The 72,089-nt window shown below is 36.8% G+C and overlaps 1 protein-coding gene across 1 annotated transcript; it reads right to left on the bottom strand.

Annotated features, from left to right (window-relative positions):
* Window positions 1–377: 377 nt before the first annotated feature.
* Window positions 378–22,815, bottom strand: lpar1 (lysophosphatidic acid receptor 1). Its single transcript, XM_084400940.1, has 3 exons — window positions 22,579–22,815; window positions 11,468–12,223; window positions 378–1,058 (listed from the first exon to the last, which is right to left on the bottom strand). The coding sequence occupies exons 2-3, from the start codon at window positions 12,204–12,206 to the stop codon at window positions 757–759; spliced, it is 1,041 nt and encodes a 346-aa protein (XP_084257066.1). The 5' UTR covers window positions 12,207–12,223; window positions 22,579–22,815; the 3' UTR covers window positions 378–756.
* Between the last annotated feature and the right edge of the window lie 49,274 nt (window positions 22,816–72,089).

Consider the following 72,089-nt stretch of genomic DNA (forward strand, 5'->3'; position numbering starts at 1 on the left):
TTCATAAAAATGTGTCAGATATTAATATTTATATATATATATAGTAATAAGGCACGGATGCTGATCCCTATTGAAAATTACTGGGAATGATATAACCAACAGATAAGGCAATTTTTGTGTCAGGAAAGATATAAAGCCAAGTTGCGTATATTAAGCTGTTTCAAGTTACTGAGGTATAAGTTTACCCAGCTTCACATAAATATTTAATACTCCTCATCATGTTCAATTTCAAGCATTCATCTCCATTCTCAGCCCCTTGGACCCCTTAATCATTCAATGGGCTGAAAGAAATATTTTTTGGGGTATTATATTTGGTGCCAGCTTGGTATCAAAGGGATGAACCTGCAGTGCAAAAAAAAAAAAAATCAAGTACTTCGCATAGTTTACCAAATTTATTTCCCAGTGGTCCCTTACATGCACTCTTTCTTTCTAGTGCAGATTCACTGGATACTTCACTACGTCCTTCACTTCAACACCTGCTGTACAAGACAAAAAAAACTCCTCGATTTACAACAATCTGGCCAAAAAATTACAACTAGCCAATATACTCATCCAACCTTTTACCATACTTAAGGCATTACGGGAACAAATATGATTTGTGTTAAACTGGCTACTTAAATCCTTTTGGATTAGCCTTTAAATAGTCCAATATAGTGACAAAACATTATGAAGACAGAAAAGTCTTTTGCTGATGAAAATGCCTTTTTCACAGTCTCTGCTTGCTTATACTATGTCGATCCTGGCCCCTGTAGAAGCTCAGACCACTGAATGGTCATTATGGTGAGCCCCGCTCAGGACCGTGTGGTTGATGGAGGACGCGGATCGGTCTGAACCCTCCACAGTCCCGTTCACGTTCTCCTGACGTTGACAGCACAGGATCTGTTTGAATGTGACGCTCATCTCCTTGTCCCGGTAGGAGTATATGATAGGGTTCATGGCAGAGTTGAATTCCGCTAAAAGGAGGAAGAATTTCTCATAGGTCAGGATATTGCAATTGGTGCAGACCACGTCCAGCAAGAGAAGCACCAAACCAGGCGTCCAGCACACAATAAAAGCACCTGAAAAACAAAAGGAAATGGATGCAATTCATTTGAGGAAATTGCAGGATGTATTGTAAAAAGTACAATGTGTGAAAGTAGCACAGTCAAGCTCAATAACTTTGACTGTGCACTAAGAGATTTCTGAGAAATGCTTTTGAAAGTGGATCGGACCGAGCAGTACAACACACTTGTAGCCAATCAGCAGTAGGGGGCGTGTACAATCATGAAGGGGGAGGAGCGAGGAATAATACTTTTATTCAGGATACGTCACAGCCTCTTGTACCTTATTGCTTACTTACAGTAGGGGGCGCTATTGCACATCTTCTGATCGAGTACTGAATCTTCTGATAAAAATACATGTGAAGAAGCAGCAGAAACAAGCAATACCAACGTGATCAGCAATATTAAACAGTACATAAATCAAGACTGACCAAATGAAATGTCGACCCAGGACGAGCTACAGGACTGTGAAGCTTTGGGGGTGTTGATGAATGCGATCTACTCTATCTTTTGATCCATGTTTTGATAATTGTTCTGAATCCAATCCAGGCGTAGTCTTTTACAAAAATGCGATTTTCTCCGCTTTTTGCTCAAAATTTTGCTTTTTTAATGAAACTTACTCACATTCAACTGTTGATAAAAAAGAGGACAATTTTTAAGCAGAGGCTCTGTTATTTCTTTTGATATATTGCATGTTAAGATATTACAACAACAAAATATTCTGGGAGCCAAGCAACTTGTGTGAAAATGATCCAATGCTGGCGGTGGATGGCAACCTTTTTAAAAAACGCTGGTGGGGAAAGAGTTAAAGTGCACTTAAACGTATACATTTATAAACTAAAAAGTGGCCAAATTTAGTCCCAAGGAGAACTGAAATAGTACACTTACAACTCACTTATAAGTGAGCATACATAAAGTAGCCTATACGAGGAAAATATACTTAAATTTTACTTACGTTTATAATTTATATTTAATAATAAAATTTACTTGAATAATACTGCTATTGTTATAAGGGACAATGTAATAGAAATGTTGTTTAAAAATATATGTATTAAATGCTGAAAAGTATTCATAGTCCAATTAAAACGTATCTATTTTAGCCAATATTTGTGTGATATATTTCCATACTTTATAGTATTATAGCATTAGCTTAGCAACATGCTAACAGCAAATGGAATTGAAACCAATTGCAAGTGAAGATGTGATTCGTGTGAAGACAGGATTTGAAGGTTTCCTTCAGGGATGCTGTCTTAGAAGGTAGTTCCCTATATAGGCAGTAGACTAAGTTTTGGATAGAGCCTATCTCATAATATAAGGCAATGAATATCTAGCGTTTCCATTACTAACAGAAGGGCAGGCAGGCATCCCAGTGCTTAAAAAAAATCCCTATAGTAAATTTAATTGGTGCCAAACTTCTCCTTTCATATCCTTTCCTTATGAATCTAACCTAACATGACTTCGACAAACAAAAACATGTTTACTGAAAAAGAACATTTTGGCCACAGTTGTTATTTTGCAAGATAGAAATACGTTTGCAAAAGCACTACTCTTCTTTAAGTCAAACGCAGCTGCTCTTGAATGGTTGACATCACTAGAAAGTTATGTGGAGACTCTCAGCCGTTAGATAAACTGCAAGCTGTTTCCAGCATGGCTTTGCCACATGTTTTGCTCTCTCTGAACAAACCCACCAGAGACGTGAACGAGGGGGACTGAAGACTGCGTTTGAAGTGAGAGATTCTGATACTTTTGTACGTCAAAGACGAAACCGTATTTTCCTCAATACTGTTCCCCAAACCCAAACGTCCAGTTGGTTTTACTCGGAAACTTGATGCCACTTTAGATTCATAGTTCTTCTGAGAATAATGAATCTCTAAATAAAAATATATCCTTGAAACGAAGATGATTTCCATCACAAGCACTTTCACTGTGGGTTCAGCTGTGAGAATGGAAGCGGCATCAAGAGCTTCTTCTACACGAACATCTCAGAAAACTAATTTGAAACAGAGAATCAGCTTGTTTTGGTAGAGAGAAAAATCCCAGAAATGTTATGGTCTTGGTCGAGTTCAGGACTCCGAGTCCTTGTTAGTCCTTGGACTCAGGAGTCGGGATCATGTGGATTCAGACTCGATCCCGACTTAAAATCAAATAATTTGGTCTTATACTGTGGTGAACTGCGATATCACATCTGTCAGCCTGCTGTTATAGCATACAGTAAATCTACTGATGACATGCTCTCTCAGAAACATTTAACTAGATTTTGCTAAGTAATATTTATGTTATCTAATTTAGGATGAAATTCGACATTGGTTAAATTGGAATTGAATCCACCACAACACCATTTTGATTTAATTCAGCCCTTTTGAGTGATTCTGTAAGTGGCATAATTGTGATGTGATACCACATTTCCGCTTACAACTAGATGTAATAATTAGATGCACTGTATCCTTAAAGTGCGTTTTATGTAATAACAATTAGTTTGATGGATAACTGGGTGTTTGGGGTAAGTATTCCTCCCAGTGCTTCACGGACATACAAAGAAAGCCAATACCATGGGTGTGGACGAGTTAAAACGGAGTAAAACTGAGCAAGTTTAGACTGACTGAAACTGCTGTTTAGAAAGACTTCAAAGCCTTGAACGTTGGACCTCAAAAACGAATCATTCCCCAAATGCTTCATGGATTCATGCTTACAAATAAACATTTCAGTTTTAAAGGAGTATTGCTTTTTTGGTAATGCTATGATATTTCAACCTAGATTCTGTATGTCGTAACTACAGGATATTGGTTGGGTACAAACAGGGCCGTAAAGACACCCCTCACCCTCCATTAAAGCTCTCTTCCACTTACAAGCTGAATAAGCAGCTTAAATTGGCAGCTGCTCAAAGCCTTGCTTCATCTTAGAGAAGGATTTCGATGTATTACTTCCACAAATGCTTATTAACACCATCAGGCACAATGACTGGGGTGTTCAGACGAACACTGCAAGAGATTCAGGTTCAGAGGCGAAATTACTTTGCCAAGTCACATGAATGTTGGGTTTGTCTAGGAAGTATTTTTTGGCTTTCCTTGACAAAGGCAAGGGCCTGACCATATCTAAAGGATAACACGGTTTCATGCCTTGATTCTATTGGAAAGTAGAAGCCAAGCGATTTATTGTTTTTCTGGTTATTCAGCATGTTTACAACACTTTAGTTTAGAGTCCAATTCTCACTATGAACTAGTTGCTAATTAGCATGCATATCAATGGATGTTGGCTGTTTATTAAAGCACATATTAATACCTTATTCTGCATGACCATGTTCTACATTCCTTAATCCTACCGAATACCTAAACTTAACTTTACAAACTATTAATAAGTAGGAATTAGGAGTTTATTAAGGAAAAGTCATAGTTAATAGTTAGTGAGAATTGGACCCTAAACTAAAGTGTGATCTACAACACAATAATAACCACTTTATATTTTTAGTGTGTTCAATTGGTGCTGGAGAGTTCTAGAGTCTCGTCAAGGGCAACTGATGCAGAATGTGTTTTTGCATTCCACTCCACTGATCTTCCGGTGTTTATTAAACATGTTCTAGACAGACGTGTTGGACAATTGGACTCGGATCTTTTGCAGAATCTTGCACATGACATGGCATTCTCCGCTCAGAAGTTCAACTTTTAAAAAAACGTCTTGCGCAAAATAACACAAATTGTACAACACCTTTCAAAAGGTTCTAATATGTACCATTTAGGTACTAATGTGTAATTGTAAGGTACTAAGGCCACATTTACACTGCAGTTGATGCCCAATTACAATTGGTTGACTATAATCTTCTTTTAAAAGTGACCTATATCCAACATCTGCATTTACACTATACACTTGGCGAAACAAGCCAAGGTAGACATAAGGGGCTTTCGCACCGGAGGAACCTTTTCATAGTTCCTAGAACTATTGGCAGAAGTATCCATTTTTGGCGTGTTCGCACCGCAGGAACTAGGAACGAATTTAGTTCTAGGAACTCCTTTTGGAAGAACTCATTTAGCTCCTACTTCAGAGTCGGGTCTAAACCAGCACTATAGGAACTACAGTGACGTTAGTGACTCTGATTGGCCGAACACATGTGAAACACAGCGCCCGCTATAAAAAAAAAAGAGAAGCTGTGTAAACACAGATTATAGCCTATATATTTACTTCAGAAACTAACTCTACAAACATGGGAAACAGTGAAAGATGGGCCTCTTAACCTTCACGCTGAGGAGAAAATCCAACACAACTTTGAGGGGAACAAGCCAAACATGATTTTGTATTTCTTTGTATTTTAATTTTTCTAAATAAAAGTTACAGTAAGCGCAGCTTACGTCACTTCACAGTTCCTACTTGCGGTGCGAATGCAACCAGGAAAATGTTCCTGAGGGAAAGATTAGTTCCGGGGAACCACCCTGGTGGCTAGTTCCTATACTGACATGGAAAAGCTTAGGCCAAAAAAGAAGGAAAAACAGCAACGGACACAAATGAAATGTTTTCCGCACCATCCTTAAAAGTCACTGTCTCTTCGCCCCAATGGCTCAAAAGACATAAAACTTCAGCATGAGCCTTCGTCCTCCATTGTGCCTTTGAAAAGAGTCATGTGATCGCGTTTAATGTTTACCGGAGTTGACGTGATTTGCCACCGTCACTTTTTCAATGACGTACGATCTGTCCGCTTACATGGCAGATGCAAATGCACGTATCCATTGCATGTCAGATTTATTTCCACATATGAATGAGGCTTGAAACCGACCTGAGAATATCGGCATCGATGTGTGTTTTTTTTCCTGCTTACACGTTCATGGGTCATATATAAAAAAATCTGAATTGGGTCTCAACCATGTAATGTAAATGCGGCCTAACAAACAACGGCAAACCAATAGTTTTTATTAACAAAAAATAGCTAAGTAGTCCACAGAAGCCGTGTCACAGATTTACAACAATAACCCCACATTAATTTGATCTCAAACCGATTAATTAGAAGATGTTATTACATCATTAACGATAGTTTTATTGTTGAACCAATGTGGTTCGAACTGCAGACGTGCAACATAGTTACTACGGTTAAGCAGCAAGTTGTATTTCATGTAAATTGCAAATCATCATAACTTTTAACTTCCATGTTTTATGAGACTAAAAATAGAATTTGTTATTTGAGCAACTTGTCAGAAATGATATTGATTTGTGTAGTAATTTTACAGCCTCTATCTGCTGCTTCCAACAACACTGCATGATTCACTGTCACATGACAAACATTGACTCAAATTCAACAACCATCATGTAATCTTTAAAATCTAGAATGCAGAACTAATCAGTGTCTATCACCATTATCCACCCACGAGTAAAAGTTATCTCTGCAAAACAAGTGCTATCTTTTTCGTGGCAAACACCACAACACATGGTCAAATGTTTGTGGTCGAAAATATGCAGCATTAGCAGGAGGGTGATGGGAACTCAGTGAGACAGAGACACCTGTGGAAGTGCTTAGTGCATGCTTTGCATAGCAGATTCCAGACTGGAGGACTTGCCAAGAGCACGGGCATTTGTTCTGCCCTCCCACTTCAGTTAGCTTTTCCTTGGAATTTCTGGGGAATCGGAACTGGGGGAGTCTATGTTTCATTCAAATAAAAAAAGTCAACTGATATTTTATGTGTTTATTCAGTATTAGATGACAGTGTTTTGTGCTGATTTTTTCTTTCTTTTTTTGATGGAAACAAAGTAATTATAGAAGTATGGAAGCTTGTAATTGTGACTTTTTATCTCACAATTCTGACTTTTTTTTCACAATTGCGTGTTATAAAGTTAATGGCTCGCAATTCTGAGAAAAAAAGTTATTTTTTTCCCTCGAATTGGACCTTATATCTCACAATTCAAAAAAAATAAAAAAAAGTCTGAATTGCGAGAGAAAAAAAGTCACAATTGTGAGATAAAAAGTCATAATTATCTTTTAAATTGTTTCATTCCGTGGCGGAAACAAGCTTCCATATGGAAGTGAATCGGGTTGAGCTGTGAACGCAATTTAATACTGACTTCATGATTGAATTTGTGAATAGGAAGCTGATATTCAAGCCATCACTTGCATAACAAGATATGGCAGTTGCTTGTTGTTTATGTCTGACATAGTTGAAGAAATGATTTAACACCATTTTAAAGGATGGTTGAGAAGAAGATATGCAGATTTACTGCTTCATGGGCTGTGATGTTTACATTTCTCAGGAATCATGATTACGGCAGTTTCTGAGATTCAAGGGGCAAGATGCCAGTAAAATCAACAAAATATTTATTTATTAGATGCAACGGTCAGCTAATCATAATCTATGTTTTTATTTCAGAACTGGTCACTTCCTCCAAGAAACTAGGATGAGAAAAGAAAAAAAATAACATGTGTTTTTTGTCCCAAATATTATCTGTATGCCATGTAAGCATATCTGAGTATGTCATGTGATCCAGTAATGCTGATAAGGCAAGAAACAATGGCCTGAAAATGAAAATTCAACACTGGCAAAATGTGTTCAGAATGAAACACCCTGCTGTTCTACACCCCACGAGTCCTGATGTCTCGTTTTCTTGAGGAGCGGAAACTGATCCAATGATTTCATCATCACTGTAACTATGTTATTCAAATATACTTCATACGCCCTTGAGTAACTCTCAACAATGGATGAATCATGCCTTTGAGGAGTAACAAAAACTGATTTCATTTTAGCTTGTGGAAGTTATTTGTAAGTGTGGGGAGAAGCAGAGTCTCATTGTTTCCTGGAAAGTTCTTTTTGGTGGATATATCATGAAACTCTGGACTGGTATCATTGCTTTACACAGTGATGTTACAGCAGATCTCACTAGAAAAACAAGCACCTGGTCTGACAGAACAAGCTCAAGTCATTTATAATTAATGGATATGATGAATGTAGTGGACAAAAGAGAATTTTTGGAAATTACAATGAACTCTAATACAGACAAAGCCGAGGAATAGAGGCTCTATTTTAAAGAGGCTGTATTCTACACTTTAGCCTTTGATTTTGTTTCCTAAAGTCCACCTATAACTCCAGCGAACGTTTCTGTTACGTCTCTGTTGTTCCATAGATCCTGGAGCATTCACAGTTTATATGGACTGCACACAGGATAATGAAGAACTAATTAAGTAACTAAGAGACAGAGGTGAGGAACATGTATAGTATTTTGTTTAATGTACACTACCAGTTTACACAATACACAAACTGCTGTACTGTACCTTTAAGACTTTTATATGAAAAATGTCTCATTGGATTGGAAGACTAGATAACCTCAATCTTTTTAACTTGCATTATTCTTAATTCAATCAATGATTTGTTTTGTTGTCTGACATACTGGCAACAAACAGGCAAACAAACAAATACATTTAATAATTAATATTTCGGTTTAGGGATTTTAATCAGACCAAAGCTATTTATTTTCCTAACGAAGTATACAAACATACCCAACAAATACTGAATACTATTTTTTTTTTCCTTTTCTCTTTTTTTCTCAGCCTGACACACGTTCACTAAACCAGAGAGTAATGTTTACGAGCATTAATAATATCCTCAGAAATCCAGGGCACATTTAGTTAGTCAGATTAGTCTGAATAGTAAGGGTAACACTATAATTTACAGCGTCATTGTTACATATGAAACATTTAGTTGCTAATAATTATAAATTAGGCATAATTACATGCAACTAACCCTAACCACTAACCTATGGAAGCTTGTTTCCGCCACAGAATAAAACATTTTAAAAGATAATTGAGTTTACATCTTGCAATTCTGACTTTATTTCTCAGAATTGCAAGATATAAAGTAAGAATTGCATGATATAAAGTCGAAATTGCGTGTTATAAAGTCAGAATTGAGTGATATAAAGTTGCAATTGTGAGAAATAAACTCGCAATTCTGACATCTTTTCTCAGAATTGTGAGATATAAACTCCCAATTGCCAATTAGAATCGCGAGAATTGCGAGTTTATATCTCACAAAATAAACTTTATAACACGCAACTGCGACTTTATATCATGCAATTCTGACTTTATATCTCCCAATTGCGTGTTATAAAATCAGAATTGACAGATATAAACATACAATTCTGAGAAAAAGTCAGAATTGCGAGTTTATAATCACACATTTCTGACTTTAAAACTCACAATTGTGACTTTAAATCATAAATATATCATATCATACTTTATTTTATCTCAGAATTGCGAGATGAAAAAAAAAAGTCATAATTGTGAGATAGAAAGTCACAATTTCCTTTTTAAATGTTTTACTCTGTTGCAGAAACAAGCTTCCATACTAACTAACCCTATAGTAAGTCCATGTAGTTGATTATTATTACTCAGTACTTAAATGTATAATTACACTGTAACAAAGACTGCTTAAAATAAAGTGTGACTTAAGTCAGAATAAGTGCTATTTGGCCTATAGCTATAACTATATAGCAAGTCATATACACCAAAAAAAAAAAAAAAAAAATTGTTCCATAGTATCATTTGAAGGATTCTATTATTTAAACATTAATTATACACTGTAATTACCACATATACATCTATTATCTCCAGGGTGAGATCACAGTCTACAAACCTTGCTTTCATCCAGACCCATAGAGGTTCGAGACAAGCTCTGCCTGGTCCAAACAACAACAGTACTGTTTCCTGCACAGCACCATGACTGGCTTCCTTTTCATCCAGGCCAGGCTTCGCTGGGGGAGCCGGCGAGGCATGACACTGAAGCAGTGCAAGGCAAACAGTGGAACTGGCCGCAAGACCACTATGACGGTTCCTCAGCCTACTCAAGGGCTACATTGTTCGTCGACTTGAAGGTTGGCACAATAGAGTGAAGGGTAACATATTACGTAGCATTTAAGTAAAGCTGCTTATATATATATATATATATATATATATATATATATATATATATATATATATATGGGCTTTTGGTTATTTTGAACCACAACTTGGAGCCTGGTGCGTAAATTTGTATCATTAAAGGACCTCCCTTGACAGGAAGTGGACAAATGTAATCGCACCAAAAAAAAAAAAAAAAAATGAGTGTGAACAGCAATTGTAGAGAGTGAATTGATCCCCAGAGCAAATCTCCATGTCATAGTGACATCATTAAAGGACAGATTCTCAGAGAACATATGCAATTTGGCTCCATGATGCTCATATTCACAACGCGGTTGACCAAAAAATCGTTTCATGTGCTTTTTTGCAAAGATTTAGTGGTCAAGAGTATTGACCTTTATGATTTTTTCCCAACATTTAAAAATGAGATAAAAATCAGTGAGGGCAGTTTGTTTGTTGATCAAGTCATTGTGGTTTTTGGCCATCTGCTTATGATTGCACCAAAGGATACGATAGCTATTTTGATGTAGATCTATCTGCAAGTAAAAGAGTGTGAGAATTGACCCACACTGCGTTCAGATATACCTACTTCCCCACTATATAGTAGGTGAAAAAGTACTCAGATGGCCCACAGATGGCCCACGAAGTGTGCATCCAGTGGACACTTTACTATGACACCATGGGAAAGGATTTGTGAATGACAGTGAAGCAATTAATCTGATTCTGGTTGGTCACATGATAATGACAACATGAGGGATGAAGTACATCCATATTTAATTTATACTACACACATTCATACACACTTTTTAATGGTCGCACCGTTTGTTTGAACAAACTAAGTTTGAACAAAGTTCCTCATCTATTCAGACAGCATTAGCTGGTTTCGAATTTGGATGCACCATTTCAAATTGCTTCATATGAAGAAAAAGGAACTAATTACTAAAATATTGTCCTAAAATAATGAAAATGTCTTCAAATGCCCAACAAAATTACAAGTTTGAGTTTGTGTCTGTTAGCATTTAGGCCATCTAGACTATATCAGGGGTGTCCAACCCTGATCTAGGAGTGCCTCCATCCTACAGTTTAGTTCCAACCCCAATCAAACACACCTGAACCAGCTCATCATGTTCTTCAAGAGTACTTGAACATAACAGGGAAGTGTGCTGTAGCAGCGTTGGAACTGAACTCTGCAGGACGGTGACCGTCCAAGAGCAGGGTTGGAATCAGGGTCTATAATGCTAGTGCAGAGTTGTCCAATTTTTCCCTGGAGGACCACCATCCCATGCTGGGGAAAGCTGGTGCTAAACTATGCAGGACCCCTGCAGACAAATCCAGCACTGTTGTTCAACAGAATAAGGATTTGCATGCTGGGACCAGCATGGGATGCTGGTTGCTGTTGGACCTGCTACACCAGCTCTGCTTTCTTAAGAACAAGCACTATACCAGCTCTAATAAACAAGCAACATGGAATTCATGCTGGTTTATGCTGGATTTTTCAGCAGGGGTGTTGGCCCTCCAAGCCTAAAGTACTAATGATGAAACCCTGAATGAAAGCAGAACTTACCCAATACAATCACAACAGTTTTCAGCAAGCTCATCATAGTGTCCCTGTTCCGCCGTTGACCTGAGCTGTGCCGGGACATCCTCATGGTTCGCTGACGTACGTACATAAATATGTGAGCGTAAAGAACGACCATCACCACGAAGGTCACCAGGTTGAAGATGGCCCAGAAGCCCAAGTAGGAGTTGCTGTAGAGGGGGGCCATGTTGGAGCAAGTATCTATGGCACAGATGCAGTTCCAGCCCACGCTAGGAATGGCGCCCATGACGATAGACATGGTCCAGATGATGACGATAACTACAACTACTCGTCGATTGCTCATGCGGGTATGGAGCTGCATGCGGAACACAGTTATGTGGCGCTCAATGGCTATAGCTAGCAAGTTAGCAACTGAGGCTGTTAGGCTTGTATCGATGAGGCCTTGGCGAAGCAACCACGTGCTGACTGTAAGCCTTCTCGTATTGGGTCCCGTGTTGAACATCAAGTAGAAATAGGCAAGTCCCGCAAAGAAGTCCGCAGCTGCTAGGTTGGCCATTAGATAGTAGATTGGAAAATGAAATCGGCGGTTGACGTAGATGGCCACCATCACGAGCAGGTTAGCTAGCATAATAAAAATACACACTGTAATCCCAAGTCCCATCACTAGCTTGCTTACAGCGTTCCATTCTGTGGCCAGATACTTGTGACTACGATTGTAAAAAAAGGCAATGGTTTCATTGTAGTAGCATTGTCCGTCGTCCATCCTGAAAGGTTATGTTTCTGAAAAAAATATCAAAAAAGGTGTTAGAGCTTCAGCATTATTTGAAATCTAATGAAAGGTCACATATGGCTTAAAGGCTTGCATTATTTATGGCATGTAATTTCACATTGATGCCATACACAGTAGACTTGCCATCCACATGCATTGATGCCAATTGATTTAGAGCCATAGTTCATCATTCTGAAATAAAGTGGTGATGTTTTTTTTTTTTTTTGTGACAGTGCAGAAGAGCATTTATAATGCATGTTACATCCACAAAAATGAACTGGTAATAAACCTCTCAACAACTGGCACTTATTTAATTCAACAGTATGTCCAGAACACAGTGAAATGTTTCACATATCAGCTTTTTAGCATGCAGTTTCCATCTGGTCCTGTTTTATTAGCATGTTATAATGTTGACCAGGAAAGGCCAACTAAACACTGAAAAAAAATTACAGCTTGCATAAACACACAAATGGGGAAAATGGTAGTCTGAAGCATGGGAGTCTAACTCTCAAAACTAACTATTAAACACATCAATGCAGGACTGAACTGAGCACCCAACACAGGAAACAGGCCCCATTTGGACATTGCAAGATAATTTAACCCTTATTATGTGTAAGAAAGTAATCAGTAAAGTTCAGCAGGGTTTCATTATTTTTCAAGAATCATTGTGGTAACATTTGTCTACAGTCTCAATATCTCAGTCTCAATATCTAAATTTGTTTAAATTGCATTCATGAAGTTACTTTATGGAAAATGTTGTCATTTACCAACACATACATTGAGTAACCTACCAATGGGTTGTTCTTTTACCAGCAATTACAATGGATAGGGACTAGAGCTTTTAATCCTTAAAAAGCCAAACATCGATACATGTGAGGTTAGTTATTAGTCACTTGTATTGAAATGTATTGAAATTTCCTTCTCACTCACTTTCACTTATTGAAAAGTGTGACCAAGGTATTCTCAAAAATGCACACTTTGTTTTCCACAGAAGAAAGTTGAACAACATGTAATTGAATAAACAATGTGCGTTTTAGGTTGTGTTTGAAAACCTGGTTGCATTGAAACATTGAACACTTTTTCTTAAATAGAACCATTTATTGTAACTATTAAAACTTCAAAACAGACATTTCTTTGAGCTCACATGCAGCTATCTCAGGCTCAGCATGCTATCAATTGTTTAGAATTCAAATGCCAAGCAAGAGTGGATGACCTTTCCACAGTTATTGTGTACTTCTAAAGCTATCATCACCACACATTGGTCCATAGTGCTGGGAGACAGACAGACAGATCCTGTCATTGTGTGTCAATGTGTTTTATCATATAGCCTCGGGCCTCTGATCTCGCTAAACTAAAGGCAATGAACAAGAGCGGTCTGTGCACAAATGTCTGTGAACTTCCTCTCTCAGCTGCAGCAATGCTCAAAGCCACAGTTTCAGCACTGTTGCTGAACCCATCCTCAATGGATAAAGACAGAGAAAAGGAAATTCCAGAACGGCCTTGGCTGAGTGCATTTGATAACATTGTATCTTCACAGTTTGGCTGTATCTCCTGCTAAAACAACAGTGCAAGACTGCAACTCAAGGAAACATTATGTGAAAGTAAACACTTGTTCTTTAAACGGTGTTTAGAATGTCTACATAATTTAATTAATACAAATAATTAACAGTCACTTTGCACTCTCTCATTTTCCAGTTGATTCATCCAAATGAGCTTTCCTACAGAAATAATTTGACTTCTTGCAATGATGCCTTTTTGCAATTACTTTTGACCATTCATACAGTGTTATTTTAAAACATAGTTTAAAGTGTCCAAATACTTTTTGGCACCATTGTAGTTTCAATACACCCAACACTGACATATTAATGACAATCTTGGTAAAAAATAAAAAAATGAGACAAAGACCTTAATCCTCAATATTGAATAGCATCACAAGCAAACAATAATATGCAATATAGATACTCTGCAGGAAAACTTTCTGAGAATGAGGTTAGGAAACGAGCAACGGCACCAGTCTTGAATTATTTCAGTATTGGTCCCTTGCCTGACTGATATTACAATGCAGGCATTGTTCTGCACCCATCCTATCAAAAAAACAAAAACAAAAAACACACAAAAAACACACAAAAAACCAAACAATGAAACTGGATTTTTACAAAGAATAAATTGTTCGCATTAGTGCATAGGCTCTGTGAAGCAATACTCCAATGTGATTCAGAAACAAATGTTACTAATTTATGCCATAATTAGGCAGGCATGTGAAAGCTGTAAACAATGAGGAGGATGAATTCAGAAACTCAGGTAAAGTGGTGGTGGATTCACATCGACGTTTTGAGGGCAATTCTAGGTAACACTTTATTCTAACTCTCAGTATAAGTAGACTGTCTGCTTAATTTCTGCTAACACTTTATTTTGATGCTCCTTAACAGACATTCTTCAGACTATAAGTAACTTTATAACTTTTATAACTAACCTAATAGTATACTAAATAACACTCTAATGAGAGTTAGTTGACATGTAGTTGCAAAGTTACTTATGGTTAGTAGAATGTTTAAAGTGGACCATCAAAATAGTGTAACCAACTGTTCTATATGCTAACTAAATATATACAATACTATTTATTATTATACCAGCCGAATATATGCTTTGCAATCGTTTAACTTCTGCTTTGTTTCATGAGAAACCACATCCATCTGACCTCATTAGACACTTCTAATTTGGGAGGAAGTTGTTTGTTTCAGTCTGAACATTGTAAACTTGTTCCCCTGGCCTGGAGCAAAACTCTGTGTGTCATAAAGCCTGTTTTGACATGTTCTTCCATGGACTTGAACCTCAGGTTTATCTCAGACTCGGTTGCAGATATGCTGATGGTCTCTTTCACCTACTGTCTCTAGCACCCTTAGGCTCATACAAGCCTCCTAAATAAGGGAAGCACAATGTTCCGTAAAGCACCAAATTGGCATACTTGGGTAAAATTAAAAATGCCTTCATGGAAAGTGAAGTAAAAGTTACAGGTACTTATCCGAAAAAAAAAAAAAGTAAATGATTTAAAATATACTTAAGTATCAAAAGTATTGCGTACAGCCTCAGGAAGAGGCTACAACATTACATAATGACTGCATAAATGATACAAAAACAGTACCAACTTACTTTGTTATTGCTTATCACAAAGAACCAGCCACAACCTGATTCATTTATTTGGAAACATCAATCCTTAAACATAACATGTTTAAAGTTAGGCATCAAATCCCCCTAAAGAAAGGGTTTGATCTGCACCACAAATGTGTGAATGAACTGTTACAAAATCGTTTTGAAGTTCAGTAGAGCTTGCTGAGACCTCTGGGCAGTTTCTGTTTTGGCCTTGAGATGTTAGTTCAGTACTAGAAGTTAGGTGGCCTTGAATTCTCATCTAAAACACATGAAAAGAGAAAATGGGAAAACCTAACCTAGCTCACTTCTACCAACCAGCGGATTACACCTAAACCTGAAACCCAACCAGCCTGCTAAATATCCATTTAGTTAGTAGTACCCTAACAACATGGTTCAAACAGAAGTGAGCAAAACCGCAAAATGGCCAAACTGCTAAAAAGCAAAGTGACCAAGAACCTTTAGTTTTCATTTTGTTTCTGCAGTGTTAAAGAGCTTGCCCAATCAAACTTCCCAGAAAAGTTCACTCCAGCTGGGAAACACTCTTGAGTCAGTGGCGATTACGTATATGTGTGGTTCTTTGACGTGAACATTTTCTGCGGTTCATTTCTATTGTTCAGTCTGTCAAGGTCAGACTTGACTAAAATCATGAACACCCTGGAGATCAGATGTATTTCAAAATAATTTTTATCCCAAGGGAAGAGAGTATCTCTTATGTGCAAATCAGCGAAGGACATCCTAACATTGCACAAAGCAAATTCTGATGGCTCAATGTGGTAAGGGCTTCATCAATCTGCCTAAAGAAGGGTTGTCCAATCCTGCTCCTGGATGGCCACACTGAACCAGACTTCCAGGCACGTGTGTTGGATCAGGTTGGCGCTAAACTCTGCAGGACGTTGGCTCTCCAGAAGCAGGATTGGACATCCCTGATCTACAGCATTGCTACAGCAAAAGCCTCTTTGCAACACTTGGTGGCGGCACTCCTCTGGAGAATGGAGTTGGTTAGTCTGGTGGCACACCACGCCAAAAAGACGTAGGGATCCAAGGGAGGCAGTGGGAGGGCCCCTCCCAAAGTTAAGAAGCCACATAAATAGAGCAAAAATCTGTGATATCCAGGTCTGTAGAGCCAGTCCTACATGGGCAACGGAGAGCTCTGGATGTCCTACACAACTGTTTGTGTCTAATTCTTCATTGTTACATCCTCAGGTACTCTTCATGTCATATTGACTTATCGTATTGATGCCATCAGAAAACTAATGGAGAATCACCATTCGTTTGTCTTGTATTAAGGTGGAAGGAAAGAGTTCTCAGTATTTTAACTACTTCCTCTAATTCCATTTCTGATGCTATTTCTGAAACCTGACTGGTCAGCTGTGGTGGCATTGGAGTGCACTCAGCTAAAAGTTCATTTTGTAACTATATTTAAAAACACAATGTCATCAACTCATTTTGGAACCCAGAGAAACGAAATACTTTGATTTGCATTGATTGATCGCACTTCTATGGTAACCAGTAAAACACAGTGACACAGACTAAAGCACTTTACCAAATAAAGGAAACACAAATGCACAAACGTAGAGCAATATCATTTACACAATCCATGCATTATCTGATGCAGAGTTGCTGTGTTTACATTCCATCACTGTTTGAAATAATCCAAATCCAAAATCCAAATCCAATCAAAACTGTTCAAATTGTAATTGCATTGCATGAGTTAAACAGGGACATAGCATGACAATTAAACCAAATGTAAAATCACCCTTAAATATGGTTTTCAACAAACAGTCAAAGAATCAAATTCAAAATGCATCACCAATCTGAATCAATTCCATAGATTCAGACAGATTTGCTGAAGTCTAATCGTTCAGACTGATTTGTATAGGATTGACTCGAAAATAACTTTTGTCTGCCATAATGTGAGTCACTGTCAAAACAAAGCAACCTTAACATGGACAGTTGACACGGAAGACCTGTACTGTGTATAGTGAGATATCACACAATTCAAGCATTCAATCCTCCAGTTCTTCAGAAAGTCTAGATGATGGAATCTATATTTGGATCTTCATGGTTCAATCATTTTTAGATCTGAACATGGGAATTGTTTGGTGAATGCAATCAACCTATAAGTTAACTTAGCTGTGTATGGTGGCATTATCTCCCTGAATTATAGGAATGTCATGGCAGAACAGTGTTTAATCCTGGATAGGAAGCATCTGGTCCTATAAAGTGCTCTTATATTCCATGAAAGCTATAAAACCTTGCAAAACAATCATCAGACCTAATGACTCCCACAAGATGGCTGCCAAAATCATTATGAAACACAATGATTAACATTTGGAAAATTCACTTGGATGAAGGAAATAGGATAAATGATTATTTCAAATTTTTCCCATCACTCAAGCATAATTGTTTTGTGCTCTTTTTTTTTTTTTTTTAAGCTATAGTGGTTTCCAAATGACTACTCCCTGACATGATATTGCTCAGTTTTTGCTCAGAGTGGGTCACGGGGGTTCAATTTTGTGGTAAGTTTGAGGTTATACTTTTGTGGTATTCATAACCAATCCTGTAAAGTATCCATCTGTCTCCATTAAAGGAATAGTTAATCCAGAATTGAAAATTATGTCTTCATTTATTCAAAACCCATATGACTATCTTTCTTAATGAAACAGAAAGGAATATAGAAATGCCCTGACTACTCTTAAAAATCTAAATGAAAGTGGAATGGATGTTCAGTGTTATTTTATAATATTATAGTTTCAATAGTAATAATAATATTATTTTTTTATTTGCTTTTTTTTCCCTTTTTCTTAAAGTTTTTGTCTTATTCTGAGTATCATTTGTGTTTTTTTTTTACTATTTAGGTTTAATTTATTTTTGTTTCATTTTAGTTTTAGGAATAGTTTTAGTGAACAATAATGATACTGGGACGGATATAGGGGCTTTCAAGCTCAAACAAATGACAAAAAGCGGCATAAAAGTATCATAAAATAAGCCTATATGACTGTATTCCAAGTCGTATAAAGCCATATAATGGATTTGCATGAGGAACATACCAAATATGAGATGGTCAAGATCCAATACACCAGGTTTGACGTCAACCACACATCAATGGTTGTCACCCATCATCATTGACAAACCTGGTTTCATCAATACATGTAAACCATTACAGAGAAGCAGCGTGAACTTTCTTCAGAATCTCTCCTTTTGGATTAAATGGAAGAAGAAAGTCATTTTGAACAACATGAGGGTAAATATGTTTATTTTTGAGATTTCTTATTAGGTTTTCCTTCACAAATGAGGCAATTTTGGTGTTGTGAATCATGGAGCCACAACTCTGTTTGCTTTGAACTGCGAGTTTTCTTTTGTTATTAAGACATTTTATACACACATACTGCTAATTGGCAGTCAACTTAGTGATTCATCTCCGCAGCTGCATTTGTTATTCTAATGTAGTTACTTTTAGCCCTTATGACGTGGTTCTGTTATTTTAAACACCCTTCTATGTCAAAATTGTTTACTCAGTTTTCATTCTTAAGGATATTACAAGTAGGGTCAAACGTGTACCCAACACAAGTTACTCTTTCTTGTTAATCTTCTCGACTCAACTCTCTTGGCAACATCTCCGCGTGAGATGAGGGACTTCCTGTGTCATTCACTGTTTTATAGAACACCCAACTTGAAACCAGTTAAACGTGCTCTCATTAAACTGGCATCGGTTAGAACTGAGCGAATTATAACATGCTAACTAGCAGTAACAATTATAATCTTGACTTTTGAAGCTTTACGAGGATTACTTAAATGGGCAATAAGATGGATTCACAAATGAATGTGATCTAATGAACTTGATATGTTGTTTTACAAGCATGACAGATCATTTAAATAGAGTATTCACTGACATCAAAGTAAGAAAACTTGAGGAAGAAGCCAAAAGGTGATTGAATGCACTCTTCTGAACTATTAAACTCAAGTTTCCCCCATAACCATGAGGCTGGATGAGATCACAGTTGTGTCACAGTTGTGTATGGGTGTGTCCTGGATTCATATGGGCTGCACACTCCAACATTTCCGACAATGCATCTTGTATATGCTATATGCCAAGTGAGACACACATTTTAATACAAACAAATAACTTGCAACTTATTAAAATACTAGTTTTACTGATTAGTCTTTGACTCTCAGAAAACCAGTCAAGTACAGGTTATATTTTCTAAAGAAGGTAGATTTTGAATATTAAATTAAGATCGTTATTAAGACCATTACTTTTTTTCTTTTTTTGCATAAGGCAATTATTTTCATAATTATTTCCATTTTCTAGGCTTTTATACCATTATTTTCATAAACATTAAGTATGCCATTCCCCACCCCCTCTCATAATTCTCTACCACAGTGGGGAAAATAATATTTTCATTACTATGATGCAACTTAATATTACAGTAAATATAATTTTATTGTATTGATTTTATATATCATGTATTTTACTGCTTTTAATTCAAGCTGACATGTAAAAAAAAAAAAAAAAAAAATCATTGTATTACATAAATGTTTTACTTGAATGTGGTTAAAATAAATTGTAAAAAAAAAAAAAAAAAAAATCAGAACAGAGTTTGGGAGAAACATTAATTTTCATGTTCTCTATTTTCTCTCTTTACACCTACAAAATGCCTTTTTTTATTTATTTGTTTATATACTGTATAGAATACACCCCATTGTGTGTGTGTGTGTGTGTGTGTGTGTGTGTGTGTGTGTGTGTGTGTGTGCGTGTGTGATACACCCAACAAGTAAGCAAGTCATCACACAGTTACAACAGCCTGCCACAATACATACAGTGAGCTTGTCTTTGAAGTTAACCAGACTAGACGCCATAAACTCCAGTCTAAAACAAAACTAAAGTCATAAAACAATCTAAAGATAACAGCTTGACACCAACACCACAACAAATCATTATCCCATGAAGATAACCAACAGTTTAGAAATCAATAAACCTTATAGCTGAGCTAAACTGTTTTGACATCTGCAACTACAACATTCAAAGCAACAAACCACACATCTCAAAAGATCACATATATCAAAATACAATATCTTATTTATACCACTGACTGGGTGGCCATTAAAATAGCACACAATAGAGCACAATCATGAACCGAAACTTGCAACAAGTCACGGGACCTCCCAGCCATGCCCATTTCGACCTATTTATTTAGAAAGCGCCATTGCATCTATAATTGAAGGCCACTGAACACATTTTGGAGTTTGATATCTCCCTTCAGCAGCTCTGACACACAGCAGGAAGGGCAGGAACCAGCACTGGCATCCCAGCTCCGATCGGCTCCACAGCTGCTCCCAGTCCTGACCTGGGAGGCCATGGAGTACCATGTGTGTTTTTTGTAAAGGGGAGGCTTTCCTGTCTCTGTCTAGCTTGCGTCAGACCAAAAACCTTGGCACTAAACATGTTAAGTCTACCCATTTTAAAAGAGCACAATGCAGAAAAAAAAAAAAAATAAAAAAATAAATTGTATTTTTACTTTCATTCTGCATGTATTTCTCTCTACAGTTGACACTAGGTTCAAACAAATACTACCAATCAAAAGTCTGAGATACACCTGACTGCACAATGTAAACCTGAATAAGTTGACAAAACTTAAAAAAAAAAAAGTAAGGTAATCGGTTACATCAAAATTGTATAAGCTAAGAATGAAAAAAAAAAAAAAAAAAAAATGTAGAACACATCAAAATGAAAATTCTGTCATCATTTACTCAGCCTCAAGTTTTTTCAAAACTGTATGAATTTATTTCTTCTGCCGAACACAAAAGATGATATTTTGAAGAATGTCGTAACCAGTCGATGGACCCCATTGACTTCCATAGTATCTTTTTCGACATTCTTCAAAATATCTTGTTTGTGTGTTCAGCAGAAGACAGAAACTCATACAGGTTTGAGACAACTTGAGGGTGAGTAAATAATGACTGAATTTTCATTTCAAACTATTCCTTTAAGTTTAAGGAAAGTTTAAGCAAGCAAGAATTTTAAGTGCTCTTAACTTGCAATACTTGAGTAAGCCAATTCATTCATAAATGTAACTTAAAATTATCATGTGATCTCAACTTAAATATTTTTAGTAGAGGAAACTTGGCTATAGCTTTAACTAGTTAGTTCAGTAAATGCTAAAATCCCAGCCCAGTTTCAGCTAAGTTTAAGTTTGTCTAAATGAAAAGAAACTTCAGTTTTATGAACTCAAAAGAAAAAGAAAGTTTAAAAAAAAAAAACTCATAAGTCAATTTGATTGAACTAATTTGTTCAATTTAAGTTTACCCTACTCAAACGAATTAAATATTTTGAGCGTTAGGGTTTACAGTGCATCCCAGGAAGGTCAAATAGAAGATTTTGCTTTGTTTTGGTCTAAACTTTATCCTTAAATTTCCATTTAAGTTATCTGATAGTTTTGATGAGGTTCCGTTCAATTGCCTAATAAATCAAATGTACAGTCCATTAGGCAGCTTAACTGTGGTTTCATGTGTAATCTTACTACAACTAAGTGTGACCACATCATGACACATGCTAATGAAATGAAAATAAATGAAGTCCTTGACATGATTTTCCGTTTTATCCTACACAGTCCACTCAGATCGGTACCAAACACACCTACTCATACTGTTTACTGCAAAATAAGATACTACAAGGCGTGTATTTTGGGAGCCGGCCAGAAGGGCCAGGAATCTTTGACTGCTATCAATCTGAATTTCAAACCAGAACTGGTTGGTACAACAGTACCTACACACAACACAGTATGAAACAATTCCCCTTTTGTTAGGTACATGTTATCATCTTCTTGTGAGTGTTTAGTCTGTGTGGAAGTGAGGGGGAGGTATTAGTGTAAATTGGGGCAAACACTGAAGTTTGACACCTTTTGGGAACAGGGTGGTACCTATGCATACCCCTAAAAAGCTTTATAAAAAAACACAAAAGGTCTGATTCATATCTTCTCATTTATGCATCACTAAACTAATATGATGGAGGATGCATTAATTAGAGGGTAAATATATATATATATATATATATTATTTTTTTTCAGTTCCTCAGCCTCTTGTGCCGAACACTGCAACGCGTTACTGTTTCTGAGATTCGAAATTAGCTTTTGCTGCATATGCATACTTAATATACGGGGGAAAACACATCCCATGTATCATTTTCATATATTACACCTTGAGATTAAATACTTACTTGCAGTAGTGACAGTGAACTCCAACAAAGTTATTCCAAAACTGAATAGTAACTCCTCAAAAAAAGTACTAAAAAGCTCGCGTCTGGTTAAGAGAGAGGGCTCGATTGTTGTTCAGCGCTGTTTAGTCCACGGCTGTTTGTGAATATTCATTTTATTCCCTCGCAGTCGCGCGCATACGGCATGTGAGCTGGGATAATTCACCTCTGTCCCGTTACTCGGAGAACAACTGCAGCACTGAGACTCAGCAGCAACACTCTCACAGAGAGGAGAGCGAAAGAGAGAGATGTGAGGGTGACGTCACACACACACACACACACACACGCAAATGCAAACACTCACTGTAGGCGCGCTGGCGTGGTGCGTAATTGAAAACACATTGTCAGCTCACTCAGTAAATTTTATAAGCTGTGAGTGAACTACCTATCTCACAGTGTGCTTGTGATTCATGATGATAACTTTTTAAATGTTGACTATTCATATAGTCATACCGTCATCTATCTATCTATCTATCTATCTATCTATCTATCTATCTATCTATCTATCTATCTATCTATCTATCTATCTATCTATCTATCTATCTATCTCAACACTGAATCTAATACTACACATTTTTAACTATTCAAAATGTGTATTGGTCAATCTCAAGCAACTTACATTTTTTACAAGGTTTCTAAGCAGAAGATGGACGCATGTTTTCTCAGTCCTTTTATTAAAAGTCATGTGCCATTTAAAAAGCATTTTTAAAAGCATGTCAATTAAAAGCATGTTCCCCACAAGAAAGTGTTTATTTTAAATAAATTGTTGGTTATATGTTCAAATAATTGATATTGTGAAAAAAAAAAAAAAAAAAAAAAAAATAATAATTATATATATATATATATGTATATATATATATTTTTTTTTCATTTTAAAGAAGACCGAAGCCTCAAGTTTATAATTTTTTTATAATGTAATTTATTAAACAATTGTATAAATGATGGACCAAACAAAACTGATTAAAACAGAGGTTTAACTATATATATTTTTTTTTAGAAAAAGAAAAAAGAAATAAATAGTAACATGAATGAACATTGGGTAACAGGAATGAGTGTATATATGTGTGTATGAGAGAGAGTGTACATGACTGTGTGTGCATAAGGTTTCTGTGTTGAAGTGGTGTACTATGTGCTAGTAGTACTTCACAGCGAAGGAGGTGGAAAGAGAAAGAAGGAGAGAGAGAAGAAGCGAGAGGGAGGGAGAAACAGGGAAGTTAAGACAAAAAAGGGAGAAAAGAGAGGGCTGCGGGTGTGTTTCGCTCCTTCCCTTGCATTATGCCATTAGTGGGTGTTTCTGGCACCTGTATCGTATGAGTTTTCTCCATCTTCTACAAAATATAAGAAAGATAAAGACAAACCGTTTAAGTCACTTCGTGGTGGACTGGCTTCCTGTAAGTATGGTGTTCACATTGTAAAAATAAATGTTAATGTCTACAATATAAGTAATTGCAACCTTACAATTCATAATTCAGGTGAATAGTATTACATATATCAACTAATATTTACAGTATTAAATCAACAAAACAGAGGACTCTACTCACTCCTGTTATTTTTCATATAAGTAACAGGACTGAAAGTAACAGGATTGAGTTTTTAAGCAAAAAGCTATCAAATACATGACATGGACACATAGCATACATGCTAATAGCATGAGGACACTGAGCAAATTCTAGTGACTTACCAAAAGTTAATATTTTTTTAAATAAACAAATAAAATCTAAGAAATAATTTAGGTACCAGGACATACTGGACATCATTCATGTTACTTGAGATTGACCTTCTCAGTTACAATTTCATCAAATATATAGAAATTAAAATGAGAGGACTTACTTATGGTCTTCCCATTGCCTTCAGAAGATCCAGATGATGCAACTTCCTGTTGAAAATGTGTCCAAATATTCCAAGTCTTTCAGAGGGGGGGGGGGGGGTGGGGGGGGGGGGGGGGGGGGGGTTTACACACTAAAATGTGTATTTCATCTAAAATATTAGATAAACTATTTCTTTTTCTCAAAAAAATAAAATAAAAAAATAAAATAAAATAAAATAAAATAAAACCTGAAGGATTTTATTCATTATATTTCATGGTAAAGTTTACAGATAGAGAGTGGGGACATGCAGAAAATGCCATTTTTTTGTGTTCTGTGTAGTTTTTATTAATGTTTTTAATTATACATTTTAAAATTGTAGTTAGCTTAATTTGCAGGACAGTTTGCTTAATAATAAAATGTATTTTAGAGTTCATTTTCATGCAATTGTATACATATAATGTCCTGGGGACAGAAATCATCCTTTCGGTGGAATGGCTCTTGTAGTCTGAGTCAGTTTTATGAATAGGCCTACAGTAGACTAAATAACCAAGGAATGTAAAGGAAATAATAAATAAGAAGATAAGAAATACAAAATATTTTATGTTAGATATGGTTTATTTACAATATAAGGCAACGTAAATAATTGCAGAAACTTTGTCCCATCTTTGAGCTCTTGATCTGTGCTGCGCAGGTGAGCAGCCAATCGCGTGTAATTAGGTCAAGCAGACTCCGCCCCCTTGGAAAAGCCGCTCGAGGAGAAAAAGATAGAGAAAACGTGAAGAGAAGCGTGAGCTAGAAGTTGCACAAAATCATGTTATTAGATTGTATTGAGAGATATATTTGCGAGGAACGAACCCTGTATGTTTTGTAGATATTTTGTTTAGAAACAAAGTTGAGTAGTTTTCGGAAAGGTCTTACCTTTATCCTGTTGATCCCTGTGACCGTCGTCGTGCTGAAATCCAATGGAATAGGCCATCGTTGTGTCATCCGGTGAAACCCTGAAAGAAAATAAGAAATATCATTAATACACAAGGGAATTGGCCAGTTTTGTTATCTCAAAATCTAGATTCTGGATCCTTCTATTTGTGGACTGCACTATGAACACTTCAAATGTGCACCGGTTAGGATGGCGAGTCAACAGTAATGGTGTGTTCACACCAAATGCGAAGTGTAATCGCATCGCGTTACTCGCTCTAGATTACTCGCGAATAAAACATCGCGCGAAAAGGAGTGTCTTCACGCACATCATCATCAACAACAAAATTTCTAAGTGGCATGCGAATTTGAAATGCTCCAGTTGAAACTTTTCAACTTGCTCGGAAGACGCGATTGAGGCGAATATCGAGCGTTCGCGGCAAACGCGTCCCCCAATTCTCGTCTATTTGCGTCTTCGCATTGTCTCGTTGCATGCAACTACATGCAATCTACTCGCGCAAATTCGCGTTTGGTGTGAACAAGACGATCAGAGTTTGATTTTTTTTTTTTTATTTTTTTTTTTTATGGACATCTGCATTGCATGCTCCCAGCAAAATGTTTTCATTGGATTCTTGAAGGTTTTGAGTTTTTTATTTTTTTATTTTTATTGGAGTACTGGGGCCCAAACGTTGCTTAAAACATCCGAGATCAAATTACACATCCAAGATGATATCATCGTGCTAATCATGATCTGGCTAATTAGGTTCTTCGAACACACCTGCCGGATATGATTAGTACAGCTGGATTGAGTTATAATTGCGCATTCATGCGCAGGTTTAAAAGGGGGTATCGATAGTAGAAACATTGATCAGCAACGCTGCTATTGGTTGTTCAGCGTGGTCAAAGAGCACCCACAGTTTTTCTCCTCAGCAGAGCAAGAACTAATAGTCTAAGTTTATTCAGAATTTTAATGTTTAATCAAAACGCCAGGGAACACCTCAAAATCTGCAAAAGCCAGGAGAGAGGGCTGGCAAAAAGTAGCAGACAATTTAAATCCGTTAGAAGTGGCCTTGTTAATGTTTTTATCACTTATTAGCCTATATTTTTGTATTTTAATAATTGCATAATTACTTTGTTCATTGTAATGTCAGAGTCACCACACTAGAACATGGGAACAAATAAAAGTGAAGTACAAAAATATTCTACATAATGGTAATTCTTAGTTATATTATAGTCTCTTTTATAAAAACAAACACTGTTAAACAAATGGTTGTCTGTTTATAAAAGCAACCAAGAAAAAGGCTGAAAAAAAAAATCTTAGTAGCCTACCCTGTAAAATAATTTTTGCTGCATTAAATTAAGGCCGTATAGTAATTTCAACTGTTAAATCTTGAGTAATGATGAATTGCTTTGACTTGTGAAAGTGAAAACTAATAAACTTATGTTAATGTAAAAAAAAAAATATTTTGCCATGAGTTATTGATCACATTTTTCCCGAGTGTAGTTCATTGTAATGACATTGTGTTTTCCTCTTTTGTGCACTTTTACATAATACACCAACACTGTTCACAAGAAAGTGGTGGCTGAAATATGTGCAGTAAGTGGACATTTTCTAACTTTCCAAAGGAAAGAAAGTATAAGACTTTGTAATGTCCATTTGTTTCCATTGCACTGGACAGTGAATAAACCCTCTCAGATAACTGTCATATGGAGGAACTAGCCTAGCAAGTGCATAAATAACTTTACTTAATTTATACTTGCTTTATGGCTGCAATATAAGTTGCAGGATTCCACATCTACAGAAAGGCCTACAGAAGAGTCTGCACAGACAGAGGAGACATAGGCCTACAGGTGGGCAGTGTATAGCCAACTTTTCCTTTTTATTTGTTGCATGAGGCATGTGTCTAATATCTCTTGTTGCAGGCACTTGACCACTGGCTTTTCTTTACAAAGAACAATTGAAATAAAACTCAAGGAACTAAGCATATTTGTCTTTTATTAAACATTTAATGAAAAGTTTTTTTTTTTTTTTTTTTTTTTGGGGCAATGTTGTGTAATATGGCACATGCAACAATGTCACAGGCCCTGTCAGGTGTGCAACCCTCAGACTTTTCAGACACTGAAATATTCCCTTTAGTTAGCCAGTTCATTTCATTGTGTGCCCTTGTCCTGGCTAGAGCTGCATTGTAACTGCATTTACTGTATGAATCACTGTTTTTACTATCTTTATTGTACACCAACACACATTGAACGCTTCCACAAAAACATGATGCAAAAATAAATTGCTGAGAAAAGACCAAAAGTGAAAAGCAGAAGGAAAGGCAAATTCACAGTCCTATAATTAAAATAAAGTTTTCAGTCCCGTGACCGGTGCGAAGCCCTGGAGGGTAAAACTTCCACAAAACTTCAGCACAGGTTTGTTTTAAGCCACACATATTTAGATCATCTCTCAAAAGAGGAAAAACTAAAATATCTGAACATAATGCAAGTTTTAGGCATACAGCACCTGCTGCTGTATTTCAATCTAATCTAAAATGCCAACCCTTACGAAATAGAAGTCTACTAAAAGTTAATTTTATTAAGTATACTTAAGTAAGGTTCAAATATATTTTTAAGTATACTTTATGTAGTAAGTATACTAATATCAATGTACTAGTAGTAAACTTGTTAGTGTTCTGTTTCAATACTGCTTGGAAATTAATTGGCAAACTTTTCAGTGTAAAAAAGTATACTTTTACGTATAAGTGTAACAGAAGTAAACTTTAAGTGCACATAGTAGGCCTAGTTCATAACTACGTTTCTCATTTGTACTGCATCTGTACAAGTGAACTTATAAGTGTACGTGTAGTAAATTGTTTAGTTTATAAAAGTACTCTTTGTTATACTCTCAGTTAACTACTAGTTTTATACTGCAAGTATAGTTGTAGGCTAAGTTTTCTTTAAGTGAACATAACATCATAAAGTAGCTTATAGTATATTTTTAGATATTATTTTTGCACTTTAAGTAGGCTATACTATGTTCCTATTTAGGACTTATTTTTTATACCTTTAACTTTTTCCGTTTCACAACCTTTTTTAACAAAACTTGAATATGAGTAAGTTTCATAAAAAAAATATTAAAAAAAATCTGCAAAACATCTGAAGAAAAGACTACATCCAGATCGGTGATCAAAACACAGATGGAGTAGATCGAGTTCATCAACACACCCAAAACTTCCCTTTTTCGACATTTCATTCTGTAACGTTTGGCATTTTTTATTTATAAGCGGTTTAATATTTGATGATCGTGTTATTTTACATTTGATTAAGCAACCACTTGTTTCTGCATCTTCTTCACCTGTGTTTTGATCCGGAGATTCTGCACTCTTTCAGAAGATGTGAAATAGCGCCCCCTACCTTATAACAGTGAAAACATGGATCGCTGTAAAATTCCATCAATGGCGGGGAAAGTGTAAAAAGTAGATTTGAAGTAAAATCCTTTGTACACCACCAGTGGACTAACCTACACAAAAAATCCATTTACTTAAAATTAGGAATATCTCTGTTTTCTTTATAAATCTATATTTTCAAACAATGTATTGGCTACAATATTTTTTTCCTGCATGTCATGGTGCAGGGCTCCGTAGGACGTTTGGTGTAGTGTGATCATTGAAAGTTAACAGCAAAGACACTGGGATAAAGTGAGATTAAATGCATAAAGTATACTTGCATTATATTTATGGGGACAATACTGTAGTATATCTCACACAAGGCAAAAGTGTCAATGTTTGAGGAATATTTTATGCAAACAACTCCTTAACTACTTCATATGTGCAGTTCAAGGGTCCATGAGCTGCACATTTTATTTAGAGTCATTTTCAGATTTGTGTTCAAATGTAAAATGCAGTTTTGAGTCAAGCCATTAAATGCATCTGTAGCAATGCTAGGCATGTGAACCAAACCTCAAATCTTATTTGTTGGGATAAATGCTGTCATGTTGCATAAAAGTAGAAAATGTCTTTTACCTTTACTCCAATTTGTGGTCCAACATGTTTCCATTAGAGCCCTTCACATGAATATGGATACATTCTACTGTGTAATCAGTTGTTTGATTGAAACTGAGGTTAGATTTCTTCTAGAGTTTGCACAACAGCATACCAAGAAGCAACATCTGACTTACAGCTGGGTTTAACAAGCTTTTCTTCTTATTATAAACTGTTCAGCTTCAAGCCAATAGCACCAATGTTTCTTCCTGCAGTAAACATTGTTAGATTGTCTGTGCAGTGCATTCATAACATGAAATGTCAAATGACCTTGGACTGGCCTGCACTGCCCAGTGTAAGATATCAACATTCTATTGTGAAACAAGTATTTAACCCGGTAATTCACTGTAAACAAACAAACAAACAATCTTTTTCCTGTAAAATACCTGTGATGATCCCAGCCTGTGTTCCCTGGGGAACTATACCATGAAGCCTGTTTAGGTGGCTAGCCAGCTATGTTTCAGTTTAGTTTGCGCCAACCCTGGGTTAGGCACCATAAAATTGGTTTGGCTTTTAGCAGTGTTCATCGCCATAGTAACTTACGCTCCACGGCAAACCTGGTCCGGGGCAGGTTATGTTCCAGGTAAGAGGTTGCAAACCGAACTCAAACCGATCAGCTGTGAGCAAAGGATAAAGTCCTCCACCTGTTTCTACTCCAAATTAAAGGTCACTCCATAGCAAATTATTTTTTTAAAGACAAAATCGTCTGGCTTTTAGTAACCCTTATTTAGAATAATAATTTTGTATGATTTAGATATTATTTATGCAATTATTAATTGATCACACATACAATTTTAGTTTATCAATTATTTTTACGCACAGTTTAAAGGAATAAATATATAAAGGTAATATAAATACGCTTTAGAATCAACAGATTAAGCTATAAAATGACTACATGTGAGCTTAAAAGTTCAATTCTCTCAATACCTATATGAACTGTATAAACTAACTTCACAATTTTTACTTGCACTGACATAGCAAGACTTTTTCTTGTCAAGTCTTGTCCTTCATGACTTCATGGTATGTTTGATCATTCAGTTTTCTGGTTCTCTGGTCTCTATTTTGGATTTGTTCATATATATGTTATGTGTCAGTGAACTCACTGCGTATGGATCCAGCTCTCCCTTGGTTTTGATTTCACCTGTATTACTTTTTGTAATTTTACTTTATTTTTTTTTTTTTACAATCCACAAAATCCGTAAATAAAATGTATTTGAGAAGCAAAATTCTAAAGGCTTGTTTTCAGAATATATATATATATATTTTTGGATTTATATTTCCTATCTTATTGCTAATATTTTTTTATTGTTTTAACTATAAACTTTGTAAGCAGTAAACATGTCCTAAGGGTTTTTAGATTACAAATCTTTTATTAAAAACTCTTTCAGATAAATATTATTTTCCCTGAGGACTTTAGAGTTTTTTTTTTTTTTTTTTTCACACAGCCTTTCTAAAAGTGACTGCAAAATTACAAATAGGAATGTCTGTAATTGCATTATTTATTTATTTAACAGTATTTGTACCATCAAATGCCAAACTTAAATTTAACATTCATGTTGCACTGCATGGTGCACCATCATTAGGAAAAGTTCAAGAACTACTCATCCTATAAGAATAAAGAAAAATATTTCAGTCAGTAAGGAAAGTCTGTATTTGTAGATTTCTCATAAAACAAATCTCTTTTAAATAGTGACTGTTTGTAGTGTCTGAAAAAAGACAACATTATTTTATTAGCATAACAGCGCCAGCATGACACTGAAATCACAGCCACATTTTCCTCATTCTTCCAGGCATGTCATAACTCAACTTGCTTCTTACTCAATATTTTTCAGGGGGAGTAGGGAAATTTCTAAACATGTAGGCCAGGCGAGTTGACAGGAGACCCGGTGTCTCTTGTTCCTGCCATAACAGGCCGGCGAAACAGTTAGAACAAGAGTTCAGGACATGAGGGTGAGAGAGTGAGAGGAAACAGGAGGTCATATAGTGGAGGGGTTGGCGACCTTCCGGACTGCTGTCAGAGACAGATTAAATAAACTGGAGATAGAGGCAGCTTTGGTGTCTTATTAGTTTCCTAGCAAATGACAGAGGACCTTTACTGAAGGCATATTTGATTGAAAACCATTTTACTGGCATAAGTAGTAAACACACTTTAGCTATTAACTGGGTCAAACAAGACTAATGAGTCGACTCCCACATCTATGCTGTAATGAGTATGTCAAGCTACAAGAAGTGACGCTTACATCTTGCTAGCAAAACACAACAGGTCACAGTCAAGACATACTGTCCATAAAACACTCACAGTCTCTGCAGAATAGATCTCCTAGAAGCAGCCAGTAAGTGCAGTTACATGCACTTTGTTAGTTCCCACCCTGTTCCTGTAGGCACCCACATCTACCCATTTCTGAGCTCTTCCTAATCAAACACACCCAAAACAACTCATCAACTCATTCATTGGGACTCTAAGACCAAAAATGTTTGGGTCATATGAGGGAGACATCCAAATTGTGTACTGGTGGGAACACTGTCCAAGAAGACTCTACTAGGGATTTCCACCCAACAGTCTATGCTTCATAAAAATTGGCATTTGGTGAGGACCGAAGAAGCTCAGCAGAACTGGCTAATTTTCATGGACAAGATTGATTGCCATTGATTTCTATGAGTGGCGTCTGTCCGCATCACCCAGCTAAGTCTCCGGAGGCTGTTTAAAATCCTGCCACGCCACAGAGCGCCACTGTCATAGTCATGCTCAGTTTCACTGTATTGCTTAGTTTCTTAGTCTTCGTTTTCTTTGTCACCATATGTCTGACTTTTAGTCATTAATCTGTTCATGGTGTTTTATTAGTCTACACCTGTTCCCTGTTCTGTTGATGATCTTCCCTCTGTGTATTTAAGCCTTCACTTCTTCTCTGTTCTTCATCTTGACTTAATGTTATGTTGGTTCTTGTGTTATGCTATTGCTCTGTGTTTATTAAAGTTTGTTCATTCAGCATCACACATATTTCATTTATTATCAATACACTGCATCCCTTGACAGAACACAAGACCATTAAATAAGATTTTCACAGCAAAGAAAAAAATAATATACCTGCTGTCCTTCTCCTCCTGCTTGATCAGGGGGATCGCTCCCTACAGGATTACAAGAGGGACTTTCTTGATCTGGTGTGCCTCACCCACTACCCCAACAACTTTTTTTTCTTTAACACCAGCCTCAATGAACAGTCGAAGGCACGCCTGCCTGTGGATGGTCCTCGAGGGAGCTTCTCCGAGTATGTGGGTGCTGGTTCGAAATGACTCACCTTTTACCATCTGCCTCGCCGATGAGAAGCCCCACTTCAGACTTAGAGCCCAGCCAGCCATCAGCCATGCCCGTCGTGGAACAGCCAGAGTCCACTGCTGACTCGCAGCCCGAGCCCACCACAAAGTCAGAGTCAGAGTGGTCGCCAGAAGCTGTTTTCATACCGGAGCCCGAGCCTAATGTGGAGTCTGTCCAGGTGTGTGAGCCGGCAACAGTGTCCATCATTGAGGGCATATTGTTGGAGTTCATCCAAATGGATTGGATCCCTTCCCATACTCCTGCTACAGAGGCACATAAACTGAGCTTGGTAGCTGAGGAATTGTTGCATGATGAGCTGGATGAGGAGGTTTCTTCTATGCTACAATCAACGGTGGTCCCATCCAGTTTTAAATCAACTAAACTGTCGCTGGTTAAGCCTAGCACAAAAGTCGTCGCTGGTTAAACTCAGCACTAAGTCTCCACTGTGGATGATCCCTCCCATCCTCTGTCTCCCTCTTCCACTGTCAAAGCCATCCAGTCCCTTGGCCTTGCCTCTGCTGTCTCCTTCAGTGGTGCCGCTCTGCTGCACAGATCTGCCTAGGGCATCCCAGTCATTAGTTCCCACTTGGCTAAATGGATCCCTCAGCTCTGACTCAAGTCTCCAAGCCCCAGACACCACCTTGGCCCTCCAACCCATCAGCTCCACCTTGGCTCAATGCTACTTCAGCTCCACCATGGACCATCACGTCAAGCTCCACCTCTACTGGCTCATCCACCATGACCTTATGTCATGGCTTTAGGTCAGTCTCCTGCCCTGACTTTACCCACCTTCATCTCCTCCCTGGCCGTCGTATCCTCTGTGTCTTCCTCAGCCTGCTCCTGCTCCTCCTCCAGAGCCCCCACCCTCCCTCCTTAGTTTGAACTGTGATGTCACAACTATGTTCAGTTTCACTGTCTTTCTTTGTCACAATTTGCCTGAGTTCTAGGCATTAATCTGTTGTCATGGTTTCTTAAGCCTTTGGTTTTACTCTGCTCTTCATATTGTGTTGATGTTATGTTGATTCTTTTGTTATGCTATTGCTGTAAGTGTCCATTAAAGTTGATTATTTGTTCATTCTGAGTCATAAATCTCTATTTGATTACCAATACACTGCAACCCATGAGAGCCACTTACATTTTTTGTTTCTATTAAATTAGTTGATATTAGTCCCAAGTTGTTGTTTAATGCACATGTTGACTTCCACCTAGGCTGGAAGATTGTATTGTTTTCTGTGGCTTGAATAAAGTCTGTATGCTTTATATAGAGAGCTATTATGGAGCTATATATGGAGACCGCAAAGACTCAGCTGATCTGTGATGGCGCCAGCGTATATGGCTTGCCGTTTGCATCTTGCCTGGTTGTTTGTGTTTGTTTTGTCTTTCTTATCTTATCTTATCTTTCAACATGTCTCAACCGCATTGGTCTACGACAAGCAAACATTACTCACTAATCGAAACTCTGTTGAAAAACTGATCAAACAGGATCCAAGAGAATCAAGTACCTTTGTTTTTCCATTTGAGTTTTCTATACCGGAAAGTTTACGTCGGTTGTGTTACGCCGCTCCCAGGAGGAAACGGCAACGCAGACGCGGAAAGCGAGGCGGAATTTGTACCAGATGGAAACTGTACCTGGCGTCTTTGGCGTTGCCTCGTGCCTATTCGTTTGGTTGCCGATGTGAGCTGGTTTTGGATTGTTGTTCCTCCTGGCACTGCTTGGAGCCTGTTGTGCCTGCTCTCGACCCAACTCCTTCTCAGGTATTTTTGCCTCGTCTCCGTAGAGGTGGAGTAGATCCAATGAATCTTCGCCCGCTGGGTTATGCATCACAGTCGGCTTATGAATCGATCTTGGCCAGTCTTGGTAAACTCAAGATCGGTAGTAAATAAGACTTTTATATTGAATGACTTTTTCACCTCGCAATGTTTGGAGTTTTTTATTTTTAACTGAGACTTGGCTTAACGTTGGTGACCTCAGCCCTTTCACAGAGCTTGTACCACCGGACTGTGATTTGTTTAGTTCACCTCGTACCACTGGTCGTGGTGGTGGAGGTATTGCATCAGTTTTTAAAAAGAAATTTGACTGTCGAAGCATGAAGAGTGACATCTTCTCAAGCTTTGAAGTACAGTTGATGCAAATTGACTTACGAAATCTGGTCTTGTGTGTGTTGGTGTATCGGCCACCCAAAACAAGTAAGAACTTTATTCCTGAGTTTACTGAGTTTTTAGAGGGAATCATGACGAAGCATGACAGACTCTTGATGATCGGGGACTTTAAGATTCATGTTTGTTGTCCATCAAATGTTCTGGCAAGAGATTTTTTAAATCTTATTGATTTGTTTAATCTTGTCCAGTCTGTTACAGGCCCGACACATGAACATGGACACACTTTGGATGTGATCTTGAAATTACTGATACTGGTTTCTCTGATCATAAGTCTGTTGCTTTCAAAATTTCTCTAACATACCCTGTGGGGAAATCATGCATGTCCCCTCGCAGGTGTCGTACTATGAACTCTGAAACTATTGATGATTTTTGTAGCTTGTATAATGAGGTTGCCTCCTCCAACTTGTATTATGAAAGTTCACCATCACATTTGTGTGCGGATGAGCTACTCTATACTTTTACTTTTGCATGCACCAATATTTTAGATTATATTGCACCTCTGAAGGCCAGATATGTTCAACCAAAATTAGAATCATGGTTAAACGATTCCATTCGTGCTCTCCGTCGGTTGTGTAGACGTGCAGAGCGCAAGTGGAAGAAGGATAAACTTCAAGTCTCTTACGATATTTTTAAGGGTCTGTTGTTAAATTATCAGGAAATGGTCAAAACTGTGAGAGCCAAATATTTTTCTGATCTTATTGAAAAGTGTCTTATTGAATATAATTCTAGAGTTTTATTTAGTACATTGAATGCTGCTATGAATCCTCCTGCCTTTGATGGTATTGATGTTTCTGTACAAACCTGTGAAAATTTTCGTACATATTTTATGGACAAGATTGCTGGTATTAGATCTTCTTTTCAGCCATCTGATCATGATCCATCAGTTCCTCCGTCGACTTGCTCTGCTGTTTTTCACCAGTTTGAGCCTGTTTCCATTTCGACCCTGGCAGAGATTGTTAAACACTACTAGTCCCCAAGATATTATTCCGACTTGTATTTTTAAACAGATTTTTTATGTTATCGGCCCTAGTATTTTGATTCTAATAAATTGCTGTCTAAAAAATAAATTTTGGATCCTATAGATTTATCTAATTTTAGACCAATTTCGAAACTACCTTTTCTCTCTAAGGTTCTAGAGAAGGTAGTTTTTATCCAATTACAAACTTTTTTAGAAAAAAAATTCAGTGTTTGAAGTTTTTCAATCAGGATTCAGGGAACAACATAGCACAGAATCTGCTCTTTTAAAGGCTCATAATGATATTCTATATAAGTGCTGACTTGGGATCCTCAACAGTTTTGATGTTAATTAGATCCTAGTGCGGCATTTGATACCGTGGATCATAACATCCTGGTCTCTCGATTGGAAAACCACGTTGGAGTCCGAGGAATGGCCCTTCAGTGGTTTAAGTCCTATTTAACGAACTGTAGTTATGCAGTTAAACTTGGTGAATGTTTGTCGACTTCAGCTCCACTTACTTGTGGGGTACCTCAAGGGTCCATTCTTGCTCCCCTTTTGTTTTTGTTGTACATGCTCCCCTTGGGATCTATTTTCAGTAAACATGGCGTTTCTTTTCACTGCTATGCCATTCAAAAAGAATAACAAGAATTTTAATTATCTGAAACTTAATGATAATAAAACAGAGATTATTTTATTTGGACCAATTGAAAATTCTGTTTCTCTCAGTTCTAATGTTGGTCCCCTGGCTGTGTACAATAAAGCGTTTGTGAAGAACTTAGGCGTATTATTTGACAAACAACTCAAATTTGATAAGCAAATAAATAATGTTGTTAAATCCTACTTTTTTAATCTGAGACTTCTAGCCAAGGTAAAGACCTTTCTTTCTTTTAATGACCTTGAGAAAGCTATTGACGGCTTTATTTTTTCACGACTCGCTTATTGTAATACCCTTTACACAGGAGTTAGCCATACAGCGTTAGCGCGTCTGCAGCCAGTCCAAAATGCGGCCGCTATAGGCTATTGACAGGTACATGAAAGCGTGAGCACATTACACAGATTTTGTCTTCACTCCAATGGTTGCTGATTCGTTTCCGTATAGAATATAAACTTCTATTGTTTGTTTTCAAATCGTTAAATGGTTTGGCACCAACATATCTTGATTCCTTAGTGAAACGTCATACATCTGACAGATCCCTGAGGTCTTTCGATCAGTCACTTCCGCGCCTTCTCGATCGCTGCCCCAAAACTGTGGAATTTGTTACCCGTTCACATCAGATTGGCTCAGACTATTTCGAGTTTTAAATCATTGCTAAAAACGTATTTATTAACTCAGGTTTTTAATTCCTCTGGGCGTTGAGTCATATTTTTCTGTTTTTGTTTTCTGTTTTTTTGTGATGTCACATTGGGCAACTGTAGTTGCAATGAATTGTGCCACATAAATACAATAAAGAAAAGATGAATATAGATTTAATTTAAATTCATACAATGTACATATAATTCACTTATTTTGTACCTGTATGATTTTTCAATGTAATTATATTTTAAAAATACCTGCATATATACATCTGTAATCAAATTTCTGTAATTGCGTCTATAATTACCCAGTTGACCCTTCCTTTACAACTTAACCATACCTTAATCTTACCCATCCCACCAACCCTTCCCTATCCGTACCCGTATCCACCTCAATAGCAGCAATTGAAATACAACATTAACTAAATTTCACCAAACAATTATTATTTTATTGATGTAAGTGTGTAGTAATTAACACCTAATATAAAGTGTTACCGATTTCCCTTTCTCTTTCTGTTCACTGTTTTTTTTTTTAACGTCAAACTCATCAACACTACTTTGTAGTTTTGCCTTTTTGGTGATTAGATTCATTTTTTTGGACTGCTGTGACGCAGTGCTTCTCATCTGGCGTGTGACCGTCTTTAAAGCCTGGTGGGGACACCAGAATAACATTGTTGCATTGTATGCTGTGGACCAGAATCCGACCCACAGCATATAATCAGCTAAAACAGGAAATGTTGGTTCTGTCTGTCAAAACGAACAGATTATCACACTTTAACGTTCCTTGCAGGATGTGAGATCTTCTACATGAGGGTTGTAAGGAACTGCTGAGTGACTCGCCGAGCCTCTTTCTTTACATATGTTTGTTATTGAGTCAGTGAGGTCAGTAATCACATTTTCACTGCGTGTTAGCGATACCTCACCGTGGGTGTGTCCTGGGGGTCATGGCAGGATTGGCAAATCCCTTTGAAGCCAATTGCAACTCCAAATCCCACCATCTTGTCAGTTTACTCACATTTTCAAAGGAATTTCTGAGTTAATGCCTTCCATATCGGCACACATAAACTGGGGTGCTTCAATATTACTGTTCCAACGCTTTCTTCTATCCGTAGGGGAAAAATCGAAGAGAGACGCTTGTTTGAAAAAACATAAAACAGGATCTTCAAAGACATCTGAGGTCTGGTCCGTATTACCCCAAGTATCTACATGGTTTTGATCAACCGGTCAATTCACAAGCTGAGCAAACAGGTGCTATGCAGCCAACAAATAAAATGTCTTTTGCCAGTGTTGGTTTTGGGTAAAGCTACTGTTGCTTTTGAGCAAGGAGTACCGTTAACAAAGTTATTATATTAATTACACAGTTATTATACATTAATGACCTTTGAAGCAATCATGCTTATGGGTTTCACCTATCAGACTATCAAATGGTTGAAAACATCCTTGAATAATGGTACTTTTAACATGGATCAGTAGGTAAGCATCTAGCAATCCTCTAGCAACTACACAGCAATGCCCTGGCAACCGTCCAGAACATCCTAGTATTGTGGCAGTGAGTTTTGCATAGGCAATAAACACCCACATTTTACTAAGAATATCCATTACTCTAGTAATGTGTAATACCAAAATTCTTAACTTGACGAAAAAAGAAAAAAAAAACCACACAAGCAATGTGAACTACTGATCACTTAATTCTTGAGTTTGTTGCTTTGCCCTCTACCATCGCAAATGGAAAAAGATGGAAAAGCCATTATTTGAAACAAAAAAGCCCTGTTATTTAGAGGAAAACGTGGTTTAGTTGGACATAAGGAACCAATTAACCCCCCTCTCTACCCCCAACCCCCTACTCTACCTCTGTCTCGGCCGTCCTGGAGAGAGAGCAGAGGAACTTGTTGGCATTAGACATACCACCAGGCTATGAACATCTGCGTTTTTGTATTACAGCCTGATAACAACAACATATGACCCTCTTTTGTTTTTTACATTATGATAGAGAAAACAATATATATTGGTCAATAACACAATGCAAATTTTGTGTCCATATTGATTAAACTATTAACATTTATAAAGACAATGGACAATGTACTCGTTTTCTATGAACTTTAAGGTTTTTTTTTTTTTTTTTTTTTTTGTGCAGCTTGAATTTAATTTAATTTATTTATTTATTTATTTTCACACAAAAAAAATTGCACTTATACGTGCTTCTATGTCAAATTAAAAGCCTTAAATGAGCTATATACACAAAATGTTTGTATAAATTATTTTTTTATTTTGTTGTATTCATATATATATATATATACATATTAGGTATTAATATTTTCAATTTTCATTTTCTTAAAAAATGTTTTTGTTGTTATTATTATTATATTTAGGTTTCTTATTCTAATTAGCTATCATTTATTTTTATTTTTATTTAATAATTCTTAATTATAATAAAACATTTTGTATTAGTCATTTTAATAATTATTTTATTTCAGGTAGTTGACAAGGCCACATTTCTAATTATCAGTGAAGTATTTAAACTTTGTTATACTCTGTTATCTAATATTTACTTTTTATTTCAGCATTATCATAATCAATTAATTATTATTTCAGTTAAAAATAACACAGTTTAGCTAGTTTTTTATTTTTTTTTATTTTTTAGAATCATTCATCATCAAACTTTTTTGTTTTGTTTTAAAGACATTCATGACATATTAGAACGGTTTGCCTGCGTTGTCAAACAGTGTAACACCCAACAACTTAATGATTATTATGACACATTAAATTAATAAAATACAAATAAAAAACTTTATTTTATGTTTACACTACTTGAGATTTTGGAAAAAGCGTATGGTTTACTGATTTAAAAAAAGAATCTGATCAAGTAATTACCTGTAGTTTTCAGTTCAGTCTTAGTGCATGAGGATGCATTCTGGATCCTATTAGTCAGTTTGACAGACAGTATTCTGGATTTCTCAGGAGAGTTCTTTCACACATCCCCATTTCAAACACACATACCTTCCTGTCCATTCACACAATCAAGGTCAGATCAAAGGAACATGAATAAGTCACAGTGACTAGGTTTTATACAAGCCAGTTTTGATACACATCATCTCCAAAGTTACAGATAAGGTTATAAGTTCCATTAAGATGATTCTTCAGTTCAGAACAAATTATTTATTGGTCTCTTTAACAGCCTCTATAACACTTCATCTTTGTTTTACTCTATTCCTAATGCGAATAGTTGAAGAAGAATGTTAAAAGCCTTTGCATGGGAACTGGCGTGTTTTGTATAAAATCACGCTCTTAACCCTTGGACATGTGTTATACAGATGGTTTAACACAAAGCACACTCCTTATAAAGTTTATGAAAAAAAAAAAAAAAAAAAGAGTGAAAAGAAAAAGGGAGCTAAATGCCCTTTTTGTGGTGTTCAATCCTAACAAGTCAAATTTCCTGACAGGAGGCTATCCAAAGCACTTGCTGCGTCATATTTTGCTCTGGTTAAGTCTGTCAATTTCAGGCTGTACTAACAGCTTGTAGCACTTCATTGCTGTGTGTAGACCCACCCTAGTGTAAATGCATGTGGTTAGCCTCGTGTTTGCCTACATGCTAACATGCTCACAAGCTAACATCTGGACTCACAAAGCCAGACTTTTGACTGTCAGCCTAAAGTCAGGGACACATTGTGAATTCTCAAATGATTGATATGGTATCGTGTTTGGTACCAGTAATGTGGAATCAATTTTACCCTGGAAGTCAACCCAGGCTCATTGAAAAAATCTAATATTATGTTGCTTCTTGCATGTTTTAGTAAGTAAGTTGCGTTAAAAGCATGTCCAAAAACAGATGAATGTGAATCTGACAACATTTTATTGCATTGGTTGTTGTACAGAAGTTCTGAAATGAAATATTCGGTGAGTGGCACTAAAAGGATAATGCTCTAACATGTTTAAAAAATAACATAGCACCAACACTAAAATCGACCCTAAATCTAACTGATTTATTGCTGAAGCAACCATCCCATTTTAGTTTGCTTCTATGGGCCCTATTTTAACGATCTAAGCGCATGGTCTAAAGCACATGGCACAAGTGCACTTAGGGCGTGTCTGAATCCACTTTTGCTAGTTTAACGACGGGAAAAATGGTCGGTGCACGCGGCACGCATGGTCTAAAAGGGTTGTCCCTATTCTCTTAATGAGTAATGGGTGTGTTTTGGGCATAGCGTGCAATAAACCAATCAGAGTCTCATCTCCCCTTCCTTTTAAAAGCTAGTTGCACTCGCGCCATGGCGGATTCGCTATTTACATGCGAAAACTGAACGCTTCTCCAGAGAAGAACGTGAAAATGAAAATTGCGTCGGGCTGAAACTAGCAAAAAACACTTGTGTCGTGCCTGACACCGGGTGTATGATAGAACCCTTTGAGTCTTTGAGCTCTTTTATACTCATGTTTGACAGGACTCATACCCGAGCGCTTCTCATCGCAAGTGCAATGCTGCACCAGGTGAGCTATCGAGCTAGTTTAATATGTCAGAAAAGCCAAACATACAGTATGAAGCTGGTTATTTCATGCAAACATAAAAATGTATCAGTTTTACAAATCATGCACTCTATGGTAAATGTGTTTTGGGGTCATAACATAGTATTGTTTTAGGAAACATACAAAATCATAATTTGTATTTAAATGAATAAAAGTTCTTGGTGTTTTACTGCCTCTAGTGTTCATTTCAGTCTGAAAGTGCACTGATTCGTATGAAGCGTTCTGCAGAAATGTAGGTAGAGATGTTTTTCCAATGAGCCTGTGTTGGATTTCTCAAATGATTGAGATGATATTGTGTTTGGTTCCAGTAATGTGCAACAAATTTTAGCCTGGAAAAATAGTTCAAATTATGTCATATCAACATGTGCCAAACTGATTTAGCTAGCTACATAACTGGAAGTGATTGTTCTACCCAGAGGCTCATTGATGCATTAGACCTCCCATTGACCCACTAACAGGATATACAGCTGAGGGTTTTCTCTCGGGATGACGCTGACCATCATACACATGGCTTCCACACGTAAAGTTGACATACATCTTCTCTGGGCCCTGCGAGACATTTGTATGCGGTACAACATCACTGCGAAGAAACAGAGCATTACCACAAATCTACTCTATTAGACTAATCTTTACATTGGGACTTTTGTACAGGTTTTGCTGTCTCAGTTGGTTTGGCTGCTTTTCAAAGTTGTAGAACAGGTCTATTACTCCTCTTTACTGTAATGAATGTTATTATGTTACAGGGAGGGAGTATAGCTCAGTTATATATTTGATACATAAATAATAGAGACAAGGGGAGCTCGATGGGTAGAACATTTTAATTTGTTGTTTGGAGAAGGGCCAGCGATCTCGAATGGGAGGCCTGTTCTGTAAAGGCTTTGACAGTGTGGGTTAGAGGCTTTCATGTCCTGGGTGGCCTGTTTAGTTTGCACTGAAGTGCAAGACAGAGGATGACCGTTTACTTCCACAGTCCATCAGGGAAATTATTGTCTGAAAGAGTTGCACAAGCGTACACAGCTGGATATCTAGCCTTGTTGTCCAAGACAGAGTCGTGCATATCCATTCAGATGGACGTCTGTGCTGAGTTTGTTCGCCAAGATGTGGAAATTCTGTCATCATTTACTCACCAAACTCAAGTCATTCAACACATGGATGACCTTCTTTCTTCTTTCTTTGAAGAATATCCTAGTTGCTCTTCTTCACATAATCAAAGTGAAACTTGTTTTGTCAAACTCTGAAAAAATCACATCAGTCCATGTGGTTGGTGCGCTAAAGTGTTCTGAAGCCATATGAAACCACATTACCAAACTGCATATCTTCACAAATCAAATATGGTAGCATTGACATTAGTGAGGTTTGGTCATGTGCTACATCTTGATACTTGCCTACTAAAGTAAGTGTAAAACATTGTGTGAAAAGAGAAGTATGTCTGAATTCACAGTATTCATTAAATATCAGACAAAAAGTACCCGGATGACCTAATACTGCGAGATTCTTGAGTGTGGATTCAATGAACACTTCACTATCCCATGAGAGAGGATTTGTAAATGGCAGTGAAACAATGAAACTAACGCCGCAAGTCACATGACAAAGACAACATGACGAATGTAATATGCCCAGATCACATTCATACTACACACATTCATACAGAACATCCTGTTTGGTAACACTTTATTTCAATGGTCCACTTCCGACATTCGATTGACTAGTAACTTTGCAACTAAAAGTCAACTAACTCTCATTAGAGTATTAGTAGACTGTTTGGGTTTGGGTTATTAGAATAAGTTGACATGTAGTTGCAAAATTAATTATAGTCAGTTGAATGTGTGTTGTCGAGCTTCAAAATAAAGTGTTAGGAGATATTAAGCAGACAGTTAACTAATAATCTAATGAGAGTAAGTTGACATGCAGTTGCAAAGTTTCTTGAATTTATAAACTACTCAGATATTACCCCGTTACAAGTAAAAATCGGTCTTTACAACTTTTACTTGTAACAGAGTAATATTTGTATAAGTAAAAGTGCAGAAGTACTCGTTTTTAAAAGTACTTAAGTATCAAAAGTAAAAAATTAAAACATTGTTTTATTATTGTTGCATTGTTGTATGTAATACTTACAGTACCTTATGCCTCTGAATCTATGCCTGCCTACCTACCCTCATATCAATATCACATTTATTTCTAGAACACAGCTCCAGTAGTGGGATTGAATGTGAGATTGAATAAGTGCACTCAATAACATCCACAATGGTTTCGGACACCCAAATGGCTGTTCCCTCAAATAGTGCCCTATTTAAAGTTTTTTTGGCTTTTAGTATGAATATGTTAGCCTTACTGTTATCTATAAGCTAGTGTGCTCCAAAACAATGACAAAATTTGCATTAAGAAGACCAAACCCAACGTTGAAAATGTCAGAATCCAATGTCAGATTGACGTTGGACAGACATTGTATTATGGTTGAAAATCAAAATCGGGTTGACGATTGTTCTGATGTTAACCCGACTTTCATTTCCAACCACAATACAACGTCTGCAACCAAAATCATCCCCTGACTGACGTTACTACTTTCTACTCAAGGACCTTGACAGAAATGTAGTGGAGTAAAAAGCACGATATTTGTCTTTCAAATGTAGTGAATTTAAAGTAAAAAGTTTCCAGAAAAAATAATTCTCAAGTAAAGTACAGATACTCAAAAAGTGTACTTAAGTACACTACTCAAGTAAATGTACTTTGTTACTCTCCACCTCTGCTCAATGCTAAATGAACTGCAATCATTTAGTCAGTGCTGAGGCTATAACATTAGTCAGTCTTGTAACAACCCCAATGGGTGTTAACCCACATTCTAGGCACATTAAAGAGAGTGAAATCGGTTCATGTGTCTGTATTTGTTTAGAGTCTCTTTAGGGAGGGTGAGAGGCAAGCATATGACCAACCACCTGTTGTGATGTAATGCAGAAGTTGGCTGCAGTCTTACCCTGAACTATAAAATTTTGGGACATGCGAAAGAGGAACAAACCAATGAAGGGTGGAGGTCTCAACGGAGAAGGCTCGAGTCCAAACGACTTTTGCAATCCATAGCACTTTAGTTTCTTTCCCCTCGACTCCCTTTCGTTTTTTCGCCACTGTTTTTTTGTGTGTGTGTGTGTGTTGTTCTAAAATCTTAGAAAGGTCACTCCCATCCATCAATTTAATACTCAGTATGAAGACTAGTGTCCAGACGTTGATAAACAGTGACTTCAGTGTCGGCTTGATGATTGTGAGGCTTATAATCGCACATCTCCACAAAATGTGTATTTGAAATGCAATGTAAGTCGCTTTGGATAAAAGCGTCTGCCAAATGCATAAATGTAAATGTAAATCTCCATGTACTAGATATAAGGTTGATGTTATCTTTGGGAAGTCAGCTCCCTTTGCATTCCTGCATATTCTCGAAGACGAGAAATACCTAGCATTCTCCAGAAGGCTCAGCGGGAAGCTCTCCCCCTCGCTGAGATGTCCTTCCTTAACCTCTTACGGCCTCGTGGCCTCCAGTTGTTGTGCCGTGAACCCCAACTAACAGGTCTTGATAACAACCTGTAGCTCTGCAGTTGGATAGACGCTGTTCAGAGTGCATCTTTTATAGCTCAGGAGACTTACTTTCACTTATCAAATCAGGTGTTTCTTCTAGAACTTCCCAGGAGAATGGTGTGATGTAGAGATTTGGCCTAGCTGTTTACAGTTGTCACATTAATATTTCTTTCTTATAATTGTTGTCAGTGAAGGCTTTCTCTGTTACTTTGTAACATCCTTTATTTCCACACTGAAAACAAAAATGATCGTGATTTTAATGGTAAAAGACTGTAAAAATGCTACGGTGTACTATATACGGTGAATAACTGTGAGTTTTTGGACGTGAAAAAGAACAAGCCATTGTATAATTTACAGTGAAAAACTTGACATTCCCACAGTTCCCTGCGTGACACTTCACATTATGTATTTTTGTTGAATTAACTATGTTTCTTCATAGGTTTTTTTTTTTTTTTTTTTTATCAGTTATGTACATCAGGGCTTTATGTTACATGTAATGTTGTTAAATGAATGGTTATGGCTTTATAAAGTTTTCATGTGTGTTACCATGATGGTGTGAAATGAAATATGTTTTGTTTGTTTTTTACTGTAAATTTAAGTTAAGGTCTGTAAAACCTTAAATGTTGCTACCATATTTTTTACGGTAAATTTCTGGCAACCACAGCTGCCATTTTTTTTTTTTACCGTAAAATTGAAATATTTTGCATGGTTCCTTTCGCTTTTGTTGTCCCTCTGTTTTTTTCTTTGGGGTTTGTCTGTTTCTTCCTCTCCCCTATTTCACTTGCTTGTTTTCTCAGTCGCTGCGTTTGGCCCGTCTCACTCCCCTCCGCCCCCCCTAAACACCCAGTGAATGGTTTATTTGATTTATTGTGGAGTTGCAGAGAGACTCAGGTTACGGCTTTGAAGTCAGCAGTGACTGCAGGACCCTTGGCTCCCAAACGCTCCTCCAACATTAGCCAGACGGACTCCGCTCGCGGTAGAGAAAGGAAAGCCTTGTTGTGCTGCTAAGCACTAAAAAGCAAACTCAGGTTTTTCATAAATGCAGATCTTGGCAGTCTGAGGTTTTGTAAAATGTGGCCCGTTTCAGTGATGTGGACATCACACGCTTTTGGAACACATCAAACGGTCGACTGAAGGTCCCAGGTTTTTAAAAGGGAACATTGTGAGCAAAAACAACTTTCTTTTACTAGGGGACTATTATTTTTAACCACAGTTTACAGTAGTTATTAATGAATCTTATTTAATAAAAAAGACGTCTAATGTATTTATACTCTTATTCTCTTCTTTCTGTAAAACTTTAATTCATTGTGACACCCATGCAAATTAACAAGGCAATCATAGTTTAAACCCACAAAGAGATTGATAATAATAATCAGAAATGTTTCTTGAGCATCAAATCATCATATTAGAATGATTTCTGAAGGATCATGTGACACTGAAGACTGGAGTAAAGATGCTGGAAATTCAGCTTTTCACAGGAATAAATTACATTTTACCATGTATTCACATAGAAAACAGTTATTTTCAACTGTATTTTTGACCAAATAAAAGCAGTCTTGGTGTGCAGAAGAGGTTTCTTTCAGAAACATTAAATCATGACATCATAATTATTCCAACTATTGACTGGAAGTGTAATACAATTAAGATAATTAATATAAACATGTCCTGTTCAGCTGTTGTGAGATTGACGATATGATGGTTTGCATCATAAATAACAGTAAATGCACATTCTGAATCTTTTGAACTCTGATGATGGATAAAGGTTCATCGTTGGTTCTCTGTAGCAGCTTTGGTCCAGCAAAGACTATTCTCATCAATATCCATTTTAACTGTGTACAGTTCTTGAGTTTGGGGTTAGAACATTTATTCATGTTATTCTTGTTATATTAAAGGTTAATCATTAATACATTTTTGGGTCATGCAGACTAGGTTTCTCATCCTAACCAGGTTGTAAAGTTCTCTAATGGCATCAGACTTTTTTTTGTTTTCTACAATGGAGATAACTTCTTGCTTGCAAGATTGCTTATCTAATCTGAAGTTAAATGATAAGAGAAGTAAAAGAATGGAAAATTGGCTTTAGGTCAAGAGAAAGTGAAAAGGATAATGCTGAATTCAGAGGGTTTATGTGGAGGTCAGTTTTTTTGCACACAATGAGCTGCGTTCGGTCATCCCATCCCCCTGTAAAACTTCACACTCCTCCAGTACAGCAGCTGCTAGGATGTCTTCACTCTCACTGATGGCTTATTAGCGGCTGGGTGCTAAGTGCAAAGCTTTGATGTCAAAACAATAGCAGAAGTGTTGAAAGAGTCCTTCATACTGCCCACTGACAATGTCAACAATCAAGAAGAACAAATGGTTATGTAGTTAACAGAGGTTGTGTGAAATGTTGCGCCGTTCAGTCTTAGGTAAACTTAGGAAGACCAAACCAAACTTTTGTAGTTAGGGACTGTTCGGTTTTTATTTAAGGGGCTACCGGAGGAGTTTTGAGATCTATAGTCAAAATAGACTTGACCCTCCCTTCGCCAGCAATAAATTTTTTTATGACCCTCCAAACCGATTGTGAAAAAAGGCATGACCCTCCCCGATAATTTATTGATTACTTCTGTACCGTCAGAAAGCCATTGTTTTTTTACAACTATGACAAACGACTTACGCCCGTTTCACACATACTCGTATGCTATGCGTCTTTTTTTCTGTACCCATGTTAGAGCTTTCACATTGCGGATGCGGTCCGGTGTTACAATATATTCGGTTCCTGAAATATTTGGTTCTAATGGGTGGAGCTACCATGAATATTCACGAGACCATATCGTGGGTTTTTAATTTTAAGTTTTAATTTAAAATGTTTGCGATTTTAATTTAAGTACATGGTTAAATATTTTACCACTTGCTTGAGCAACTTAATATATAAATCTATATAGAAGTAATGCATTGAATAATACCAATACCAATAAATTGTGTTTAAACGTGAATACGTCTATTAAAGTGTGTATATGTGTATAAAGAGAATCGCAATGCTGACAAAACCTTTTTTTTTAATAAAAGTTGCTGATAACTTCTGGATTTGAAATAAAACTAGTGAGTATGTGTTTGTGGTACAGCCGCGGATCAGTTGCACACTGCAAACGCAGCATATGTGAAAGCGCTAGCGCGTGCTGCTCCTGCACACACGCACTCCACACGGAGTATGTGTGAAACAGGCGTTAACCTCTGCTTTCTCATCTTACACATCACACTCCACTGTTATGGTGGCCATTGCAGCAGATTTACTCACTAACATTGTTGTGGAAACATAATAAGCATGGAAACTAAAACATGGTAGCACACATTCTATCAGCTGCAGTTCTGGCGCCTCAGTCCCAATACTGTAAAACTCGACGTACATTCACATCACATGTTAAAGCAGCGGTAGAGTTACACTCACAGGACACTGCACTTATTCACAATCACAAAAGTTCATTATTTGCTCGTGCTTTAAAGCTTTGCCGGGTAAACATTTCATTGCCGTTCTGTTCTGACATGATGCATTTGAAGCGCGCACGCAGTGTCAAACAGCGCCAAACTGGATTTTTGTTGGGTCAGACCCATCTACTAGCAATGGAAAAATATGCACAAAACAAGCCACTTTGAAATTTAGCTTTTTTCATGAATACAAAAGTTGGGTGACCCTCCCCCTAGACTAAAAAATGTTGGATGACCCTCCCCTCAACAAAAAATAAAAAGACATGACCCTCCCCTATTTTCCCTTATGTCCCTTATGAAAATCATGCATGACCAAAATAATATTATAATATGTATATTTATATTTTGTTTTGTAAATTCTGTATTTATAAAACGGTTAGTTCCATGCCTTGAATCTGATTGGTCAATATCTGTGTTTTATTCACGATAAAACACGGCTATGACCGCTTCACCAAACGGTTCTATGTGTCACTACACAACACCCCTAGCAACCACTCTTAGCAACGTAAACATATGTTCTCATTGATATTGTTCATTGAAGCTCATAGAGTAGATTATTGTGAGAGATCGAGTAAGCGAGTGTACCTGCATTTACAGTAGATATAGCATTTTCCTTCAGGTCAGTCCTATATTCGTAATAAACAATCCGTTTGAATGTCCGCTTTGATATCTTGACCTTTTAACAGTTGAGGGTTTTTCATGTGCTCTGACACGCATGTCATCCAATTTGTGTCTTGCTTCTCCGTGTTTACAAGTGTCAGTCCTTTCAATATAAAAGTCTTCTCTACAGACTGATTGACTCATAAAGACAGTCTTTGCCGCCATCTAATGGCGAAATAATATAACTTCTGTTGCTGTTTACGGTCAGGGACTATTTTTTCCAGCGGAAGGAAGGCTTTTAGTGATTTGACTTCATGAAAGTTGCATTGATACATAATCTTTGGATTTAATATTAGTATTCTGTGGTAACCGTTTTCTAAAAGCAATAAGGTGCTCGAGGCTACGTGCTGAATCGTGAATAAGTCACGGCTGTAGGGGTTACTCTGCTTCACGTTGTGCCTAACAACGCCCTTCAGCCGTGACTTATTCACGATACAGCACTAGCCTATCGTACCGTATTGCTTACTTAAATAGTAGAATAGGCTTTTGTTGAAATGCATTCTTGTACAGATGGCGATGTATTAAGCATCACATGAATAGTGTTTCTGTAGCGTCTGAAACGTCTGTGTATTTGACAAATACTGCATCTAATCCACTTTGTCTGTGATAAAGTACGTAAACACCGTGCAAGCGTCACTACGGGAAGCAGAAAGTGTCCGACTTGACAGCTCTGTTTTCAATTCCGCCCCCGACAGCAAGCGGAAAATCCCGCCGATCAGTCTGCGCTGCATGAAGTCAAACACACCTAAAATGTACTCTTTCAGAAGATGCGTAATAGCGCCCCCTACAGAATAACAGTGTAAACATGGAAAATTCCATCAAACGTTGTGTCATAAATGACGGAAATTTTAAGCACCAAATCAGACTTATTTCAACAGCATTAAAAAAACGTAATTATTCCAAACTTTTGACCGGTAGTGTATATTATCTCATATATGTGTACTTCCAAAACCATTAAGATTTATTTTACATTGGGACATTATTAACACACACACACAATTTGCATTATTGTCATGCAAAAGAATGTAAGAAAGACAAAAAGAAAGTTGTACTGCCTTTAGTTCATGATAAAAGTATAATAATTTACTGTAATAAACTTTTTGCATTTTTTCACAAAAAAAATGTAAAAAGTCTGGAATAAAGTGGGTTAAAATAGGCCTAAGGACTGTACTAATAAATCAAAATCACACTGTTAAGCATTCATTTTCCTTTCAGTGTCTGATATGAAAGAGCTCATGATGTGAATCTGCCTCCTCCTTGTTTAGATAACTTGGGTTAAATTTACCCAAGAAGCTAAACTAAATCTGCCACACTGTTCTGCCAGCAGCCACGCTAAATATTGAAAGATCGGATTTAGAAACCTCATAAAGATCACAAGATATATGTAATTACAGTGAAACTCAGATAGTAGACAGGGTGGCAGAGGACACAAATAAAGTAATGTGGTGTAAAATCCGTCTCCCATCCGTTTGTTTGTGTGGAGTTTTCCAGCTCAACGTCGGGTTAGGAAAAGAGAAAAAGACACCTATACCAAACATCAGCCAAATCCATACCGTGTTGGTTTTACAGGCAGACAACACCGACATTTGATTCAAATTATATTTGATGTTCTATAAGTGTGTAATGATTCTAGTCTATTAATGACGGAAAAACACTAAACGAATAACAATGAATCAGAAGATTACACGAGACACTAACAGTGTGCTCTTACTCAACGTGGACTATTCCTGAACTTTGTAGTGACAGTGAAAAAGCTTTTGGATGGGTTTATAACCCGCTTAGTGGAGACAGTTTTCCTACTTCCATCTGCTCTAGTGTTTGTTTTGTCCATTTGAGTAGCAATTATTAGAGCAGAATCTTTCCTGGCCAGTCTAGATGGTGCCATTGTCATTTTTTAATCTCGTGATTCGGCTATTACAGTTTTGCATCATTCTGACGAATCGCGTACAGTGAAACTGGAAAGAATCAGGGACTGCTGAGCTGAGAGCTTAATCTTATAGCAGTACTAAAACAACAAATATATTGTTTAACATAATGTCACGTATAGAGGTGCGCCACTGCAGAACCGAAATCAGAAAGTGAGGATGTTGTTGAAAACAACTGAATGGGACTGGATGTGTAAGTCATCATACACCATTCATAATTTGAATGAATAGAATGAAATATGGAAGCCTGTTTCTGCATCGGATATATATATATATATATACTGATTCTGAAATTAGGTCAAATTGAAAGATACAGTATAAATGCAAATTTAATATAAACATAAATTAATTGCTGGATCAGAGCTGCTTTGCTGCTGTCATTTCACACAAGAATGCGTCATGATTTATATGAACAATGAAAATTCAGTATGAAAATTACTGCAATTAATTAATTCGACAAGCATTCCAACAATGGCAGATTTTTCTACTTTAAGTCTTAATTTCTTACATGCCTCATGCAATCAATATCAGATATAATATAACATATAATAAAACATCTAGCATATATATGGTTTTAAAATATTAAAAACAAGTGTAAAATATGGATGACTCATCTTGCATTAAGGGGTGTGTACTAATGTTTGTCCAATCAAATACTGTCTCCCCTTAAAGGGACAGTTCGACTTTCTTTCCTCTGTGGAAGTCAGCTAATGTTGTTTGGTTCCCAACATTCTTTAAAATACCTTGTGTTCTGTTGAAGAAAGAAAGTCATACAGATTTGGAATGACATGAAGATGAGTAAATGATGACAGAATGTTCTTTTTTTTTTTTTTTGTATATGTGAAATCCGTTTTATATCAAGTTTGAAAAGAGTCTGTACATGATAGCTTGAGGAGAATAAAGAAGACGAATTCCATACTGTGATGTCTTGCAAGCGCTGTATTGATTATTGAAGCTCCGGAAGTGTTTTTGCACAGTTCTTTAGGCATTCATGTTGTTCATTTGTACTCTTAATTGGTTTGGAGGTCTGTTCAGTCTGAGGCATATTCGATGTGAGAGTGGTTGAGTGCTAGGCAGGGCAACATGTGGGTTTTTATGAGTTCTTCTGGTTAAAGGCCGCACAGCGAGCCTGCGGGTGACGTCTGTACCACATCACAGGGAAGGAGTGTTTGTGTGTGTGTTTGTATGTGTGGGTTGCTGTTTCTTCCCCAGCTCTCTTGCTGAGCAGATTCTACATTTGATTTAATTTCCAAGGTTTCAGTGTTTTCACATCAGGCAGACAGATCCACCCGTAATACCATTAAAATCCCTTGAACTCCTCAGTGGTCCTCTGTCATCTAGAGTTTGTCCCAGAAAAATGCAGACAGTTTGTCTTGCCTATGAAAAGCTGCAGGGGTGCTGGCATCAATGCATGATTTTTTCATGGTATGCATGTAATTATCAATGTTTAGTACAGTAGCAGTGTTCTGGTGGCAAATATGACAGACTTTATTAGGTTTGGCTGGTTAATATGACCAGTTTTCCCCTGCTGGTAGATGCCGGAACTACACAATTGTGTCACCTTTTCCTTAAAATAAGCTGTGTATACTGTCAAGCAACATATCAATAATAAAAAAAATATAATTAACAGTAGTCAGAAGTGAATAATAGTCATGCCCATTAGCAAAGATGGCAGAAACAAAACAAGTTAATGCAACTTAAATAATTACGAAATTAAATATATAATAACAACTGCACTTATAAAACATACAGAAGTAATAAAACATGCAGTATTAAGATTTTTCAAACAGCTTTTCCAAACTTGTTTGCCATTGGACAGATAAACAGATAGTCCCGCCCCAAAATCAAACCATTGGTTAACGTCTCAGGCTGGTTCAAAATAACGAATAAAGAATCACAAATCGTGTTGTTCTTGATAACTAAAACTAAAATGTATTTTTTATTTATTTAATTGAAATAAAGCTGACATACAATAAAATATAAAGATTAAATGTAAAATGTGTTTTGAATTACACATTGCATTGTGTTGTGATTTAGGGTTAAAGGAATTGTCTGTAAACTGTAAAAATTGTCTGGTTTTTTTTTTTGTTTTTTACAAGTTTAAGTACAAAATGACAAAAAAAAAAAAAAAAAAAAACTAAACTGAAAATTGAATCTAATTAAACTAATTAAACTCAAAAAAAAAAAAAAAAAAATAGAGCTAAATGTAAATATTTAAAAGGACCTAAAATGAATGAAATAGCATAAAGCGTTTTCAAAATATTAATTAACACTTCAATAATATATAAATAAAACTAAAATAAGGGAATCAGCCTTCTAGTGGCTTAATAATAGCTGTTACTGCACATTACATTTCCGTCTCTAGAACAACATATTGTATAGAAGCCAAATGAACAATAGATTATTCTGTCTGAAATCAAAGTACGGGAACATTCAGTTTTTCCTTGATATAATAAATAACAAATAAAGCATTCTACATCATTTCCTGTGAAAGCGACCCTTCAAGCTATCTATAAACATGAAAGCACTCTTCTCATCGCCAAGGAAAACAGTCAAGTGCAGCAAAGGATGTGGCTTTTGTGGGACACGTCGCAATCCGAAATTCAAATGCCTTCATCCTATTGTTGTGTGGTTATCGCACACACTATAATATTCTCACCATGGTGAAACGTGAAACCGTTTATGCTTCATGACAGGAAATGAGATGGGCAGAGAGTTTATTTTCTGCATTTGCTTTTATTTCTGGCTGGATGTTTTTTTTTTATTTTAATGGTTTAAACCTTAGAGAAAGCGGCAAACAGCAACCATAACGCATAATCCGTTTCAAACAGATTGAGATGGAAATATCACTTATGCTAATTTGCTCTAATATTTATGATATTCATCCTCATTATCCTTATTTTCTTGAAGCTGCTTACTCACTCTTTCTTCACGTTGCTGTAACTGGGAAGGATGAGATCATCTTTCTGAGTCTTGCACTTTCCTGTCTGAGAAGTTGTCTGTGCAGCAGTTCACAGCAGGCCCAAGATGGAGGACACATCTGGAAACAACTACTGGCGGAGACTAAATGATTTTCCCTTTACTCCAGCGGGATGGGGGTTGGGCAGCCAGGTAGACAGGAAATGAGCACACAGAAGAGAAGCGCATTGTGTGGATGGGAAATACAATCACTGTTTTCAACATATGTAATGCTATAGCTATCAAATTAAATAGCTGAAATTAGATTGAAATCATTACATAACAGTCATCTTAGAGTACAAAATAAATGTGCTATGTAACAGACCTCCTGTAATGTGTGTGTGTGTGTGTGTGTGTGTGTGTGTGTTTTGTTTCCATGCTTTATGGGAACTTTCCATAAGCATACTGATTTTTATACTGTACAAACTGTATATTCTCTCTCCCATCACAGAAAACTGTCTGCATTTTTTACATTTTACATATAAAGACATCACATGATTTATAAACTGTTTTACTCATGGGGACCAAAAAGGGGTTCAGGTAAACCCTATGTTTTGGGGACAAAATGTCCCCACAAAGATGTCAATATCCAAAATCCTTGTCCTTGAGGAGAAATTTTGTCTCCAAAAACATAGGGTTTACCTGAACCCCTAATAAATTTACCTAATAAAATGAACACATGAATACACACACACAACCAATCATTTGCTCATCATTAATTATATTTTAATTATTGCCATACTTTGAACCTAATTACAACAATAAGACTAGAGAGATTGTAGTTAAATTTCATAAAATAACACGAATATGTTAGCATTTATTTTTATCTCTGTCACATGACAGCGTCACTTGCGTTGCTTCACAACCATTAAAAAATCCTCTCCTGTGGATAGTAAAGTGTCTATCGAATGCGCAGTCCAGAATCTTGGAGGAAATAGTAGGTCATCTATGTACTTTTCACCTACTGTTTTTCAAATATTATGTGATTGGTCTACTCTGCTCTGATTGGTCAGATGACCCAGTCTGTTGTGATTGGTCAGATGGCCCAGTCTGTTGTGATTGGTTTACTCTCCTCTGATTGGTCAGATGACCCAGTCTGTTGTAGTTGGTCTACTCTGCTTCCAGTCTGTTGTGATTGGTCTACGCCACTCCGATTGGTCAGGTGACCCAGTATGTTGTAGTTGGTCTAGTCTGCTCTGATTGGTCAGATGGCCCAGTCGGTTGTGATTGGTCTACCATGTCTGAATTTCAGCTCTGGATCTTACTCAGCACTTTATACACACTGATATGAACAATGTCGTCAGTTTTATCATATCAGTTAAAGCCAGACTCCTCATCCTTCAGAAGCAAATTCCGAAAACAAACTCTTCACGTCTCAGCTAAAACTACAGTGTTTGAGGGTCAAAGTAGATGTTGTTAACGTTTAGCCACTGAAGACCATAGGCTGCCATTATGAAAATTTGTTCCAAACCTTTATAGGTTAGTGTTCATTAAAGGGGTGGTAAAATGCCCTTTTCATAAGATGTAAAATATATCTATGATGTCCCCAGAGTGTGTGTGTGAAGTTTTAGCGCAAAATACCCCACAGATATTTTTATATAGCAAGTTAAAGTTGTCACTTTTTGAGGGTTTGTAAAAACGCACCGTTTTGTGCCTGGCCCTTTAAATGCAAATGAGCTGCTGCAGAGGGCGGGGTTTCAAGAGCTCGTGTGTGTTAGCAGCTGCTATTACCTCACGCAGACACACTAAAATGACAGAAACTGTTCTGCCTTTAATGTTAAAACGGAGTCAGACAAAGATGGAGAGACTCAAGAAGAAGTGACAACATGTAGAATGCAACAGGACGTCTCTGAATGGTTAGTTGATGAATTTATGTTGCTGATGTGGAGTTAACTATCTTCAATTAAGATATTCTATATTGTCATTATAAATCTATAAATCGCTCATATAGGAACTGTTGTGAGATGCACACAGAGTGACTTTCTATTGCATGTGAAAAGATGGATGCTAAAGTTTGAGCTGACTCACAAATGTACTTTTATACAACAACTTTTCCTCTTCTCAACATGGACTGTGTGTTCCTGGGGGCGGGGTTTATGCAAATTCTAGGGTTAGTGATGTCACTAACCCGGGAGGAATGTCATGTAGTCCCAACCAGCCGTTTGTTGTAGTCCTTTTCTTTAAAAGCAAATATCTTCCTTTGCTTTGAACTTTGAGTATTGTAACTTTGCAGATGTTGTTTATGCTTAAACAGCAACATTACACACTAACTAAAGTTAGAAAAGTGAAATCATAATCACCCACCCCTTTAAGACTGGAATAACTGGAAAAAACATCCTGTTGGGAGACAATATCTCCATTTATATGGACTTTGATCTTTGAAACTTTGCAGACCTATTACATTCACAAACAGCCATATTACACTACATGGAAGCTAAAAAAAAAAAAAAAAAAAACATAATAGGGACACTTTAAATGCTACTATTTGTATTTATATACATTTATTACCGTTCAAAGGTTCGGACAGTTCGGAATTTGTTTCTAATGATCTTAAACACCAAAGCAGCCAATAAGTGTCCAATCCTGTATAAAAGCATCCAGTATGCACTTCATGAAATTTATTGAGAGAATGTCCAGATTGCTGCAGAGTTGGAATAAAGACAGAAGGGTGTCAACTTTTGAAGAAGCTCAAGTAATTTATTATCATAATGACATCTTCATCCTCAACTGCAATAATCACAATAGTAATGAAAATAAATTAAGGCCCAAAAGACCTTAAACATGTCAATCAAAAAGACTAATATTTCCTAAAACGTGAGGGGAGTAGAGAGAGAAAGTGATAAGAGCATAACATTTCTTGAAAGGATGAGTTGCACTTGGAAAAAGAGAATATTTAGGCAGTGAATATGTTTTTTACCCTGCAGGCATTCAGTGGAAAGACTGAGGTAATGCTACTTCTTTTGCCTTTCACAGGAATTTGAAATGTGTAATTTCTCTGAGCTAGAAGGTGATGTGTGTTGGTTTCCTTAGCCGACCCCTGCCACACACATCCATACAAAGTAAAAATGATGCAAGATGGTGGCTTTTATTGCAATACGAAAGAGAATAACTAATGTAAACATGCTCTGAATAGTCAGTTAACTTGAGAACTAACAATAAAAAAAGTACTTTAAACACATATTAGAAATTATTAGTTCAAATAATAGTTAACTGAAAAATGAATGGAAGCTGTCAAGTGTCAAAAAGGCAAACAAAGCAAAAGTAAAAGCTTTTAAAAAATCACTAGGAGAAATTACTGATGCATTTTACGTTGTAGAATAAAACATGAACATATCATGAGCTTCTGTTACCAACAGAACTTATTATAAGCTTGTCTGTCATGACAACTCTTAGAGTGTTTGGCATGCATGGAAATGACAATGTCGATATGTTTAGTCTTGGCAGAATCGATCTGCTGTGCGCTGCTGCTGCTGCAGAGCAAGTACGGGACTTGCTTCTGCCAATTCATACAACGACATGCTGCTGTGAGCAAGTAAGACATGCTGCTGCTGTACAATATAGCATACATGAATTGCCCGTAGCAGATCTAGATAGGTGGAGCTGGGGAAGGTGGAGGGTTTCTGAAAGCGCTGCACTGCTAAGGCAAACGTATTGAATGTTGAGCAGCGAGCTCATTGGCTACTGATACAGCAGGAACCAATCAGCTGTGCCCTATACCCATACACAAAAGAATTATATTTGAAATATATTTTCTGGATATGGTTTGGAATATATGCAAATATTTGAAATTGGCCCAATAAATATATTTCATACTTATATTTCATATATTTTTGTTATATTTCAGAATATATTTCAATGTATTTGGAATATATGCCACATATATTTTTGACACTTTTGGGGACCCGTACAGAAAAAAATACATTGAAATATATTCTGAAATATAACAAAAATATATGAAATATAAGTATGAAATATATTTATTGGGCCAATTTCAAATATTTGCATATATTCCAAAACATATCCAGAAAATATATTTCTTTTGTGTATGGGTAGTGAAGGACGTAATTGCAATCCTGTCAAGCCTGCGCCATCTAGAGTTTCATGACAGAACTTTGTATTTAACAGAAATCCCACTCAAAAAAGACGATTGGACGATTGAATCATAAGTGCTAAAATGCTAACTAATTTCCAGGTTTGGCCTACAGAAATACATCCCTCTTGCAGCACTCCATTAAGATTTTATACATGGCACACAAGTCACACGTACAACTTCTGTGTTGCTTTTCGGTGCTTATTTGTCGACAACGAGTCAAAAGAGTGAAAAGAATCTACAAAATAAAATGTTTTTGTTGCACAGAAGAAAGTAAACCATTAATGTTTTGAATTACATTTTTTTTTTTTTTTTTTTGAGTGATAGAGTGGTTTAGCTGAGCAATCCTAGCCAAGTGTAAATTTTCAAAAAATATGTCCAGAATGTGAGAAATCGACTTGAGTCAGACTAAATTTGGGTTTTTTGAAGGACTAAAACATTATCCTCAAAACAAAAGGATACTTCATTATATTGTCAAGGAAGAAAACAAGTTGTTCTGAGGTTATACAGTCACTGAGAACATTCAGACAGACAAACCGCAGTCACAGTCGCACTTGCTTTGCTGTCAGCTGTGAGTCAGCACTACATCTACTAACACATTTAATGACTGTCCCATAAAAAATGGAAATACAAGGCCATAAGTCTCCAGTGAGCACATCACCTTGTTTTGCAACAGTTGTTATGAGACCTTTTCACATGTATTGTAATTATTTCACTTTTAGAGAATACCTTTCCTGCTTGGTGAACACAAAAAGATCTTGCTGTCCCCAAAAATAATCTGTTCAGGATATGGTGGGGCTAGACTCTTCAAAGTACAACACCCTACTGAAACTTTATTCTTCTTTTTTTGGAGACAAAGACCTAATTGCTTGTAGATATACTGAGAGGAAGGGAGGAATCATAAGCTCTCGCCTGAATGCAGGTGCACTATGAGTTCCAAATTTGAATGTTTTAAAGACCCTCTGAGGAGCAATAGAGAACATTCATAGTTTAATAACCTCTTAACCTCTAACAGAAGAACACTTTGAGGCTTGGACTTCACACATGGCTTCATGGGTTGGGTTCGTAACACTTTATCTCATTGTGTAAAAATCTCTCAAGTTTCAGCCAGGCTGTTTGGACTGGGGTCAAAATTTCAACAGATGGTTGGATGTCAATTGCTTCATTGCTCCATTTTTTGTGACCAATAAGTTTTGAGTTTTTCTCCTACGCCTGAGGGTACAAATATCTAAATTAAACAGCAATAATAATAGTGATTTACTTGAAATACAAGCAAGCAGCACTAATGAAACAGCACTGTCTTCACTCTCAGTAAAGAATGCAACATGTAATGGTGTTCAAGTTAAACGTAGTTTTGTCATAGAAACCCCATGACAAAGGGTAATAAAGAGAGCACACACGCAGAGAAGTGCCAATGCCATATCATCCTCCCTTGACAGTAGGCGTTTCCCGACGTGCACTGCTGTTTTCCATGAAGTTTCTCTCTGGCGGGAACGGCGTACCCATCAACACTGCTCTTTTTCCTCTGATTGGGTGGAGGCAGAGTTCAGTCTGAATGTGTGTGGTGTGACTGCTGGCTAAATATAAGGTCTGTCTATAGAAAAGGGAGGACAAGGAATACCTTCATACATTTTAGTTGTGAACACACCTTGGCAAAGAAGCTTTGTGTGGAACCGGGTGTGTGATTTTTCACATATGCCTCCAATTTTAAGACTTCAGGAAACCAGACTGAATTTCCTTGTGAACTGGCATCTCAATTTTCACTTATTCATTTAGAGACAATTAATGGTTTGCACATCTTTAAATGGCCTTTTTTATTTTTTGTATCTCTTAGAAATATATTTTGAGTTTAACTCTAGCTGCATATATATATTAGGGGTGTAACCAGGGGCGTAAATTTCATCTAAATGTTGAGGTGTGCCAAAGTGTGCCTAAAGTATACTAGCAATAGTTCCACTTTAGCACAATCAAATATACTTAAGTATATGTTTAGTTGAACCTCAGCACTATTTCTGGATAACTAAAGTGCATTAAGTTCAAAATGAGTTGTTCCAATTCAGCAGACTTTAAGCATACCAATTTACTATACAAAGTACGAGGTATTTATATTAAGTACATACATATGTAAATGTGTATGTAGTATAAAAATAAAAACATAAAATAAATGTACTTCAAATACATTTTAGTATATTTATTTTTCACTAGGATATATATATATATATATATATATATATATATATATATATATATATATATATATATATATATATATATATATATATTATCTCTCTTAATTTCTAACCCTCAGACAACTATTTTTAATGATCAGTACCTGATGTATACAATCAAGCTCTATATTATTTCTTGTCAAAAATCTTGTTTCACTCATAAATTTGGGCTATAAATCACTAATAAATAAAATGGGTTATAAATGGCATTCACATTGACCTTAAAGACTGTTTGAGATTAGAAATACAGACAGAGACAGAATTATTCAACAATGTTAACCACAGGGTGGCAACTGGGCATTTTACATGTTTCAAATATATGTAAACAACTGGTTATGGTGGAAAGGGTTTTCCTTTTGTGGTAAAGCCACATGTACCATTTCACCACATATCAACCTCAGACACTTCACACAAATCCTTCTCATAAGAGTACATACATGCTGTTTTAACTCTCTGTAATACATTTTAGAGATTTATTTTTAATTAAGAATTAATTAATTGATGTATTTATATAATTGCATGCCGTTGAAATAGGCTAATTCCTGCTAAAATGGGCCATCTAAAGACCAGCTAGCATGTTCCAAAACACAGCTTCCAGATGGATTTTCCAACAGGATTTTGCTTATGGCAAACTTCAAAAACGACTGGTTTAAATGAGGGCTTTCGGCCACACCAAGAGACACGGAATAAATCAAGCAAGAGTGAAAAATGTTAAAAGGGACTAAAAGCCCTTCTTTCTAATACTGAACTTGTAGGTACAAAGTGGGATTGTTCCATTCCTGGGTGTTAGCTTACTGGACAGGAAGTGCATGTTAGGGTCACTTGGGAATGATCGGCTACAGGCCTGCCCACATCTGTTAAAATAAGAAAGACCTTTGAATTTGAGCGGAAACTTAAAAAAAAAAAAAATCTAGTCACAAAGTGAGCTGTGTAACTGCCTGTCTGATCAAGCCTTTCCAAGGAAAAGGTTATGGATAATACTGGAGGGGTAATACACAATTAAGTTTAACAGTGGCCTTTCATTCTGAAACGTCAGAGAAATCACTGGTTTGCATATATGATGTGTGCTGTGAGCTGATGAAACTAATTACACTTGTGATTGTGTTCTTTTAAGGTTACATTAATCTGATCTTAGCTGGTTATATAATGAGACCAATACCTGATAACCAGACAGAACAAGTTTTATAGCAGTGGATCTCAACTGGTTTTGAATTTCAGATGAATCTGTGCCAAAATACTGTAGAGAAGAGTTTCCCGACCTTAACCCCCACCAGGGTTCCCAAGGCTGACTTGATATATCTGTAATTACACATTAGCAAGAGCACTTTTTACTACTATATTGTAGGTCAGCTTAAACCTTCTGGATCTATACCCATGATGTTCTTCCCCCACATTTTTTGAGGTGATTGGATCTACTATTCAAATGATTATGAACAACTGCCTTAAAACAGCCTGCCATTGTTCATTCACTTCTTAAAAAACCCAATTTATTTTATGTCCAAAATCTTGGAGAAAATAGTGTTTCACCAACTAAAGAGCTTTCTGAATGAAAACAAGTTTTTTCTAATCGGGTTTTAGAAAATACCACTCCACGGAAACAGCACTGGTAAACATTCTGAATGACACAATATTGACTGTCGATTTCGGCAAGACTGCTGTGTTAGTGCTGTTAGATTTGAGTGCAGCATTTGACACAATTGGAAATGCTATTAAATGGTTTCAATCTTATTTTAGTAATAGAAGCATTTCCGTTAACATTGGTGAATTCACTTCGGGCACAGCTTCTCTTAGTTGTGGTGTTCCTCAAGGCTCTATTCTCGCTCCGATTTTATTTTCTTTGTATACTTCCTTTGGAGTCGATTTTTAAGAAACACGGTATACGTCTTTTCATTGTCATGCTTTCGAGACCAAATCTATCTGCCCTGAGGGGTTTGAATATTCTGTTGGCTTGTCTAGCTGACGTAAAGGCCTGGATGTCTTTACATTTTCTTCACCTCAATGAAGGCAAAACTGACATTATAGTTTTTTAATCTTCAGAAGCTGTTAGCACATCTTGTTTAAACTTTAGCCTTTTGTCTTCATTTGTTAAACCATTAGAGAATAATTTGGGTGTGTTCTCATACAGTGCTCTTAAATTTGACAAACAGATTAGTTCTCTAATCACAACCGTTTTTATTTTACCTTCATGTCCTGGCTAAGGTAAAATTATTTCTTTCTTGTAAGGACTTTCAAAGGGTGATCCATGCTTTTATTTCGACAAGGCTTGATTATAGTCATTCCTTTTATATGAGTATTAACCAAGCATCTCTTTCCCGTCTGCAAATGGTACAGAATGCAGCTGCTAGGCTCCTAACTTGTGTGTGGACATAAGAGCACATTTCTTGCATTAGCTTCCAATTCGCTACAGAATTGATTTTAAAGTGTTGTCACTGGTTTTCAAACCCTTGAACGGATTAGCACCTGCATACATTCTGATTTACTATCTGTTCACAATCCAGTAAGGTCTCTAAGGTCATCCAACCAGAGACTGCTAAACGTTCCTCGGGCTAGGCTGAAATTTAGAGGTGATTTTTAGCCGTCACTGCTCTGAAACTTTGAAACAGCCTTCCTGTTTTTATTAGAATTGCCCCTAAAGTACATTTTAAGTGATTAAGTAAAACTTAAAACACGTCTATTTCCTCTGGCTTTTAATCATACTGTAGCTGATTTGTATAGTTTTGGTCTTGTCTGTGTTTGTAATCGGTTATGTTGTATATGGTTTTAATTTTAATTTTGATATGTTGTACAGCACCCTGGTCAACTATCATTGTTTTTAAGGGTGCTTATATAAATAAAGTTAACATTGGTATTGACAAGATTTGAAGTACACTTCAAGTGCACATTCAATACAATTAAGCACACTTAAGGGAAGTTTTTCACAAGGGATCCCTCTACAATGGTAAATCTTAGCATGCATATTTCATTACATTAGTGCTAGACCTAGATTATTGAATGAACAAGTGAATGATCAATTAATTTATTTTGAATCCTAAATGTACAGTTATGTGGTTAGTTTTGCCTCACGACTCACCTATTGAGATCATCTCATTTATAATAATCGCACATTCTTGATGCCATTTGAGCTTGCTTAAGCATGCAATGATGCTAGCACGACGTCTTGCTAGCATCAGTTGTCTAGTTCAAACAAACAGAATCGGTTCAATTTGCCGCAGACTGGCAGATCCAAAAATGAGTTGGCAAGCTTTAATAGGGCATGATCTTCTCTTCTTTTCTATTCCGAAACAAATGGCAACATTTTGGTTCAGTTGTTTTTAACACGGCAAACTACTTTCCCATGGAGCTCCCGTCTGCGTTTGAAGAAAACTTGGCATGTGTGAAGAGAATGGGAAGTTAACTGCCCTTACCTCACACACTATTTCACAAAGTACAGTGGTAGACTATCCATGAAGGATCTGGGCCGCTGGCATAAATGTTGTAGCTTCAATTCGATAGGAGTGACTTGCACAAACAAGCATCCCAGTCCTTCACAGCCCTCCCTGAAGGATGTCCCATAGGAAATGTTCTTAAAATGAACACACAGTAAAACACATTGCCTAAGGTTCTGTTAACTTACAACTAACACCAAGCAGATAATGATAGCAGTTTGTACCAGCATAGAAACCATCTGATCATAGCGATCTGGATACGTTTGCACCAGCTCTGCGATTCAGCGCTCTAGTCAAGTCAGATTTATTTATATAGCACTTTAAACAAAATATTGCTTTAAATCAATCAGCTTTACAGAATTACAGCTTTGTCAGTTTTGCTTTCAAATTGAATAACAACTTCCACAGCCATTTCTACTATAAAGCAGCACTCAAGTGTGTTCATGCTTTTAGTCGAGTCTGACCTCGACAGACTGAACAGAAGATTTCCACGTCAAAGAAGGCGGGGCCTCAGAGCCACACCCACCTATGATATCATCACCACAGACCAATGGGAGTTTGAAGGTGTTTATCAGTTGGAGCAAACTTTTCCGGAAAGGTCACTTTGGCCAGCGGTTTCAAATTCCAGATACAAACTCCAAACAGACTTCGTTTTGGCTTGATTTTGTTCGAAATTACATCACAGCAGTTTGTTTTTTCAATTGCACTTGAAGCATATCGGGGCCTTTAGAATGAACAGTTTCATAAAGTCAAGACAGACAATCATGGTGCTTTGGTGGAAACCTTCTAGATTTATTTCTTGTTTTTATTTCTATACTATAACCTTATTCTTATACACAAGAAACTACACGGATTCCTATTGAAATGACTGGATTTTGCCATGTGGTAGAGCAACATGTGACTTGTTTCAATTCGAATATCTGGCTAAACAAGACTACACATAATTTCCCCCCACCTCAGATTCAAACTCAGTAAGATAGAGGTGAAAATTAGCATGGGAGGCTAGCTGGCCTGACAAAGTTCAAGCTTCAAAGACAAATCACAAAGCTTGGCAGAAACGTAAAAAAATAAAATATATGTGAGTGGTGTCAAATAGAGGAGTAATTCACCATTGCCGTACACCTGCTGTCTCAGAATCCACAGAGCTGACCATGACTTTCCCCATGCAACAGCTACTTAGTCAAAGAATGTGTTGTATGCCCATAGAATAGGGGAGTATTGTCTGTCCATGTAATTCTGGAAACAACTGCACATCCTCTGACAAATGGACTGCTGTATATGTGTATGGGAACACAATATTGAATTCGTTGTGCTTGCTACTTAATCTTTGCTTCATTTAGGGTACTATAAGAGAATTTGAACATAATGCACTTTCAAACAATACGATCTTACTGAAAAAGGGTTTACTGAATCCACTGACAATGAAGGTCAACAAACAAGTATAAACAAAGGCCCTGTTTACACCTGGGGTCCGGTCTTCGTACGTCGCTAACTCAGTTAGCTGGATTTGATTGTTGACGATTTGGCATGATCTTGGATTGTTTGGTTCTTCAACACTCATCCTGGTCTTGCTGTCATAGCAACAGGTCAGTAAGCTTAAACCTGCTCGGGAGCAGGCTTATTTCATGAAATCAAGATTAGATTGTGGCTTTATAAGTGGAGCTGATAGGGTGTCATTTACATAATTCATTTGTTGGAACAACACATTAAATGTTTGACTTGTCGGAGTCAGACTTTAATAACAGCCCAAACTGTGTGCATTGCCCTGCACATATTTTGCGAGTGGCTCTTTTACTTTAAACTATTGGAGATGCGGAGAACTTGGTGAAAAGTGCTGTCTGTCGTGCCATTCGCAAAGTTTACCTGGCGCTCAAGCAGTTTTTAGGTGTTTTTGCGGTATTTCTAAGCCACTTAAGACCCAAGGTTGTAAAGCAGATTTTATTTATTTTTTGCCAACGCAGGTACATTATAATTGAATGAAGATCATGCAATCGTGATCATGCCAATAAGTATGACTTACAGTATGATAGTAATTCCCTAACGTAATTGGTGGCGCCATAGACTGCACACACATTCCCCCAGAAGGCCTCAATGAAGGAGATTTTGTTAACCGAAAGGGAGTTACTATTAGGATTCTTAATATTCCAGATTAGTAATAATATTATATATATATATATATATATATATATAAAGAATAAAAAAAGTATGCAGTGGACTGATTAAAATGTCTTAGATGGACTGTGTCTATGTTCCATATTGTCACCTTCCTAAAATAATTGCCTACGTAATTTTTTGACAAAAATATATTTTTTTTTTGCATACGTCATCTCCTCATGATGCTGGCCCCCTCTGGTAAAATCGCCCACATCCTCAGTCGAACAGATCATGCAATTCTACCCCTGTAGTATAATGAACTATGTCAAGAGTGTGACTTAGGCCGTTTTATTTTGCCTAAGTCAAAAGACAATGAGACTTAGGTCATTTTACAAGCTTTTCAAGATGTCAGCTGCGTCAAGAAGAACGAAAATCTACTCAACCTCAATTATTGGTTCAGTGTTTTGTGTTTTCTGAGAAACCTGAAAAAATTACTTGGCCAATTTTTTCAGGAAGGTGACGATAACACAAATGTAGAAGCAAAATGGCCATCTGTGCATGACTCAATCATTTTAAAATTAAAGTCACATTTATGCACATTATTTGAATGTGGTAAGGGAAAATATAAATATCAACCTCTGTATCACATACACTTGCTGATCCTAACAGAACTGCATTTTTCCATTATACAGGGGCTATGCTTGCAGGCAGTATTTTATGACCCCATTCCCTGACCCAAACCCCGGACCACAAACCCGTTACAATGCAGCTCTAGCCAGGACAAGGGCACACATTGAAATGACCTTTGGACAACTAAAGGGAAGATTTCAGTGTCTGAAAAGCCAGAGGAGCCCTTTGGTGAGATGCAGCCTGATGATGACCTCCAGCCAGTGCACTTGGACCAATCTAGTGGCAGAGCTGCACGGGACAGAATTGGGGAACACCATTTTCTTTATTTTTGTTGGGGGGAAAAACCTGTCAACACAAGCCTTATGCAACAAAAATAGAAAGGAAAAGCACAACACTGCCATCCGCTGTATCACTTCTTTGTGCAGACTCTTCTGTAGATGTGGACTTCTGCAACTCATATTGCAATCAGAAATAATAGGAACATAACATATAAAACATATAAATTAAGTAAAGTTATGTATGTACTTACAGGTACGTCCTCCAAAGGACAGTAATCTGAGAGGGTTTCTTCACTGTCCTGTGCAATGGGAACAATAGGCATCACAAAGTGTTGCACTTTCTTCCCTTTTTATGTAAAGTTAGAAAAAGTCCACTTACTACACATGCTTCATCCACCACTTGCAAGGGAACAGGTAAAATTGTTGGTGTATTGTGTAAAACGGCACACAAGAGGAAAACACAATTTCATTATAATAAAGTACACTGGAGAAATGTGATCAATAACTCTTGGCAACATATTTTTACATTAACTAGCCTACATGCAGTGCTCACTTCCATAAGTCAAAGCAACACTACTCAAGATTTCACAGTTGATATGACTGGACTAGCCATTTGGATTATAGGCCTACTTAATTTAATGCAGCAACAAATTATTTTACAGTGTACTAAGAGAATTTAAAGCTCATTTACCAGTAATGAAGGAGTTGCTGCTCCTGGTCCCTGGCCCCTGGCTGTGGGTCTAAGAAAGAGCTGAACCCAGGGATGCCCTTCACAATGTTTTTTTTTTTATTTTTTTATCACCACTAAGGCATTTCATTTGTCTGCTACTCTTTGCCAGCCCTATCTCCTGGCTTTTGCACACTTTGAGGTGTTTCCTGGCGTTTTCAATAAACATTCAAATTCTGCATAAACTTCGACTACTAGCTCTTGCTCTGTTGCGGAGAAAAACTGTGCATGCTCTTTGGCCTCAATCCAGCGGTACTAATCATAAACAGCAGGTGTGTTCGAAGAACCTAATTAGCCAGATCATGATTAGCACGATGATATAATCTTTAATGTGTCATTTGATCTCGGATGTATAAGTGACGTATAATGGACCCCTGGCATTAAGATGCGTTTTGGTCAATCGGATCACAAGTGGACAGCACTAAATACAGGAGTAAACAGGGTCTAAAATGTTTGGAGCTTGTCCACTTTTGAACACTTCGAGAGGTAGTTGAAACCACATTCGTCCAGATTGCTTTTGTAGTGTAAACGCTCATGTGGTCGAATGTGTTCAGACAGCCACAGAATACCGTCTACTCTCCGTCTACTGACCTAATGCGTTAACATTATGGGAAAAGCTCTAGCCAGACGGGACTTAAACTTTGTCGGTTGAAGACCCAAGTTTGTCAGCTGAAGACCAAGCACAATGTTCTCTCAGCATTCCTGATTTCTAACACACACTCACCGCATTCGGCTGGTCTCGCTGCTGTCAGTTCATATGTAAATTGTGCAAGCTTATTTTGTCCATTAGATCGAAAGATCTGAAAAAACACATACACATACATAGACCCTCTCCTGGAAGAAATCAGGACAGAAGTGGTTGAAAGTGGACAAAAGAGATGGATTGAAACACCAGGTGTAAAGAGGGCCAGAGATGAGTGGATCTCTTACAGATTTGACTCACAGCCAACACAAATGGTCAATAAAAAGTTTTGAGCATATGATTATTTTACACAGTTTAGTTAAGGCATAATTCACTCAAAAAATAAAACAATGAAAGTCAATGGTGTGTTGTTTTGGACCCTAATGACTTTAATTCTAGTGAAATGAAGCAACTGATGCTGGTTGGTGACGTGACAGTAAAAACATGGCGGATGTAGTGCATCCGAATTTATTCATACCAGCCATATTCATACTATATAGAACATACTTTTTTAATGGTCGCAAAGTAAATTCCAATTCAAATGTAGTATACTCAGACAATATGCAATTTCGGATTTGTATAGTAAGTCATTTTGGATAATAAAACTTAAAAATAAAACTTACCTTGGATGAATTTGATCTCAATGGCAAATGTGTAATTATGAGTTTAAACATCAGCTGTTCTCTATAGGAAGCAGCCATGTAGTGAATATTATTAAGAAACTGACTTCTCAACCAGTACAAACACTCCATGTGTATTTGGGCCACATTTGCAATTTGCGTGCACATCCTGTTTCCACTTGGTGTTTTTCCAGAGGGGTGATAGTCTAAACTGGCTCAAATTCAAGTTAGAATGTCTATGTTTCGACAACCAAGAACTGACCCATGTTGTTAAGTGAAGTCCTGAAGAGATCTAGCCAGGGGGAGTCTGTGTTTTGGAACAAGAGGTTTACGCCACCACCCATAATGGCACTGTGTTGCTGTCTTCTCCACAGACCACCAAACTTCATCAAACTAGTCTGTCTTCATGGGATTTTTTTTTTTTTTTTTTTTCTCCCCCAGATGTGCTTCATAATAATGTTTTTGCCCAAATGAAAAGTTGTAGCTCAAATATATTTTATGTTTTGTTCATGTATGCAAATTTTACAGAGCTGTATATTTTGTATTTATAATATGGAAGAATGGTAAAGCTTTTATCATCATTTGAGACCTTTTTTAAATTGAATATGAAAATATAAAAGTTTGAGGTCAGTAACATGTTTTAATGCATTGAAAAAATGTATTTGATCAAAAAAATACAGTAAAACAGCAATACTGTGGAATATTATTACAATTTCAAAAAGCTGTTTTCTATCGTAAAGCGTAATTTGTACCTGTGATCACACCACATCATTTATTTGAAATAGATTTGTGTTGTCAACATGTAAACATCTTTACTTTTTTGACTTTTGATCAATAATGCATCCTTGCTGAACAAAATCATTTATTAAAAAAGTTTTTGTATGCTATAGTGTATGACATGACTTTTAGAAAACTAAAGAAGGATTTAATCAGTTTAATGTCTCTACTGTCAAGAAGTGTAAATTAAGACATTACCAAGTGATTTCCTTTCCCATAGTTATATGTGGCCGCATTTTGAAAACCTTTTTGAATACAGACGTCATCAATTTAACGTCCAGCGAAGGTGTCACTTAACAAGAAATCTTGAAAATAACAGCAAAAGTCTCCTCCAAGCAAGGTCACCAGAAAGTTCTCCAAACACAACAGACTTTATGCTTCATTAGAGCATTTAAACTAACATGTAGTTACACTTGGCTTGGTCGAGACAGTAAATAATTCAGGTTTGTTTATGGACAGCGACTCCAGACTGTGTTGACGTGATAGCCACTGTTTCTTTGTATTACAAAGGACGTGACCTTTTAATATTCGCATGCCTCAGAGAATAACCAATTCAGTTGCTCCTGCTGCAAGCGCGGGTTAAAACAAAGGCAAGTGGCGTAAACCGACCCACCGAGACCTTCTGGCATCCTGCGTAGCTGATTCACACCCTGCAGAATCATTTAACTCAGGGTGGGAGTTGCAGAAAGGCAGCATGGGAGTTCCCTGGGACGGCTGTTTTTTATACGGCCCCTCGGTGAAACGCCATTCCTGTGACCCGATCAGCATGAGCGCACACGGCTGATCGTAAAAACCAGGAGGAAAGATGTTTTTCAAATTTGCACCATGGCCAATCTGGGAACAACTAATGCGAAGCACATGAACATTTTCTTTTTAAACATGCACATAGATTTAATGAGATGGTTTAGATCTTTTTTTTATAATGGGCAATGCTTTTTTACATCAGCTTTCTCACATGTAGTATTAGTGAGTCATGTTTTTTTCAGCATATTTTGCGTAATAATCCTCCAGTGCAGTTCAGGCTGACTCACATGGCACACGCACATGCTACACTTCCTGCTTTTGTGCCCCATCTAGTGGATCAAACAGGCCAAACCCAACTGTGATTGGTCCATTGTTCCCTGCATACAAATTTGGGCACATACATATTCCAGAATATATTGCATTGCACATTACACTGTGTATATGTATTTGCATATTTATTTTGGTCTGATTATACATTATTTTACCTTTTACATATTTTAAATTCTATAATATTTGGCATAATCCTGTATAACACATTCTTTTTTATTCTGGTCCACTTGTATTGCACTTTCATTATTGTATATAATTTTATAATAATTTTATATTTTATATTAGTTGATGCACTGTGAACTAACATGTCTATGAACGTTTATATAAACTAATGTTAACAAAGGTTAATAAATGCTATAAAAATATATATTGCTCACACTGTTAGCTAATGTTAACAGATGAGACCTTATTGTAAAGTTTTACTAAATATTTTCCCCCAGTTGTGTTTCATAATTAAGTTCTTACATCTTTTCCAAGATTGAGAATTTTAGCAGATAAACTGAAAATAAATATAATATTGACATACACAGCAGTATATTTAATTTTTATAATTAATGTGGAAAGTATAGCTATTGGAATATTTTGTTGATTTTTTTTTTTTCATAATACTAAAAAATTTAAATAAAAATGGTGTAAACATTGGTGTATGTAAGATTCCTTTTTATATAATGCACTATAAAAGTATTAATGCATTAATTATGCAATTCAATGCACCTTATGATGGTCTCATGAAAAATTTTAACCACAGTCATAATACATTATAATCCTTATATTCATTGAACATACCTTTATAAAGTGTAGTGAATTAAAACACATGACAAACAACCAATTTCAGACATAACAAGGAATTTTCAAATATCATAACGTTGGTTACTATTATTTATGAAAAGATATAATGCATTATAATGTACATTATATAATGCATTATGTAAAGTGTAACCAGATTTTTTGTGTTGTGTTATGTTTCTGAAAGACTCAAAGGCTCAAGGCTGTGTTACTTCATCTGTACCTGTCACAATATCCCTGTGTCTCTTTGTTCGGTGACTTTTATTTTAACATTCCTTTGTCTTGTATTGCCCATGTTCAGTTCCTGTGTGTTTAGTCCCTGGCCGAATCTGAAATCGGCCCCTAAACCATCCATCACTATTCCCTACGTTAGTCCACTAATACAGTTCACTTGAAGGAGTGAATGAAAACGAGTGAGCGAACTCGGACAGCCGTTGAATGCCACATCGGCTCTACACATTATTGTGGTGCATTATGAGATTGAATGAGTGCACTCAATAACATCCAC

Source organism: Rutilus rutilus, assembly GCF_951802725.1.
Source record: "Rutilus rutilus genome assembly, chromosome: 25".
In the NCBI taxonomy this organism is placed as follows: Eukaryota; Metazoa; Chordata; class Actinopteri; order Cypriniformes; family Leuciscidae; genus Rutilus; species Rutilus rutilus.

What these genes read in the sequence shown, in the direction of transcription:
- lpar1 (XM_084400940.1), bottom strand. Translation starts at nt 12,206, where the DNA reads ATGGACGACGGACAATGCTACTACAATGAAACCATTGCCTTTTTTTAC. An exon ending in AACTGTTGTGATTGTATTGG is followed by an intron (nt 1,059 to 11,467) that starts GTAAGTTCTGCT and finishes TTTGTTTTTCAG; the next exon opens with GTGCTTTTATTGTGTGCTGG.